Source organism: Nannobrachium achirus (genome assembly GCF_963921795.1).
Source record: "Nannobrachium achirus genome assembly, chromosome: 9".
NCBI classification, from domain to species: domain Eukaryota; kingdom Metazoa; phylum Chordata; class Actinopteri; order Myctophiformes; family Myctophidae; genus Nannobrachium; species Nannobrachium achirus.
Window position 1 is genome coordinate 64,314,419 of NC_137818.1, and position 60,948 is coordinate 64,375,366.

The window sequence follows — 60,948 nt, forward strand, 5'->3', positions numbered from 1 at the left end:
CTTTTAACGTGGGCACGCGCACGCATCGTGCACAATCTGTGCACGACTCATCTAGTAGACGTGTAGACTCGGTGACAGCTTTCGAATAAAAAAAAACCCATTGAAATAGACATATCCGTTGCGAGGCTGTATCCCTGCTTATCCGCCACTGTTTACATTAAAAAACATTGGAAACATCCAGCTGTGCGCTATGGTAACACGTGGACACGTTCGCGCACGTAGCAGACGATATGTGCACAGATCATATGCCAGGCGGGTAGTGGAATTAAACAGCTAACAAATAAAAAAAACAGCGATGGGATGGAAGCTACGATTGGTCCATAGACAGGATACGGAAACCTATAGATCCGGTCTAAAACGGAAATAGGGCCGGATACAGTTAGGAGGCGGGCCTAAAGTCTCCGATACGGCCATAATCCGCGATCATACTTTTAATTGTTTCATAATGATTAAAGCTAATAAAATTTCCGGGATCGACGGGCATAGCAGCGCGGTACATTGGGAAATCTCCGGGATCGACGGGGATTGCAGAGTATGAGTTAAATTGTACTTTGACAGCACAGATGGAGTGCTGTTACGGAAGAAAATGTTCCCTTTTCTCTCTATTTTGATTCAATGTCATGAGCCTTTGGGGCTGGGATGTTAGAAGGGTTAACCATGTACACATAAAAAAAACACTATTTGGTTTATGACAAATCAACTGAAAATGAAAAACACCTTAGGAACACTTCACCCGTGTTTTCAACCTTATCTTCAAATAATCTGTCTTCTCTAATCCACTTTATAAGATGGTACATATTTCTGTATTTGAACTACATGTACAAAAAAAAAAGAAAACATTTTCCAAACTTTCTTTCAATGTTGCCAAAATCAGGCCTTTACTATCGCCTCAAGGCCTGGAAAAACTCATCTATATTATTATTTCCTCCCGCTTGGACTATTGTAATTCACCACCTGTAATTGTCTAATTGACTGTAGAATCGATTTTTTTGGTCCCCAAGGAGATTACTTGTGACAAAGACCTTCTTATTATTCTCTAGGAAATACAGAGTCAGTCGATGCCTTTTAAAAGCTGCCAAAAATGCACTTGTTTCACCAGCACTTTAACTTGTGTTACTCTATTTCAATGTGATGTTTTTATTTTTATTGTATTTATTGTACAGCACGTTTATTGTACAAACCATTTGTTTTGAAAGGCGCTATATAAATAAAGTGTACCTATTACCTCCTCTATCTGTGACACAGGTATCCTTAAGTTTCTGCCAAAGGGCATCGTCAGAGTAGGAGGCCGGAGCAACAGTGAAGCACTGAAGAAATTCAATCTTCGGGAGCTGACTCATGACCTGCCGTGGTACCTCCGCTCTGCAAAAAGAGAGGTGAGTCGGTCTGGTATGAGAAAATTAAAACCATAGGTCGTATGTGTGTATCTCTGTCACACCTGACACTGTGGTTCTATGGGTTTGTGACATCATGCTCTGACGTCACTGTGATGTCAGGGGAACCACTCTTAAAATAATGGGTTTGCCGCTCTGACATCACGCTCTGGCTTCACTGTGATGTCACACTAACAGAACCCCTTTTATGCCCATATATGGAGTTGCCTGATGCCATCAATATTAAGCCCATATCTAACAGGACTTCATATGGGAATGCCCATATATGGAGGCCACATCGGCCACAATCCACACTAACGGCTGGTTCTACAGACAGGGATCTCCATGTATGGGCTTAAAAGGGCATGATGTCAGATGTCATAGACTTCATAGGACTTTCACATAACGAATAACTGAGTAAGCATGTTTGGGCTCTCACAGCATATCTCCATATAGAGTACCAGGGGTCTCCATATGGGTAACTGGTCCGATATACATCACTGATCAGATGACTAAGAATTGGCGCGACCTCGCCCTTTAGGGCAAGGTTGCATGTCGCCCTGAGGCGTCTTACTAGTTATGATTAACATAACTAAACAAAAATGTATTTACCATGACATTTTGAGAGAATGGCCCAATTATTCACCACAGAAACATTGAGAGACAGTCTCTCCAACAGGTGGCATGGTGGTGTCCAAATTGGCTAATTTCTTTCCAAAATATAAAATAATCTAATATGTGGAATATTTACGTAAAGTATACAGTACATGATTTGAACATGCTTGAACATTTGCCAATTAAGGCATAATATTTTACAATTGCTACAAACTGCTACAAAACATGTGTGTAACCAGTAATTTTGGGCATAAACAAGAAGTTGAAGGGTAAATTTAAGTCTGATAAGGATGATGCATGTTCAAATCGTGTACATTACTTAAAAATATTTTCCAATGTATTAATATTTTTTTACATTAAGGAAAGAATTGCCATGGAGGTGCCCACTCTTCCTTGGTGCCCAGACTGCCCACTCTTCCTGTATCCTATATTGCACTTAAGTGTATTGTACTTGGATGTATTGCACTTGCCCATCATGATTCAACAGACATGTTTGTATTTTTGGTGGCTCACTCATTGCTAAAAATAGCACTTTTCAAGATTTTAAAAACCCTTAAAAAAATTGCCAATCTACAAGCTCACTACGTGTCAAGATGCGACTCGTTGTGAGCTTGTTGATCGGCTATTGTTGAATATCTGAAGCATAAAATACGGTTAAAGTGGAAAACGTATTTTGATGCTATATTAACTAGGGATGGGACGATGTAAAAATTTCATATCACGATTTTTGTGACAAAAGAAATCGCGATTTATGATATTATCGCGATAATCAAAATCCATTATCCTGGGGCGGAACATTTGCCAAAAAATAGCAGATCTACACAGCTTGTAGATCTGCTATTTGTTGGCAAAGAGTGAAAAAAAGACAAGTATCAAGTATACCGGTACGTATATTATAAGTACCTTTTACCAATTATAGAGGGTTCAAGTGGTAATATGCAGCTCGGCAAATAAAAGGTGAATTGATCCCAGTGCATGACGGAGGACGATATCACGATATATTAAATCATCTCCACGATACGATTATCGTGAGTGTTTTTCATCACGATAAACGACAATATCGCTTATCGTCCCATCCCTAATATTAACACATTTTGAGACACTTAGAGAAGCACTGCCTCAGTGCTCTGTGTGTGTCTCTGTATTGTCTCTCTCACTGCCTCAGTGCACTGTGTGTGTCTCTGTATTGTCTCTCTCACTGCCTCAGTGCACTGTGTGTGTCTCTGTATTGTCTCTCTCACTGCCTCAGTGCACTGTGTGTGTCTCTGTATTGTCTCTCTCACTGCCTCAGTGCTCTGTGTGTGTCTCTGTATTGTCTCTCTCACTGCCTCAGTGCACTGTGTGTGTCTCTGTATTGTCTCTCTCACTGCCTCAGTGCTCTGTGTGTGTCTCTGTATTGTCTCTCTCACTGCCTCAGTGCACTGTGTGTGTCTCTGTATTGTCTCTCTCAGATCTACATGGAGCTGGATGAGGTGAAGAGGGAGATAAAGCCTCTGGTGGTGAGGCTGGGGTGCAGCCTGAAAGGAATCCTCCAAGAGTCTTTCCTAGAGACCTTCATGTTAAAGGAACATCGGATCAGCCTGCACCGGCCACTTCTACCTGTGAGTAATGCTGGCAGAACATAACGGGTTATTATGGGATATCAACCCATTTAGGCCTAGAATTATTGAATGCTTTAACTATTGAAAAATAGCAGATATACAAGCTCACAGCGCGGCACCGAGTGCCGCGCTGCGAGCTTGTAGATCTGCTATTTTTGAAAAAGTCGTGAAAATGTGTGCAAAATCTATGAATATATATGTATTTTTAAAGCGAACGTTTGTAACTAAAATGTTGCTTCTGGGGGGTCCCTGGAACGAAATATTTTGAGATGGGGGTCCGTGGCCAAGTACATATCATTTTGGGGGTCCTTCACATGAAAAGGTTTGAGCACCAGTGACATAGAAACATTGGTTTTTCAAAAAACAGAAAGCAGAAAATGTGGGTGAATCCTTGTACCCAGGGCCCCGAATTTGGTGAGACACCCCTGAACACGTCTTTGCCCGATGGCCTTGAAGGCGATGTAAACTTGCCATTAAAGGGGAATTTCGGTAAAAAACGACTTTCCTACCTTTCAAATGATGATTCAGGAAGCTTCTGGGTTGATCCAGGTGTCGTTTGACCCATAGCAGCATTTTGTTCCATTTTCGATTTTCTCCCCTGCACCCCACGGCTCCAAACGGCACCTCTCGGGTCACTTTATAATCCGGTTATTATTCTCGCGCAAAACTCACTTTTCTCGCTCGGTCTCAGTCCCTCATACTGTTGTTAGCATATCCGAGCTACATCAGCTCCTGGTCGCCGCCATGTTTGTTTACAAAAAGCTCAACTCTGAACTCTCAGCCCAGCTAGAGAAACACTCCCGAACGAGTCACGCGATACAAAACGGGATTTCCCAGTGTTTCTCTAGCTGGGCTGAGAGTTCAGAGTTGAGCTTTTTGTAAACAAACATGGCGGCGACCAGGAGCTGGTGTAGCTCGGATATGCTAACAACAGTATGAGGGACTGAGACCGAGCGAGAAAAGTGAGTTTTGAGCGAGAATAATAACCGGATTATAAAGTGACCCGAGAGGTGCCGTTTGGAGCCGTGGGGTGCAGGGGAGAAAATCGAAAATGGAACAAAATGCTGCTATGGGTCAAACGACACCTGGATCAACCCAGAAGCTTCCTGAATCATCATTTGAAAGGTAGGAAAGTCGTTTTTGACCGAAATTCCCCTTTAAGTGTTTGTGTAATGTCCCTCCTTCTTAGGATCAGGGTGGGTTTGAGGCCGGTGGTGAGAAGATCATAATGGAGTGGTTGGGCATCGATTCCACTGTCTTCCAGCGGAGGGCGACAGAGGAGGCCATTGGAAATGGAGGTGAGGTTTTAAAGTGGAGCCTAGTCCACAATATCGTCGTTGTCGGGTGGAAACCTTGTATGTCGTTTTTTATTTATCATTTTAAAAATGATTTAAAATAGTGAAAATAGCCGATCTACAAGCACACAACGCCTCGCACCGCGAGGTGTAGATCTGCTATTTTCACTAGTCTTGTGCGACAGTCTTGTATGATGAAGCTACTTTACGAGAAAACATACAAATTTGAAACTTGGAGATACAAGGTTTCTGCCTGACAGTGACGATATGTTGTATGGTAAACTAAACTCCTGGGATAAGAACAGTCAACGTTTCCCTTTAAGCTACTGGCAAGCTGTTTGAAATACACTGTAAAGGCAGATCCCTGCACACAAGCTAGAAAACAGATTTGAATTTGAAGTGTAATCTTTAGTTTAAGTTATGTCATTATTATTTTCTGCTGCAGAGGGAGCTACAGCGGAGGATGAGGAGATGCTTGGAATCATGGAGCAGGCCGGTTGGATCCAGGCTGAACGGATCCTTGAAGACTTCCATCCCAGATTCGACCGGGACGAGGAGATGGACACAGGCGTGGCAGGACTCGAGGAGCAAATGCTGGCTTTGAACATTGACGATACTGAACGACAGGCAGACCCAAGCGATGAGGGCTGGGAGGTGAGAGAAAACAAGCTGTGCCTACATATGCCCTACATAAATAGCTCATTTGACCAATAACAGCTTTATTTTTTTAGATGATGCATAGTGATTAAAATGTTTAAAGTACACACTGAGGTGTACGTGGTCAATCAGGTAAGATTATGGCTTTAGCACGGTGTAAAATAAGACATTTCAATGAAAGTGCAGAATAAAAATTCAATATTCAAATGATTCAGAAAAAAACATTATTGTCCAACACCTAGGTTTGGGGCACCCAACACAACAACATGATCATTAATGATTAAAAAAACATTATTGTCCAACACCTAGGTTTGGGGCACCCAACACAACAACATGATCATTAATGATTAAAAAAAACATTAATGTGGGTTCAAACCTTGCCATGCACCTGTCTGTTTGTTTCCACAGATGCAACGACAGCAGAGGAGAAAGATCAGGGACAGAATCAGGAAGGAGCTGGACCTGAGCTCAGACATGACTGAAGCGGAGGAGAAAGAAGTTCTGGATGTTTGGCTTCTCAGTCTGCCAGACCGATGGAGACTCTATCGGTACGGCTCCCTTTTTAACCTTAACCCTAACCTTCATCGTTCTCGAGTAGGCGTGCACCCGTACGGTATGCCCGCTGGTACTGCACTGGATACTCTAAAAACATATACTTTCTCAACCTAGCGTAAAAATTACACAACAATACATGCCATCAACAAATACAATTTTTTTCAGGCTATTAGTCCTTGTCCAATTCTCCATCTTTGAGGTGCTTTATGCCAGGGGTCTTCAACGTTTTCAGGCCAAGGACCCCTTAGTTGAGAGAGAGATGAAGCAGGGACCCCCACAACCTTTTTCATATAGATTCCATATAGTTTCATGGTTTGACAGCACAATCATCAGTATATGTCAATTTGTGTTTTCAGATACGTATTTAACTTCTTGAACCGTCAATACTTAACTTGACATGGTACTTAGTCTGCTCTTTTTCCCCCTCTACACCAAACATCTTTGGTCTACAAACTCACAACGCCTCGCGCTGCGAGGCGTTGTGAGCTTGTAGATCGGCTATTTTTGGCTAAAATTATCAGAATATGGACTGACGCTAGGATTCAAGTGGTTAATAGAAAAAAGCAGGAAAAAGTTTCTATCACACAAAGATTTGGAGGACCCCCTGTAGTAACTCTGAGGACCCCCTGTTGAAGACCCCTGCTTTATGCTGTCATATTATGGTTTGACTAACAATCATCTATCTACTGTCTGTGTCCTGCCACCTTCTGCTGGTTTGATTATAGGTTAGGTTTGTTGTCTTCTTGACCACAATGTACTCTAGCATGTTATTAGACAGATGCTAGGCTCATTGTTTACCTGGTATCCTATTATTTCAATGTACAGGTTATTATTTTTGTTGGCTGACATGCTAGGTTATTGGATTGCCTGTGATCCTAGTTTACTGAGGCACTACACTCTCTCTGCATTTTATGTTTGTGACCTTGCTCTGGATGAGAGTTTCCGCTAAATGCCTAAATTGTAAATTCTCTGTAGGTTGTGGGTTGCGCGCTACAGGATGGCACTGCGTAGCGAAGCCTTGCGGCCTGCTGAGGCCTATCAGCATGTGGTGGATCGACTAGCTGACGTACAACGCAGTGACCGTCTGTGTGTCTTGAGGAAGGCCAAGGTACAGTAATACCAGTAGAAATATATCGTCGTTGTCGGGTGGAAACCTTGTATGTCCAAAACCGTTCTTTTAGCATTTATCATTTTAAAAAATTACTTAAACTAGTGAAAACAGCCGATCTACAAGCACACAGCGCCTCGCGGTGCGAGGCGTTGTGTGCTTGTAGATCAGCTGTTTTCACTACTTCTGTGCAACGGCCTTGTATGATGAAGCAGGGCTTCGTCATACAAATCTGAAACTTGGAGATACGAGGTCTCTGCCCGACAGTGACGATATGCAATGTACTACAGTATGTACTATATGTAATATTGTTTATTTTAGGTTCAGAGTTAAAATGGAAAATCTGCCCCTCAGGTCATTGGCATGACAACGACCGGAGCAGCCAAGTCCCGTGAGTTGATCCAGGAATTGCAGCCGCGGCTGGTGATTGTAGAAGAGGCGGCGCAGGTATTGGAGGCCCACATTATTACTGCGCTGGCGGAAGCCTGTGAGCACCTCATCCTCATCGGAGACCACCAGCAGGTCAGGAAGCACCACTCACTGTCTGTCTGTGAATCCCACATGGCAATGTCACACACAGTACTTACTAGGGCATTCACGAATAGTGATTTTTAGTATTCGAATTATTCGACCTCAAAGTATTCCAATAGTCGAATATTCGACAGGACTGTCCAAACTGTCAAATATTAAGAAAGCAAGAGGCGAACATTGTGAAAATAGCAGATCTACATGCTCACGCGAGGCGTTGTGAGCATGTATATCTGCTATTTTCACTATAATTTTATCTGTGGAGCCGAGTCACATTAAATGTAATACCTACAATTCCAAGTGCTTGTCAGGGTGGGGGTCCCCAGTTCAAATATGTTTATTTTGGGTGTCACAGCCTAAAAAGGTTTGAGAACCCCTGGTATAGAGCATTAACAAATTCATCTACCAGGGGCATTGATTTTTTTTTAAATAAGCGAATATTCGACTTCGGTGAACAACGTTGAATAGTGACTTTGATATTCGAATATTCGAATATTTGGTGAATGCCCTAGTACTTACCAATAACCATGGTATATTGTCCTTATATCAAAGCTTAGGGGCATTGTGGAAATTATAGATAATGAAAAACTATTTCATTGCAAGAATACAAATGAAGAAGTAATCCCGACTTCTATGCCAACATTTACATTTAGATATTTTCTTTAAATTTGTCAGTATCATTCTGCTCTCAACATGAGTGTTGTGAGTGTGGCTTGGTTGAATGTCTTATCACCTGTTGAGTATGCATGTAGACAGCCATCCATCTAAATAGTTGTTTGAGCGTTGTGTGTATTAGCCAATTGTATTTGTATGGATATCCGTGCTCATATACATAAAGAAACTGATGTCATGGACAAAACGTAGATATGCACACGTGTCGTGTTTGCACCGCTCACTTCGCACAGTTAAGTTTACGCATGAATAGCATAAGATTTAAACGTATTGTTTAATATGTTTAAATCTTATTTTGGGCACAAGAGGGCTTGCCCGCTGGAGTTTGTTTCATTTCAAATGGTTTTAACTGCCATGGCATGCCCCTCCCCCTGCATAATTAAGCACATAAATATAGAATGAGGGTATAAATATAGATCTGTCCCATATAGCGCCACCATCAGGCCGATTTTTTCAAACACATTTTTGGACACTGCTCCTACAGATTTTGCCCTAAAATCACGCTGCGACCTGACGGTCGCTTATCTCCCGATTAGGGAGTCTTACTGGTGTAAGATCCTTTTTTTAGACCTACATAGCCATTGCTGTAGTTTTTAATATAATAGAAATGGCAGCGGTTGCTGTGTGCATGTAACTTAACAGTGATCTCTATGATGTCTTCTCAGTTGCGGCCCAGTGCTACAGTATATGATCTGGCAAGGAAATACGACCTGGAGGTGTCCATGTTCGAGAGGCTGATCAAAATGAACTTACCCTTTGTTAGACTCAACAGCCAGGTTTGTGCTTCTTTTCACACATCAGCAAAACTGTCAGCTGTCAAGCTGTCATGTTAATTTACGCATGAATACCATAACAATCAATGAATTTAATATAGGGAATCTTTCTATCATGCATTTGAAGGCATAAGTGTAACTGCACTTATGCCTTCACTGCATGTTTTACTTTAGAGCAGTGGTTCTCAACCTTTCCAGGCCGCGACCTCCAAAATAATTATATTTTTTACCCAGGGACCCCCCCACCCTGACAAGCTCTAAGAGTTGAGGCATTACATTTTGTACACGGTTCTATTGTGAAAATAGCAGATCTACATGCTCACAACGCCTCGCAAATTGCGAGGCGTTGTGAGCATGTAGATCTGCTATTTTCCCAATTTGTGCCCCTAATATGAGACAATTTGGCTAATGTTTAATTTGTCATTTTAGAGGCATTAAAAAGTCCTTAAATTGTCACTTTAGAAATATGCATATACCCTCTATACACTTAAACTTTATGTTTGTTTGTTTACTGTTGAGTGAGAAAACAATGTTGCACATTACGGTAATCATCTGGGGACCCCCCAAAATAATTTGGAGACCCCCCTGGGGGTCCCGACCCACAAGTTGAGAACCACTGCTTTAGAGTTGTGCCGTGTTTGTGCAATGTGTGTGTGTACAGTACAGTACAGTATGTGTTCATGTTGGTCTACAGCATCGCATGAAGCCAAACATTGCCTCTCTTCTGACCCCACACATCTATGCTGAGCTGGAGAACCACCCCTCTGTCATGGCCCACGAAGACATCATGGTGTGTTTCATTTTCATCTCCACTACTGTCCATGTGTGGTCTAGCCCAGGGGTTTTCAAAGTGGGTGACGGGGCACCCTGGGGTGCCGTGGCGGCAGTCCAGGGGTGCCGCGAGATAATTTAATATTTTTAATTTATTTGGACACTTGAAAAAATATTTAGTATCATTTTAAACTTGAAGTACAAAGTTATTTTCAGTCAGTTCTAACCAAAATGGCTATTATCTCAACGTTTTCCTCGCAACATAATCGCTGAAATATCATCACTGTCGGGCAGAAACCTTGTATCTCCAAGTTTCAAATGTGTACGTCTTTTGGTAAAGCAAAGCCCTGCTTCAGCATACAAGACTGTCGCACAAAACTAGTGAAAACAGCCGATCTACAAGCGATGCGAGGCGTTGTGTGCTTGTAGATCTGCTGTTTTGGACATACAAGGTTTCCACCAGACAACGACGATATGCTATAAATATAAGGTGCTGGGAGTGAAAATTATAATGTAGGGGTGCCTCGGATTAAAACATGTTAATGGGGTGCCCTGAGACAAAAAAGTTTGGGAACCCCTGGTCTAGCCCTATGGAATGTATGGAATGCATGTGCTAAAAGAAAACACAAAATTACAAAACAACATAGTATTACAGTATATATATATAAATCAAATTTGATGCCCATATTAACTGTAGGAATTTTGTTGTTTAGTTAGGCTTGGTTAATAGATGGAGATTATAATGTATTATTAAAGCGATCCCTGGCTAATACGACAAATATGCCTTAATACATTATAATTGTCATCTATAACTACAATGTAAAATTAAAAACACCTTAAATATTTTATTTCTTCTAGAAATAGCAAATTTTTAGGGGAAATGCCTGTCGCAAGTTGATGATGTCATAAAACCATGTGTGGTCTATCCCTATGGAATTTATGGCATGCATGTGAAATAAAAACAAATTTCATACTTCCTATGGTTAATATGAGCATCAAATCATTATTTCAAATGTGTGTTTTTTGCACATGCATGCCATAAATTCCATAGGGATAGACCACACATGGTTTCATGACATCATGAACTTGCGACAGGCATTACTCCTATTGAGTGAAAGATTATCTATTTCTAGAAGAAATTAAATATTAAAGGTGTTTTTAATTTTACATAGTTATAGAGGACAATTATAATGTATTAAGGCATATTTGTCATATTAGCCAGGGATCCTTTCAAAATCATGTCTTTCTAATTGAAATATTATCTCATAACTATTATCATCTTTGAAATATGACAAATTAACCTTTCCCCCATTTAAATTATATTCTGTTTATCAGATCATTCTATACCATGAATATGACAAATACATATCTTACAAATGATATTTATCATACAAATGATTGCCTTGCAGGGCCTTAAAACCAATCTATTCTTTTTGGAGCACAATCACCACGAAGAACACATGAGAGATGGAAAGAGTCACCAGAACCAGCATGAGGCCACGTTTGTAGTTGCCCTGTGCCGCTACCTTCTCTTACAGGACTACGAACCAGAGCAGATTACCATCCTGACCACCTACACCGCCCAGCTTCTCTGCCTGGGAAGACTCATGAAAACCGAAAAGTCCTTTGCCGGGGTCAGAGTGCACACGGTGGACAAGTACCAAGGGGAAGAGAATGATATCATCCTGTTATCTCTGGTCCGCAGCAATGCGGAGGGTAAGGTCGGCTTCTTGAGGATCTCCAACCGCGTTTGTGTGGCCTTGTCGCGTGCCAAGAAAGCTCTCTACTGCATCTGCAACAGCGAAATGCTGGGCAGAGTCGAGCTGTGGGCAGGCATCTTCGGTACCTTGCGGGAGAAGGGCGAGATCGGGACAGCTCTCACCCTCCGCTGTCACAACCACCCAGACCGTGAGGTCGAGGCCTCCTGTGCTGAAGATTTTGAACAGGCTCCCGACGGAGGCTGCACACGACGTTGTGAGTTCAGTTTGGAATGTGGCCACCCTTGCACGTTGTACTGCCATCCTCGTGACCCTGAGCATAAGAAGTACCAGTGCCCTGAGAAATGTGCAAGATTTCTCTGTGATTTGAAGCACGGGTGCCCACTCCGGTGCCATGAACCATGCCCTGAGTGCATGGTAATGGTTGAGAAGACCATACCAGAGTGCCAGCACAAACAGATGGTTCCTTGCCACCAGGACCCAAAGACGTTTGCCTGTTGGGAGCCCTGTCAGAAGATGCTCCAATGTGGGCACAATCAGATGGTCCCTTGCCACCAGGACCCAGAGACGCTTGCATGTCAGGAGCCGTGCCAGAAGATGCTCAAATGTGGCCATGCTTGCACCGGTACTTGCCACAGTTGCCACCAGGGACGCTACCACTTCGCTTGTGCCCAACGGTGCGAACGTCTTCTGATCTGCTCCCACAAGTGCCAGGAAATTTGCGCTCCTGATTGCTCTGCCTGTCGCAGGCCTTGCGAGAACCGCTGCGTCCACGGTAATTGCACGCACCCGTGTGGACATCCGTGCACACCTTGCACAGAGCCCTGTGCTTGGCAGTGCCCTCACCAGAGGTGCAGTAAGCGTTGTCATGAGCCATGCGACCGCCCACCTTGCGTCCAGCCCTGTGACAAGATCCTGGACTGTGGCCATCCCTGCATAGGCCTCTGTGGAGAGAAATGTCCCAAGAGATGCCGCATCTGTGATGCAAATGTCTTTGGCACCGAGGACACCGACAGGACCGCTTTGTACGTCCAACTTGAAGACTGTGGACACATCGTTGAATCAACAGCTATCGACTCATACATGGGGATGGGTGACGTACAGCAGTCTAATGAAGGGGAGCAGGTGGCCATAAGACTGAAAGACTGCCCTGAGTGTCAAACTCCCATCCGAAACAACCTCCGCTATGGAACCCAAATCAAGAGCATTCTGACCGAGATTGAGAAAGTCAAGGTGAAGCTCAGTGTGTGCCAAACAGATATCGCAAAGAAGAAGAAGACTCTGACGAAGCGATGGAAGATGAGCGGGCTTCAGATCGCTGGCTACATGAACATCACGGCTGAACTGAGCCCTCGTCATCTCACCATGAAGGACCTGTGTGTCCTTGAAAACAAGATGGCCTTCCTCGAGAAAGTTGAAAAGCTCAAAAGGATCCAAAAGAAGCACATGTCTGGTGAACAAGGACTCTTTGAGGGGGAAATCAAGAGATTTGTGATGTGGCTACTCGACCTGAAGCAGAAATTCACTGGCCAGCAGGTCTCGGATCTACAGCGTGAGCTGAAGAGGCTGATCCTCTTTGCTGACCACGACATCCGTTGCAACCTGTTAGTCAAAGAAGGTGCAACGCCTGGTCCTTTTACTGAGCAAGACCAAGTGAAACAGGCTGTTCTATCAGTCTGTCATGGCAAGTGTCCTCTTTTTTGGTATAACATGTTGGGGTGGCAACAACAGAGCAGGTGACACGTTTAACCTAAACAGACTGGTGAAGAAAGCAGGCTCTGTCGTCGGGTCCTCTCTGCAGGGGGTGGAGGAAGTAACCAGTGTGCGCACAGCGAGGAAGCTGGATTCCATCTTGGAGAACTCCTCCCACCCCCTCCATCTAGAGATCACCAGTTACTGGAGTAAGAGAGGAAACGACCGCTTTACCTACCCAGGACGGAGATGTGAGAGATTAGGAAAATCTTTTGTACCGGCTGCCCTTAAGCTGTACAACGAGACACATAACGGACGCTTGAAAAGGTCTCCCTTCCTAACTTAGACTGACGGAACCTTTGCTGTATTGACATTGACCTCTAAGGAACTATTGCTGTATTGACTTTGACCCATAAGGACCGTCCAGGAAGAGTGCTCATGTGCGTCTTGCGGTGACACGCTTCCTAGTTTCTTCTTTTTTCGCACTGATTTTTTTTGACTTTGCACTATTAGTTTGTGTTGGTAGTTTCTGAGTATTTTTGCTTTGTTTAACAATGACAGTGAGATACTTGTTTGCACTAACTAGCATTGACTGCTATGGTCTTTTTTGCAAGACACTTTATGTATATATACTTATATATTATTCGCCCCCTCTATTGATGCACCTTCTCTTTATTGGTACTGTACTGCTCTTTTTTTTTTGTTCTCTTGTTTATTTCCCTCTTATCTATTTTTTCTTACGTCTCTGTAACTTTGTAAATAACTGTATACTGCTGTGCTACTACTGGACAACTGAATTTCCCCCTTGGGATAATAAAGGTATCTATCTATCTATCTATCTAGGCATTGAAATGTCTGGAGGATATGATTCACGAGAGGAAGGCGATTGTCCCAGCCATGCAGATGACACCTGGCCATTGGTATAGATGCCCTAAAGGCCATGTCTATGTTATGAGTGAAGGTGAGGGGGCAACAGAGAGTGAGCGCTGCCCCGACTGTGACACTAAGCCAAAGAAAGAAAAAATGTCGCTTGGTCTGAATCCAGCCCGTAATACTTTGAACCAATTCAAGCAGTTTGACATTCCAATCCATCGCTGAAGTTTTATATTTTTGGGGGACTTTGATTTAGTTTTTTCTTTCCTTATACCTGACCTTTGATCTTGCTGTTCTGTACTCGATAGCCTGTTATTGCAGTAATACATTGTTGTCTAGGTATTTTTGGCTGTTTTGTTTGTATTGATCAATATCCTGTTCTGTCATTGCATGCTGAGGGTTGCATGCTGTTCTCCTTGACATTCACAGAAATACAAATCTCTGTATGATTTTTATGTTCTGTTTTCCCCCCAACACCATTGCTTATTGAAATCTGTCTTGATTAAGCAACAAACACTATGCATGTGCAATATATCAAGCTATAGTCAAAAGATGTGAATTTGGATGATGTAAATTAAAATCCATTCCGGCGCTCTCCATTCCGACATGTCGCCACTCCGACATTGACTTCTTATTGTCGAAGTGGCAACACTTCCATAGAGGTTAGGTTTAGGGTTAGGGTTAGGTATAATGAGAAATATGATGGGCTTTAATTGAACAATAATTACTGTAAATATGGAATTAAGGAAATGGACAAGTCAAGCGCCTTCCACACGATACACGGTCACCGCTACGGCTGCCGCTTGGGTCAGTGGTTACCGCACCGCGGTGAGACACAAACACACTTGCTCAGTGAGTAAACGCCACATGGTATTTCACAAAGATGAACACAATCCATCTCTTGTCGCCCGCGTGCGCATGCACGAACGAGCACGCTCGCAGGGAATTCACGCCCCTCCGCCTCTAAAATTCTCTGCGTGGCCGAAATGGCCGCCCGCCTCCCATTGAAAATGTATTACTTGGAGGCGGTGACCGTATATCGTCTGGAAGGCACTTCAGAGTTCAAGGGCCAATGCAATGGAGGAGGTCTACAAGCAGATCTACATTCTACAAGCACACACAACGCCGTTGTGTGCTTGTAGACCGGCTGTTTTCACTAGTTTCGATCGTTTTTAAAATGATAAATACAAGGTTTCCACCCGACAACAACGCTGTGTTGGTCAAGGAGGGGATTCCCCTTTGGATGAGCGGTAGGTGTTTAATTTAGCTGGTTGTTTTACCATGCCGAGACATCCAAACCACTTTGTGTTGCATGGAGGTAGTATAGTGTAACATTTTTGTCAACAATTTCCTCACATACAGTAGGAGGATGAAACAAGTTCACTTACACCCGCGCTTTAGCATCTATTTCCCTGTGTCGCTGTAGAAAATGGGTGTGTGTGCATTGACATGCAAGCCAGAAATGCAGTCTGACAAGCTGACTAGCATTTATTTCTGCTGTTTGATATCTATGAATAACAAGTATTAATGTCCGGCTCCACACTTTGTAATTGTTATCGACATCACTAAGTATCACGATCCTCAATCGAGATTGTTTTATCGCCCAGAGCTAGGCAAGGCAAGGTCATTTTATTTGTATAGCATATCGTTGTTGTCGGGTGGAAACCTCGTATCTCCAAGTTTCAAATTTGTACGTTCTTTCGCAAAGTAAAGCCCTGCTTCATCATACAAGGCCGTCTCACAAAAGTAGTGAAAACAACAGATCTACAAGCACACAACGCCTTGTTGCTTGTAGATCGGGTGTTTTCACTAGTTTAAATCATTTTAAAATGTTTTGGACATACAAGGTTTCCACCAGACAACGACGATATTCAACAACAACGCAAATCAATGAGCTTTACACAAAACACTAAGGAAACACAATAATACAGTTATAAAATGACATTAGGATCCATAAAACAAAATAAGTCAAAATGAATAGATACAGTTACAGAGCAGAGGAGAAAAGAGAAATTATAATAGAAAATAACTCAATCAAAGGCAGCGGCAAACAGAAAGGGCTTGTGTTACCTGGAATGCATTGGTGTCACGTTAGATTATGCTTTAACTAGGGAAAAATAGCAGATATAAAAGCTCACAGTGCGGCACCGAGTGCCACGCTGCGAGGGTCGATGACGCATGCTCATCCAGGCCCTCACCCACCTCGAAGATCTGGGCTGCACAGTCAAGGGGCCTGGTTGCATGGATTACGGACTACCTCTCGGGCAGACCGCAGTACGTGAGGAAATAGCCAGGGTGCGTACAGCTAGGAAGCTGGTCGCCATCTTGGAGAACTCCTCCCATCCCCTCTACCCTGAGATCTTTGGTTACTGGAGTATGAGAGGAAACAACCGTTTCCGCTACCCAGGACGGAGGTGCGAAAGACTTGGAAAGTCCTTTGTGCCGGTTGAGACTCATGATGGTCGCTTGCCTATAGGCCTAATAGGATTACCTAGGACAACTGTTACTTGCACTATACTGGAACAAAAGTTGTACTGACTCTGACCTCTAACGTACTTTTCCCTGAGAGGGTTGCTGTGGCGTCTTGCTGTGGCTCCCATTATTGCTTAAAAAGGGAAAAAATATATATACCGGTATATATATTCTTGACTTATTTGCACTGACTTTGGTCATAGTGGCCAATAGTGGCCCTGCACTATTGGGTTGTGTTGGTTGTACTGTGTATTATTGCGGTGTTGATATGGCGGTGTGATACTTGTGTTGCATGACTGCATTGACTAGCAGTGACTGTTATGTGCACTTTTTTTGTTTGGCACCGTTTGTAAAGTTATGCTTTGAGTATAGCTTTTGTGTGTGTGTGACGTGTCACTTATGAGCGTTGAATGTTTCGTGGTCACTTTGTTCTTTTTTTGCAATAGCTTTCGACACTTTTTTTTGTGCTTGCTCTTTGGACTGTACACTACAGTACTCTTTTTCTTTTTCTTACTTAGCCGGTGAGCCACAGGCCCAAAAGCTCAAAGAATAGGGTTTTACCTGTGACGTCATGACATACTTTATATTTTTGTTTTTTCTATTCATTTGGTCATTAAGGTACACAGAATGAGAGGCCTGCTCTGCCGGAAACTCTGCGAAAAAAAGTTATGGCCATTTGTATATTCACTCCATCGACTTCAATATACAGGAAAGAAACACACCAAATAAAATATGCTTTAAGTAGCATGTGAGGGGTCAAACTAGGGGTTCTTGATGATTCTGAATCCATTGCAAGCATTTGTTTTGCATGAAAAACATTCCTTGGGCTAGACAACGGACCAAAATAACGGTGAAAAGTGATGACTCATCACAGGTTTGAGAGGCTGAAATCTAGCCCAAGGAATGTTTTTCATGCAAAACAAATGTGTGCAATGGATTCAGAATCATGAAGAACCCTTAGTTTGACCCCTCACATGCTACTTTTTTTGGTGTGTTTTTTTTCCAGTATAGTGAAGTCAATGGGAAACTTTTTTTTCGCAGTGTTTCCGGCAGAGCAGGCCTCTCATTCTGTGTACCTTATTGACCAAATTAATAGGAAAAACTAAAATTTGGAGTATGTCATGACATCACAGGTCTTCTCTCATTTTGGCACAGTGGCTCCCCGGCTACTGTAACTTGTAACCTTAAACTGCTGTGCTGCCTCTGGGCAACTGAAGCCATTAAACGAAACGGGTATTTCTTACATTGATGCTCCTACATATTATCATGCAAGCACCAGTTAAAGTTACTTTCCATCCCTCATATACTGTATGCACAGTGCACATCCCATAACCCACACACTGCACATCATTTTGGAGCTCATATCTTTGAACGGGTAAGGGCTAGTTGTCAATAATTTACCAAGCCTATTAGAGTTACATTATTTTTACATTATGTGTGACAGTGAGGATTCCATCTTGATATCAGAAATGTTGTACCACACCACTCTAGGTAGGTGTAACTGCCCCCAAACTGGTCTTCTGGCACAGATAAGACCACGGTTCGACTGATGTTCACAAGAATCTTTATTTTCCAGATGATGAATCACTGTGATTAACTGTGAAAATGACAAATACATATTTTAGCCACACATAATCAAACACAATTAAACAACGCAATGACCAATTACTTGATGAAAACATGAAACAATAAAACATGTACAAACAACAATGAAATGACAACCAAACAATAATAGGTGACATACCGTCTGCACCTTCTGTACCGTGTATTTAGGAGTAGTTAAATGTTTTTCTTTCTTATTTTGTAGTGACCCTTGTTGGACCTTTCTTCTTATATTTTAGAGACTCTTCTCATACAGAGAGAGCTCCTCTCTTTTCTATCAGCTCAATCTACCTGAATCTCAGCAGGTGGCCTCTATTTAACTGATTGAAGCCTACTATGCCACACATTACAATGCCTGGACAACAAGATGGCACTGGATTACCCCATTAGAAATACACAATATGTTACCCAAAATACACATATTATCACCCTAAACATATTTCCAGAAAACCAACAATAAAAACAAAATAATCGCCTAGCCCCCCCATTGCTGGGACAGCTACAGTAGGCATACAGTATGTTGGTAAAATCCTCAATATTTATGTAAATTTGGTTCCATTTTTACTCTCTCAAAGGACTGACATTAACTCATTTCGACACCCTTGCTAGTGATGGTTTCTCTCATCCACAGACACAGACTGGATTTTTCCACATGAAATCATCCACTTTCTGGCTGTATATTACTTTAAAGGCCCACTTCACCTCTGAGGCGCCCCACACACATATGCGTGAAACATCTTCTCCTTATCGTCTGAGAATGGCCACTGGGGGCACCGTACTAATGCATTGTCAATGGAAGGTTGTTTGGTGTTTTGTCGTTGCCGTGTCTCTTGGCCAAAAGACAGGCTGTGGTTGAGCTAGAGACACGGCAACGACAAAAAACCAAACAACCTTCCATTGACAATGCATTAGTACGGCGCCCCCAGTGGCCATTCTCAGACGATACGGAGAAGATGTTTCACGCACTTGTGTGAGTCCAGCCTTAGGCGCGCCACACACATTTGCGACAGCTATCGTGTCAGAAAGAGGGGGGAGGGGGAGGTCCAATGCATTGTCAATGGAAGGTTGTTTGGTGTTTTGTCGTTGCCGTGTCTCAAGCTAGCCTAGCTGGCTTGAGACACGGCAACGACAAAAAAACAAACAACCTTGCATTGACAATGCATTAGTACGGCGCCCCCAGTGGCCATTCTGATACGATGTTTCACGCATATGTGTGAGTCCTCAGTCCAGCCTCAGACAACCAGATCTTATTGTATTGTTGTTTGGGACACAATCAACACAATCCTTATTTTGCATCATATGATGCAAAATGCATCATGCTGAAATACTAAAATATAACACAGATTGAACACAAAAAATAAGATCTGGTTGTCCCAGAGGTAAGTGGGCCTTTAAGGGCATTTTCGTAATACCCCTGGGTAATGTGTTGGGTTGCAATGAGTGAGCACATGTTTCAAATACTAATAATTTGAAGAACGCTAATAGTGCCGTGACTTGTGGCTATTTTCGACTACACAAAACAAGCGAACCATGCCGTGGTTTGTAACGTACTGTATTTCACAGGTTATGGATTTGTTTCCATAATATGCTACGTCTCACAGTGGCGTGAGTTCAGAAAAAGCTAAGGTATGGCAACATGACTGCCAACATGATGCCTCAAATCATGAACACAGCGTGAAATTGGGCATGCACGTTCCCACTAGGCAGAGGAATAAATGCGACTTCAAATTTCTCAAATCAGCCTCATGGTATGTGCAAATCAGCCTCTCGTGTATGTGCACTCCCTAGAGGCTAAGGATAAACCTTTGCCCTGCATTCTTCACATTTGCCTTTTATAGCGCCACCAGGAGGACAACTTATGTAAAACACATTCTATGCTTTTACTCCATCAGAATCAGGTTCCCCTGACATCACAGTGATTATATATTGGCATTCACCGATATGGGCTTAATATTGATGACATCAGGGATCTCCATATATGGGCATAAAGGGGATTTGGTTCCCCTGGCATTACAGGGATCTCCATATTATCTCCATTTATGGGCATAAAAGGGATTTGGTTCCCCTGGCATCACAGGGATCTCCATATATGGCAATAAAGGGGATTTGGTTCCCATCACAGATTCACAGTGATGTCAGAGTGTGATGTCAGAGTGTGAGAGTCAATCAACAAAAAAGACAAGCGTTACCCATACAGACAGACAGATACGGTCAAGATGTGATGGTTCTGATAGTAAACTGTAAACCTACGGTCGCAATTAATTTGTTCATTTATTTATGAATTAATAATGATGAACTACGTAGCCCTCATGCCTACGTCGTAGCACCGATCCAACTGATAAGCCCATATAAGGAGATCTGTCATGCCATGTCTTGTTTATGCTCATGACAGATACAGTCCTTGTCCTTATGTCCATATTATACAGTATGGAGATCCCTGATGTAAAAATTATGCCCATATTTGAGCATGCCCCCTTTTGTACCCATATATGGTGCTGACTGATTTGTTTATAACATTGAATGACTACTCACTATTGGGTTGTGTTGGTTGAACTGAGTACTATTGCTGTGTTGATATGGCGGTGTGATACTTGTGTTGCATTGACTAGCATTGACTGTTATGTGCACTTTTTTTGTTTGGCACTGTCTGTTAAGTTGTGCTTTGAGTATAGCTTTTTGTGTGTGTGTGTGTGTGTGTGTGTGTGTGTGTGTGTGTGTGTGTGTGTGCTGTGTGTGTGTGTGTGTGTGTGTGTGTGTGTGTGTGTGTGTGTGTGACGTGTCACTTATGAGCGTTGAATGTTTCGTGGTCACTTCATATATATATTCTTCCTTTTTTGCAATAGCTTTTCGACACTTATGTTTATATTCTTCTTTTTTTTGTGCTTGCTCTTTGGACTGCAGTACTCTTTTTCTTTTTCCTACTTCCTTGTAACTTGTAACCTTAAACTGCTGTGCTGCCTCTGGGCAACTGAATTTCCCCCTTGGGATAATAAAGGTATCTATAATAACAATAATAATAACTTGAATGTATATAGCGCTTAACAAAACAGAACACGATACTAGAGGGAAGTAAGTTGACAGTGACATGCGGGGCATTCAAATAAGCATGGAAATAGAACTATGCTGTTAATCTTATAGGCCTACCCAGTTTCATCAATGCTTCTGCTGTGTTTCTATGTGGTGGAAAAAGTAGGCTTAGGCCTACTCACATTGTATAGGCTAAATGAGTAAAAGTATCAATACTGCAGTGAAGAAATACAAGTCCAGAATAAAAAATGTAACTTGAGTAAAAGTACAGTATTGGCATCAAAATGTAGCCTACAGTACTTAAAGTAGACCAAAAGTAAAAGTAGCCTACTAAATGTTTGAAAATAGCAGATCTACAAGCTCACAATGTTAAGCTTGATTGATTGATTGATTGATTGATTGATTGATTGATTGATTGATTGATTGATTGAAGACTATTAGAAGTTTGCATAGGAAAAGGTACCCACTGAGCATTTTGAGGTATATTAGTTGCCTAATAGTGGTGTTTTTATCTTCAACACCACGCGTTGAAAATCAGTGTTGTAAAGGTCTAGATTTGATATTTTTTGCTAGTTGTTTAGTCGGCTATATTTACACGGGTTGCTACACTAGACCACTATTAGTCGGTTACAAAAAGTCTACATTTCGCCGTTAGCGGCCGTCGAAAGTAGTGAAAAGAAGGGCGACGGTGGGATTCGATCCAGCGATCTCTGACACTAAAGTCGGCGACGCTATCCACTCGGCCATCAATGCTGATATGATAGTAAAGACTTTCTGGCCGTATTAAAAGGTGACATTGCCCACCTGTGTTCATTTTAGGGTAGTGCGCATTGTTGAGGAAACTACATGTATTGGGCGCCTAATAATTATTTTGTTTAATCAATACGTATTGAATGATTTGGCGGAGGCGGCGCCGCGGCTGTGTTTGACTGTGTGTGTTGCTGTCAGAAATGTAATTCAGAGTAGCACGCTGTCTGGACGTTTCCACTTTACAGTGAGTGACTACACACAATCACGGTAATTAATTAACACTCTACCGGCTTACCGCGCCTTAGTACCAAGGATAACTTTTACATGGTCTAAAGATAGTCGTTGAAAAGCTGTATTTAAAACGACTACATCACCCAGACCGTACCTTACTAGCTCTTACCCGTTCAAAGATATGAGCTCCGAAATGATGTGCAGTGTGTGGATTATGGGATGTGCACTGTGCACACAGTATATGAGGGATGGAAAGTAACTTTAACTGGTGCTTGCATGCTAATATGTAGGAGCATCAATGTAAGAAATACCCGTTCCATTTAACGGCTACAGAGATACTGTGTACCGATCTGCATGATTTTGGACAACATCTGTAACAGGGCCAGAACCACCCCCCCCCCCCCCCCCGCCCGCCCGCCCGCCTGCCTGCCTGCCCGCCTGCACACACACACACTCCCCCCCCCCGTGTGTGTGTGTGTGTGTGTGTGTGTGGGTTTGTGTGTGATTGTGCATGGCCTGAACAACAGCGCCCCTCCCTTAACATGTGTGGTCACAAAAGGTACTGTAGGCTAAATAGATATAGATACACCATAAAAATGCAATTATACAGCATACGATTTGTGAAAGTGACAAACGGGCTTCACAGTTATGTCAGGTGTGTTCATATGCTGATGGTGATGCGATTTCAGATCAATTGCTCCAGCCACTGAGGAGAAACGCGGTTTCAGACAGACACTCAGACAGACAGACATTCGGAAAATTATATGTTAGATAGTGATGAATGGCTATTAAAATAATTTTACACCAATATTTGGCTATCAGTTCTGCAACGTGAAGTTGTTTTTTTAAAGAATGTTTATTGAAATATGGATTAAATCTAATTGTCTAAATTCGGTGTAAATATAAACGTTGATAAGGCGACTATAATTAGTTGGCTAAATCTCGGCTAGATCTAAACTATACTTAATAATGATCAACGGATATTATAATTATGTTAGTCCAATATTAGGAGATCAGTTAAGCACCTTACTGTTGTTTTTTTTAATAAATTGTTATCGAATCATGGAATAAATTGCAAAGTATATTTTCGGTGTGAATATAACCGGAATCTAGCCGGGTGAAATTAAGGCTAAAAAAAAACTAGTCGTGTAAAAAACGACTATTGCTCAGTGGGTACAGTTTCATGGCGGTACAGTTCACTGGTACAAGGTCAGCTAAAAGGAGATCCTAGTAGGCTAAGCGTTTCTGCGTATTTGCACAGGAAACCAAGTGTAACCACCATTTAAGTATCTCATTTTGTCATAACTGACTTGGCTTGTAATGAAACGAAACTAAACCAAGGGGGCGTGGCCTTCCTTGTTGCTGAGGAGATTAGCCTAGTGCCCACTGCCTACTAGACGAGTTATGATGTTAAGTCAGCTGGAGTGACATGATAACGGTTCGTTTTTCTATATGATACTGAGAACACAGGCTTATTAAGGTGAGTGCATGGGTTTTTTAATCATTATTTTGAGACATTCACTAACTAATATAACGTAGGCCTATAACCAGCATCAGTTAGGCTACTTTAAGAAGTGAAGTAGGCCTACTAGAAAGTAAACATCGAGGGACATGAGATGATTTGTGTAATTAGGCTATATGAGCTAGCTCAACTCTGGTCCATAGTGCAGGGGTCTTCAATATTTTCAGGCCAAGGACCCCTTAGTTGAGAGAGAGATGAAGCAGGGACCCCCACAACCTGTTCATAGATTCCATAGTTTCATCGTTTGACAGCACAATCATCAGTGTAGCCTATTTTGGATTCATGTCAATTTGCGTTTTCAGATATTTAACCACTTGAACCGTCAATACTTAAAACAAACTTGACCTTTCACACTGTACTTAGTCTGCTCTTTTTCCCCTCTACACCAAAGCTCTTTGCCGAAAATAGCCGATACAAGTTCACAACGCCTCGCAGCATGAGCTTGTAGGTCTGCTATTTTTGGCTAAAGTTCTCAGAATATGGACACTATAGTTCAAGTGGTTAATATAAAAAGATTTGGATGACCCCCTGTAGTAACGCTGAGGACCCCCTAGGGGCCCCGGACCCCCTGTTGAAGACCTCTGGTTTAGGAGTTCTTTATATAAAATTTTCCCTATAGATAGATCTGTGAGGTGGTCACTCTCGGCGACTATTTGGCTAGAACTAGCCATAAATTATAACTACCAGGAGAGGGTGCTAATATGCGGAGGTTATGTCGAGACATAACCTCCGCATATTAGCACCCTCTCCTGGTAGTTATAATTTATGGCTAGGCTAGAACTGTGGGTTAAATATTGGAATGTTGCTGTTTAATTACCTTACTATTAAACATTAATAAAGATGTGTTTGATAACTGCATAGCTTGAACTGCTTGTGTAATAAAATAGTGCACATAAAATGCTAATCATTTTTGAATACTTGAATCTCACACTTAGAGGACATTTGGTTAATTAAAAAATGAAAAAGAGCATCTGGACAACACAGACACTCCTTTTTGAGATAAGAACAAGAGCCCTTTCATAGAACAGGAGTTCATAGCTTGTTCAAGGTCTCTTCATGGAGAGAAACAGTGCATGTTTCTAATGCAAAGGAAACAGTATAGGCCTACTCACATTTAAAAAGTAAAAGAATCAATACTGCAATGTAGAAATACTCTGTTACAAGTAAAAGTCCAGAGTTCAAAATGTACTTGAGTAAAAGTACAAAAGTATTGGCATCAAAATGTTGCCTACAAAATGTAGTTTGAAAATAGAAGATCTACAAGCTCACAATGCGTCATGATCAGACGTGCTGTGAGCCTGTAGATGGGCTATTTTCAAATGGCCGTGGTATAAAATAGGGCTTAAGTCGGTAATGTATGTTTTATAATATTATAATTTATACCTGCAAAGTAACTAGTAACTAGAGAGCAAAAAGAGGAAAAAATGTGCCACAGTCACAGAGTCACAGAAATCCAGGTCCAGGCACCAGGATTTAACGATAAAAAGCCTTTATTAAATGGGCTAGAACATTATTAAAAAACACCAATGCGTTTCGGCAAACGCCTTCTTCAGGGTGTTACTGACCAAAGACAAGATGTAGGCCTAATTATAGGCCTACCATAGAGGACCTGCAGTCTGCAGCCTACAGGCCCCCTGGTGGCATCCTACACATGTTTTCTATATGGATGAAAGCACAAAAACAGGGTATCCCTACAGTCTGTTAAAACACTTTACCATGGTTATAGATAGAGGATTAAATGGCAACATTAGGACCAGTGTACAGTACAACAGTTACAAAATCAACTTGAGTGAGTCATACGTTACAGATACACCATAGGAACCCAGTTGAGTAGTTTCTTAAAGCAGTTTTAACTCTTTAACTTTCAACCAAGGACAAAAAGGGAAAACAAACAAATGAAAAAAGAAAAAAAAAAAAAGAAGTGTGTGTGTGTGTGTGTGTGTGTGTGTGTGTGTGTGTGTGTGTGTGTGTGTGTGTGTGTGTGTGTGTGTGTGTGTGTGTGTGTGTGTGTGTGACGTGTCACTTATGAGCGTTGAATGTTTCGTGGTCACTTCATATATATATTCTTCTTTTTTTGCTATAGCTTTTCTACACTTTATGTTTATATTCTTCTTTTTTGTGCTTGCTCTTTGGACTGCAGTGCTCTTTTTCTTTTTCCTACTTCCTTGTAACTTGTAACCTTAAACTGCTGTGCTGCCTCTGGGCAACTGAATTTCCCCCTTGGTATAATAAAGGTATCTATAATAATAATAATAATAACTTGAAAAACAAACAAAACAAACAAATGAAAAAAAAAATTGCACACAATGTAATAATTCAGAAAGCAATAGCTATAAGAAAGATGAGAGGTCAAAGTCCTCATTGAGACCTGGGTAATAAGTAGCCTTGAGAGTGTAAATCCAGTATGCCTCTCTTTGTTTGAGGCGTTTGATTTTGTCCCCATCCCTGGTATCAGAGCTGATGACTTCAATACCAGACACTCTTAGGCCAGCTACAGACCTAAAGGCACAAAAACGAGTGCGTGTCGTGTGGGGGAGGCGGGGGGCAGGCACAGCGCAATGCATTCCGGATGGGAGTCGAGTGGTTTGAAGTCGAGTGCGAGTCGTGTGGTGTTGTGTGGTTGCGTCCAACTTGCTCACGACTCGCACTAGACTTCAAACCACTCGACTTCCATCCGCAATGCATTGTGCTGTCTCTGCCCCCCGCCTCCCCCACACAACTCTCACTCAACTTGTGCGTTCCAGTCTGATTGCAGCCTTAGAGTTGTATCACTCTCATGTTGGGCTTCACTTTAATGTTTGGCCATGGGGTACTTCATATTGGCAGAACGAATAGCATACCTATGTTCAGATAATCTGTCACACAGTCTCCTTTTTGTAAGACCTATATTGAAGCAACCAGAAACAACTAGTAACTAGTTTTTAAAATAATTGTATTGGAGTAAAAGTAGGCCTACAATATTTGGATCTGAGATGTAATGAAGTAGAAGTAAAAGTATTATAATTGTAGCTTACTACAGTACTAAAGTAAATGTACTTAGTTACTTTACAACTCTGTGTGTTTCATCTGCCCAAATTCTAACCCAGGGTCTTCACCAGGGGGTCTGGGACCCCTAGGGGGTCCTCAGAGTTACTACAGGGGGTCCTCCAAATCTTTGTGTGATAGAAACCTTTTTCTTCTAACAACTTGAACCCTAGTGTCTTTATTCTGAGAACTTTAGCCAAAAATAGCAGATCTACAAGCTCAAAACGCCTCGCGTTAGGGTGGCCACCAGCAGGACCTCAGAAAGGAGGACACTTTTCCGGGGCGCGCTGTATGGGACCCCCATATTGATATGTAGGCCAATTTAGTCGCGGACCCCCTTCTCAAAATATTTTGTGCCAGCCAGGGACCCACATATTATTCCAAATTTTGTACACTTAAAAAAACGAACAAAACATTAATAGATCAAACTCATAGCTTAGATCGACTATTTACGAAAATGTAAAATAGGTTTAAAGTGGTTTAAACTAAGACTGGGTAGCCTACCTCCTTTATTTATGCACCCAAAGACCCTTCATGAATTATTTTATTTTAGGATGGGCCTACAGTACACTGCATCATTTTTACTTCTTGAGTTAAATTGTCCCATTTGAAATCTAATCCACATGACATAGCAGAAATAATAGATCAGAGAGAGGGGAAGAGAAGGGGATATATGCTCAGCTGCAGTTATTGTGTTACTAGTGACTAGAGGAAAACCTAGCAGCAGCACATTGAGTTATTGCCTGTCAGTCAAAACATGCATTGCATTCTACCTTTTCTTTGCTGACATCAACCTGTTACACACAGTGCTGCAAAGTGCATGATAGACTACTCGTCAATTCTGCGCTTCTTTATTAACTAATTTACCTTCCCCATTGTTGTCTAAATGACGTTTCGTTTCGGCGTCTCTTGGGCAAATCTGAGCTGCAGTTCATACAATAGTCACTGTGGGTTTCATCCACAAGCGTGGGAGGAGCGACTGGAGCGAGTTGGAGCGAGCACTAAACGAAATGCACACACACACATAGCACGCGACAAGCTGCGGTGCGGTGTTGCGCTGATGTGAGCTTGTATCTGCTATTTCTCTGTACCAATAAAACGGGAGATTTTCCGAATGCCAAGATATGTAAATGAAACCATTAAGCAATAACACATGCACTGTAGCCTAATAATCACTCTGAAAGCCGGACAATAAGGTGTCCGGCCAGAGGCTGCGTTGGACGGAGGACAGCACGGTCAAAAAACGGACTGTCCGGCGTAAATCCGGACGAATGGCCACCCTACCTCGCGCTGCGAGGCGTTGTGAGCTTGTAGATTGGCTATTTTTGGCTTTGGTGTAGAGGGGGAAAAGAGACCTTTAAAGTACATGAAAGGTCAAGTTTATTAAGTATTGACGGTTCAATTGGTTAAATATCTGAAAACCCACATTAACATGAATCCAAAATACACTGCTGTCAAACAATGAAACTATATGGAATCTGTGAAAAGGTTTTGGGGGTCCCTGCTTCATCTCTCTCTCAATTAAGGGGTCCTTGGCCTGAAAACGTTGAAGACCCCTGTTCTAACCTGATTGATGAGGGCTATGAGGGGTTCAGTGCCACAGTGCACCCTGCTGCCTGCGTTATGGTTGTCTGTGCCTGCACCCAGCATGAATAACTGTAGCCTATGATAAGCCAGCATTCTTTAGGTCAGGGGTTTTCAAAGTGGGTGACGGGGCACCCTGGGGTGCCGCGGCGGCAGTCCAGGGGTGCCGTGAGATAATTTGATAATATATGGTATTTGGACACTTGAAGAAATATTTAGTATCATTTTAAACTTGAAGTACAAAGTTATTTTCAGTCAGTCCTAACCAAAATGGCTCTTATCTCAACATTTTCCTCGCAACATAATCACTAAAATATCGTCACTGTCGGGCAGAAACCTCGTATCTCCAAGTTTCAAATGTGTACGTCTTTTGGTAAAGCAAAGCCCTGCTTCATCATACAAGACCGTCACAAAAAACTAGTGAAAACAGCAGATCTACAAGCACACAACGCCTCGCGATGCGAGGTGTTGTGTGCTTGTAGATCTGCTCTTTTCACTAGTTTAGTACATTTTATAGATGATAAATACAAAACAACCGGTGTTGGACATACAAGGTTTCCACCCGACAACGACGATATGCTAATAAATATAAGGTGCTGTGAGTGAAAATTATAATGTAGGGTTGCCTCGGATTTAAAAAATATTTATGCGGTGCCCTGAGATAAAAAAAAGTTTGGGAACCCCTGCTTTAGGTGGTGGTAGATTCGGTGGTGTAATTCTTGCATCTGTGTGACGTAACCAACGATTAGAGGCATTTGTCATTTTGTCAGTGATTTATTGCGTTGTCATTTGAATTGGTTGATTTTGATATTCATGCTTCATTCCATTGCATTTCCTTTTCATATTTATCACATTGTAGAAGTAGAATAGTTCAGTAACCTTTTATCACACTGTTCCCGTTGCTTCCATTGGTCTATCACTTTGACAACCCTGACCTTCGGACAGTATGAGGTGTTTATTAATAACATAGAACGTATTGATACCACCATAACCTGTTGATATTACAGCATATTATACAGAATAATGAAGGGGCTGTGCTGATTGCACAATGCACATCCTCCTCGACCGCGATTCCTCAAAATGAATCACCGTCCATGTATCTACTCATGAACCCACGTTGTCAAATCATTCATCTATTCACAGAATTTCACACCAGTGGTGTCAGTTCAGAAAAAGCTAAGGTATGGCAACATGACTGGTGTCTTGCACGCGCGCGAAGGCGCGTGTGCAAGACACCAGTCATGTTGCCATACCTTAGCAACAGACATTTGTGTTTCTTGGGCTGGATATGGCAGCCTGGAACGGTTGTTCAAGTGCAGCTAAACTTGGCATGTTAGTAAACATGCCACAATTAACATTAATGAATTACACCTGTGCAGCTGACCTGCGGAACCTGGGAATATACCATTTGGTCAAGATGGGGAGAATACAAGTGTGGAGAATATAATTATAATACCTTGTTAAAGTGACCATTTTGTTAAATTTTGCATTTGTAGTTAGTCTACTGTAATTTAACAACATAACCAGCACAGACAAAGAGACATTCATGGATTTATATTTAAAAGTAGCTTTTATTTTCCTCCTGGACCCAGGGTATGGCAGCTGCATATCCCTGCCATACCCAATTGACGCCCCTGATTCACACAATTTTCTTTGCACGGTGGAAATTTAGATTTGTTTATTTTGGTTTTCATGTTTAAATGTTGAGTTTCATTGTCCTCTCTTCCGCACACAGCAGCTGCCAATGTGACCATCCTACCTTTCAACGACATCCACCCTGAGAGGCATGGAGGAGGAGTGGAAAGGACCTGACCATGGCAGCCATGCAAGATGTAAGAGCAAAAGGGGCTGAACCTCAATCAGAATGTTCTAATTCAGAAGCCCATTACAATGTTTTGACAATTTGCATATCATAACTACCAAAGCTACCATAACTTAGTCAGTTACTGTATAAAAGACACTTTTATGGTTTAACTTTACAAGTTACGGTTATAATGTGCTGTTCTGCTGAGCTTATAATGCATTATGACCAGCAATACATCATAAACCTTGTTATAAGTTGTGATAAAAACGTATAACGAGTGTTATAAAGCCCTATACTGTTATGCATTATTATGCATAAAAAATGTGATTGCATTATAGAACTGACCTTTAAGTAAAGTGTTATACTGTGGGGAAACATCTCCTAAACTACTACATTCTATGGGTCAGATAAATGGGATTTTATGTGTGTTAGAAAACAAAAATAACTGGTACAGCAGGTGTTCAGTCATAATTAGATGTGATTAATATCACTGGATAAAATGACCTGACGTCCACTGGAGAAAACACTCCAGTCCCAATTGGGCTACTGGAGCTATTGTCTCACTAGCTTAAAGGTGATACACCATGAAATTTCACTTTTCCTATTTTAAAACCTTTTTTTGGGGTCCCACTAGCACCTTCTATCCTCACAAAGTCCCATTTCTGACCGTTGTGTCTTTCTCTAGTTTTGAGAAGGCGAAGGTTAAAAGTATCCCACAGGTTCTGAAAACAGGCTATCCAGATTTGCTGCCGATTGTGACGTCATCATCGGCCGTTTTTTTTTTTTTTTCAAAAAAACATTTTTTTCAAAAAAAAAATTTTTTCAAAAAGATTTTTGGGGGGTGGTGCAGTTCAGGCCAAAGGTGGTACTGCAGCTGAAAATGCTCTGAGAGCCATTCAAAAATGAGAGGGCTCTCTATTCAGGAGTGGTAATTAAGCCTCAAACCTTTTGAAAAACGTTTTTGGGACATAAACAATATGACATAAATACTTTTTAAATGCATGGTGTATCACCTCTAATTTAGAACGGGTACACATCATTGTGTATCATTATTGAATGCTTTAACTATTGAAAAATAGCAGATATACAAGCTCACAGCGCGGCACCGAGTGCCGCGCTGTGAGCTTGTAGATCTGCTATTTTTGAAAAAGTCGTGAAAATCTGTGCAAATCTTTGAATATATGTATTTTCAAAGCAAACGTTTGTAACTCAAATTTTGCTTCTGGATGGTCCCTGGAACTGAATATTTTGAGATGCAGGTCCGTGGCCAAATAAATATCATGTTGGAGGTCCTTCACATGAAAAGGTTTGAGAACCACTGACATAGCAGTCTCTCAAGAACAGACCAACTGAGCTCCAGTTAAGTGTAAAGGACCTTTTCTTTGACGATGGCTGGCCAGATTGCTGACAGAAACATAGGTTTTTCAAAAAGATCTTAGAAGGATTCAAAAGACACTTATAGAATCGGGTCAAAATTCTAATTTTCAAGATTTTTCAAAAATAGCAGATCTACAAGCTCACAGCGCGCACTGTGAGCTTGTATATCTGCTATTTTTCAATAGTTAAAGCATAAAATAATGATACACAATAATGTGGACCCGTTCTAAATGGGTCAATGTTGTTATTTTTGTTTGTTTTTTCAGGTGATGGCTTTGTTGGAAGAGGTGCAGCTCTGCGTAGAGGTGGAGCTGTTGGAAGAGGTGCAGTTAGAGGAAGAGGTGCAGCTTTTGGAAGAGCTGCAGCTCTGGGTAGAGGTGGAGCTTTTGGAAGAGCTGCAGCTCTAGGTAGAGGTGGAGCTTTTGGAAGAGGTGCAGCTCTGGGTAGAGGTGGAGCTTTTGGAAGAGGTGCAGCTCTAGGTAGAGGTGGAGCTTTTGGAAGAGGTGCAGCTCTGGGTAGAGGTGGAGCTTTTGGAAGAGGTGCAGCTCTGGGTAGAGGTGGAGCTGTTGGAAGAGGTGCAGCTCTGGGTAGAGGTGGAGCTGTTGGAAGAGGTGCAGCTCTAGGAAGAGGTTCTGGAGGTCGCGGTGTAGCGGGAGGAGGAGATGTAGCCAGAGGTGGTGGTGCTGCTGCAGCAGCAGGAGGAGGAGGAGCTGCACTTGGAGGTAGAGGCAGAGGTGCAACGGGAGGTATAGCTGCAGCCGTAGTAAAAGGTGCAGTTGGAGGAAGAGCTGCGGCTCTGGGTAGAGGTGAAGCTGTAGGAAAAGGTACAGCTGGAGGTAGAGGTGCAGCCTCAGAAAGAGGAGGAAGAGGTGCAATACGAGGTAGAGGTGGAGCTTTTGGAAGAGGTGCATCTGCAGGAAGAGGTTCTGGAGGTCGCGGTGTAGCGGGAGGAGGAGATGTAGCCAGAGGTGGTGGTGCTGCAGCAAGAGGAGGAGGAGTTGCAGTTGGAGGTGGAGGTAGAGGTGCAACGGGAGGCAGAGGTATAGATGGCTGTAGTCGAGGTGTAGCGGGAGAAGCAGACGCGACCGGAAGCAGAGGTACAGCCAGAGGCAGAGGTGCAGCAGGACACGGAGGTGCGGCTGGAGGTAGAGTTTCAGTGGGACACGGAGGGGCAGCGAGGGGTGGAGATGCAGGAGGTGGAGATGCAGTGGGAAATAGAGGTGCAGCTGGAGTTGGAGATGCAGTGGGCTCAGAGGGTGGAGGAGAGAGAGGGAAGAAAGGGTCCGGGGGAAGAAGAGGAGGCGGTGGTGCGGAGAGAGCGGGAAGCAGCGGCGGAAATAGAAAAGATGGCGATGCACCTGGAAGACACAGCAGGGACGAGGGGCGTTCACCTTCTGCTAAGAGGAAGGATGGCAGTCATCGGAATGCCTTCAAAATACTGCATAAGCTATCTGGAAAGAATCCATCCGAGGTGGCCATCACACTGTCCTCTATCAGCACTCTGCAAGACCTGCTAAACGACAAAGAAATGAGACAGGACCTTGTCCAACTCCTCTGCTCGGTCCTGTGCAAGGCCTTCCAGGCACGGAGAGACAGGGGCACCCGGCGACACCTGGCTGGCATGGTGAAAGACTCGGAATTCCTCCGCTTCACACTGCCACATCATGTGGAGAAAATGGCTTCAGAGTCCTGCACTGTCCGCAGGAAACAGTACACAGACCATCTGGACAACATCCTGGCTGTTGTCTTTGAGGTAAATGACATTCTTACCAACAGCAGAGAAGCCATTTCCTAAAACTGAGATAGCTTTACCTCCATGCAAACCTCACTGTTAGGGCCTAACAGAAGTCAAACTCAAGGCTTGGGGGCCAAATCAGGAAAACATACTTTTTTGCTGTTTGCCTGTTGAAAAAATAAAAATAAACGTTTTCACTTGAAATTACTGACAGAGCAAGAAGATATTGCAAGTTATTTAGTTTTACTTTATTCATTTAATGATTAATGTATCTATATATATATATATGTGCAATATAATATAATATAATATAATATAATATAATATAATATAATATAATATAATATAATATAATATAGGCAGTTTAGGTCCAGTTAGTTTTACTTTATTCATTTAATGATTAATGTAGCTATATATATAATATAATATAATATAATATAATATAATATAATATAATATAATATAGGCAGTTTAGGTCCAGGTTCAAAATGTGCAATAATTTCAAAACGTTTTAACCCATTTAGGCCTAAGTCCGATTTGAATAAAGCCTTAAAGATCTAAGTCCGATTTGAAAATGACCCACTGTTTTTCTGGAATACTCAGCCTCTGTAGCAGTTAGAAACAAAATTCCAAAACTATTTGATAGCTTACCCCCCCGGCTCCACCGGGCGCGTCGAGCGTCGCGTCAACGTCAACTCTGGGAACGCTCCCGTTTTAATCAATGAAGGGTGCTCCACTGCCGACGTCAACGTCCGCGTTGGACGCTCAGATTCGCCCTGGTTCATTTTTTGACGCCGTCCGACGCCGGCACGACGCCGTCATTTTGGTGGAGCCCTAGCCTTACACCTTTGGCTTTCATCGAAAAAAATCTGAAAAACGTAAAATATTTTTTCAAAAATTACTGTACTACATACTGTACATAATGTAATACACAAAAGTGTGTTCCTGGCCTGGGGGGGTAATACACTTTAATGGTGCAGCCCTCGACATTTTTTCTATTTTGTCCCACTGTGTATTTGAGTTTGACATCCCTGTTTAGGCCTAATGTGCTAATGTTGGGAAACTACGGGTGAACTACGCTAACCTTTATTCCCATTCACTCATTTCCAGGTGCTCAAAACATTCCCTAACAGTTCTCTCCAGTCATTGTCCATGCTGGTCAGGGTCCTTCCAAGCTCCAGCCGTGACCTCAGGGTAGCTGGAATGAATGTCCTCCCAGAGACGGATGAGAAGTTGGTGGAGATCCAGGAGCTGGTCAGCCTCCAGAAGAAATCCAGGGAGAGCACCTCTAAACCCCGGTGGAGACCTAAAAACACTGGTGGAGAGAACCACGGTATGGTGAAGGACATTATTTATAATTATACTGTTATACTTCTTCACTGAAGGTAACATGGGACAGGAATTATGTATGGCAGTGGTTCTCAACCTGTGGGTCCCCAAATTATTTTGGGGGGGTCCCCAGATGATTAGCTTAATGTGAAACATTGTTTTCTCACTCAACAGTAAACAAACCAACATAAAGTTTAAGTGTATAGAGGGTATTTGCACATTTCTCAAGTGACAATTTAAGGACCTCTAATAAGACAAAAATGATAAATTAAACTTTGGACAAATAATATTATATTATTAGGCAGAAATTGTGAAAATAGCCGATCTACATGCTCACAACGCCTCGCAACGCGAGGCGTTGTGAGCATGTAGATCTGCTATTTTCACAATAGAACAGTGTTATACAAAATGTAATGCCTCAACTCAGGGTGGGGGGTCCCCAGTTAAAATATGATTATTTTGGGGGTTGCGGCCTGAAAAGGTTGAGAACCACTGATGTATGGGGCACGGACACTTTATGCCTGTGGGTTATGTTTTATACTGTATATAATTATTTTCCTCATTGTCATAGAAACAATGGCTTATGTATCGGCTCACTCTGACACAGACTGTATGTGTAACTTCATCGTCTGATCTGTGATCAGTTCCAAATTCTAATTGGGGCGTCTCCATTCATGAACTGATGTAACTCTGGCCACTATTCCCTTTTTACGTGCGGTTCAGTGTACCTGACGAAAGCATTTTTGTTTTACTGCTTTATCGATACATTGTTTTGGGAGCATTAAAGGTGGTATCTCTTTCTTTACAGTTTATCTATTTTGATCCAGTATCCGTCGAAATGTTTGGATGTTAGGAATATTTGTTCTCTTTCACTGTAATGTATTTTCTTTTTTTGGTGTGTGTGTGTGTGTGTATGTATGTCTTTTTAAAAGATATGGAAGCGCTGTTTAATGTCTGATTTGAAATTGTGTATTGTTATGCGGTGCTTGACAATAACAATATTTGAAACGAAAAAAAAAAAAAAAAAAAAAAAAAGTTTGGATGTGCCGCTAAACATTTCAATAGATCTCATAAAAAAATAAACTCTGGTGGTGTGTGATCATAAACTAAAACCATGTCCGCTTTTGCCATACCTCCTATTAGGGCATTCACGAATAGTGATTTTTAGTATTCGAATTATTCAACCTCAAAGTATTCGAATAGTCAGGACTGGCCAAACTGTCAAATATTAAGTAAGCAAGAGGCGAACATTGTGAAAATAGCCGATCTGCATGCTCACAACATGTAGATCTGCTATTTTCACAATATTTATCTGCGGAATCGAGTCACATTAAATGTAATACCTACAATTCCAAGTGCTTGTCAGGGTCCCCAGTTCAAATATGTTTATTTTGGGGGTCGAATAGTGACTTTGATATTCGAATATTCAAATATTTGGTGAATGCCCTAGCGTGCATCTCTTGAACATTTCAATAGTTCTCATAAAAAAACTGTGTGTAATCATAAACTAAAACTATGTCCGCTTTTGCCCTACCTCCTATCCTAGGTGTAGAAGAGCAGGAGGACTTCAGGAACCTGCCGATCTGCCCCACACCTGAGGAGATGCACGAGGACCAGAGGCCATTCCTTAGACCCAACCTCACCTCTGAGCCCTACGCCAGCAACCACCTCTACCTCGACACTCACTTCCGGCTGCTGAGAGAGGACTTCGTGCGACCGCTTCGCGAGGGCATCCAGCAACTACTCCAGAGACAAATGGCCAACGACAGCTCGCTGAGGAGGAAGCGCCTCGATGACATCACAGTGTATCGTGACACCCGTCTGGTGGAGCCAGTGTGTACGCATGTGGGCGTGGCCTACGTTGTTCAGTTTGACCCTCAGCCTTTTAAGGTTGGTAGCTGTGTCGACCTCTGTGTTTTTTTCCTATGCTTTCATATTGGATAGATAACAGCAATACTGTTGTCTTTATCAACCTCTGTATCATATTGGTCTGGAGCAGGGGAGGGCAACTTTGATGATGGAGAGGGCCACTATATTTTCACACTCACTCCAGAGGGCCACATTGCATATACAGTAAAAAATAGCCGATCTACATGATCAAAACGCGTCGCATTGAGCTTGTAGATATGCTATTTTTGCTATTTTTGAATTGGAATCGTTAAAAGTTTTTTTTTTGTTTTTTTTTTTAATTAAATATCAAATGCATTTATATGTTCTTATGTTAACTTAATGAACTTACATTTGAATACATTAGACATAAAAAGACTAGTCCTAGTCAGCTACTATATAGACTGAAGTAATTAAAGTGAGTTGTGTTTGAATGTTTGGAACAGCTGAAATCAATCAATATATAAGTATTCCAATATTGACCAGCGGGCCGCATTAAATGAAGGTGGGGGCCTCATGTGGCCCCCGCGCCGCCAGTTGCCCATGTATGGTCTGGACTCTGGAGTATCTTCAATAAATCCACTCAATTGTTGTTGTTTTCGGCAAATATACATTTTACATTTGTAATAAACCAAATAACTAATTCCATCTACCACACGCACGGACGCACACACACACACTTTCCCAACAGGGTGTACGGTGGGAGAACTCGAAGAGGCTGATCTATGGTTCGCTGGTCTGTCTGTCGTGTGATAACTTTGAGAGCTTCCTGTACGCCACGGTGTCAGATAGTGAGCCCAGGGGCCTGCGGAAAGGCAGGGTCCAGCTTATCTTCACTGAGGAGAGCAGAGACAAGTTGATGGCAATCCAGGTGAGACGGTCCGAAACTGTAAAGTGTGTTTAATGGCCATTAATAATGGTGGCATGCAGGGCCGGCGAAAGCCAACGTTGGAACTAAATATTTTGAGATGCGGGTCCGTGGCCAAATAAATATCAGTTTGGGGGTCCTTCACATGAAAAGGTTTGAGAACCACTGACATAGTAGTCTCTCAAGAACAGACTAACTGAGCTTCCAGTTAAGTGAAAAGGACCTTTTCTTTGACGATGGCTAGCCAGAATTGCTGACATAGAAACATAGGTTTTTCTAAAAACCTTAGAAGGATTCAAAAGACACTTATAGAATCGGGTCAAAATTCAAATTTTCACGATTTTTCAAAAATAGCTCTACAAGCTCGCGCCGCGCTCTGAGCTTGTATATCTTCTATTTTTCAATAGTTAAAGCATAGAATAATGATACACAATAATGTGTACCCGTTCTGAATGGCTTAAGTCATTTTGCTGGGGACCTCCTGGAACCCCCCCAAGGACCCCTGAGGGTCCCCAGACCCCAATTTGAGAAGCACTGAACTATAGAATAACAAAAATGACCTCATCCTACAGGCCGACCGCTTCCTGATGGTGGAGAGCACCGCCTTCTTTGAGGCCTACCGTCATGTGCTAGAAGGCTTGCAGGAGCAAGAGGAGGCCTGTCTGCCCTTCCAGAGGTACTGCATTCCAGCATGCGTTCCTGGCCTACAGGGCAGTTGATGGACAAATAGTGGCCATCAAAGCAGTTCATTGGGTCACATCTAATTGGGTTAATGTTAGGTTAACCGTTAACTGAGAATAAGAAATTAAACACAAAAAATTAATGGACAAGTACGGTGGCTCCATACTATTCTTTTTAGGGGTCATTGTCAAAACTCAATGGGTCAGTAACATTTGATAGCAAAAAGATTTACACCTATTTATAACACCTATTTATATGGGTAAATATATATACTCTGCACTGATAGAGGGCACTGCAGCTCCATTTTATTTTTCCAAATCCATGTATGCTCTGTACAGTCTATGTAGTTCTCAGGGAAAAGAGGCTAATTCACCAGTTATCGCTGTCATATTCGTTATCAAACTTGAACATTGCCAGTGGAATATTGTCGGCACACCCTGACACAGTCACATACCACACTATTTTGTTATAGAGCCTGCATGCAAATTAAAACACTGTGCTGGATAGTTATTCTTTGACTGCACCAGGTGAGCAATATCTAAATGTGAGGGCTGTACACTCCAAGAATGATAACTATAATGACTAGTCCTTACCCGTTCAAAGATATGAGCTCCGAAATGATGTGCAGTGTGTGGGTTATGGGATGTGCACTGTGCACACAGTATATGAGGGATGGAAAGTAACTTTAACTGGTGCTTGCATGATAATATGTTGGAGCATCAATGTAAGAAATACCCGTTTTGTTTAATGGCTACCGAGATACTGTGTACCGATCTGCATGATTTTGGACAACATCTGTAACAGGGCCAGACACCCCCCCCCCCCCCCGCCTACATACACACACACACACACACACACACACACACACACACACACACACACACACACACACACACACACACACACACACAGAGCTGGTTAAACATGTTGCCTCATGCTAGATGCAGATTAGATATGCCTCATGCTAGATGCAGAATAGATAGTAGATACACCATAAAAATGCTAATACACAGCATATGATTTGTGAAAGTGACAAACGGGCTTCACAGTTATGTCAGGTGTGTTCATATGCTAATGGTGATGCGATTTCAGATCAATTGCTCCAGCCACTGAGGAGAAACGCTGTGACAGACACTCACTCAGACAGACACTCAGACAGACATTCGGAAAATTATAGTATAGATAACTAACAATAATGATGCAGCCACACTAACGTTGTTTAAACATGTTGAACGTGGTACCCTAAATTGAGATACTTTCCATCATTCATCAAATCCCTTAAAATGATCCCAACAATGATATTGATGATCCACCACTGTCGTTGTCGTTATAGTTTTGGTGTGGCCTCTGGCATACACTTGAGTAAGAATATACCGGTATATATTTTTAACTAATCTATGATTATCATTCTTGTCTTGTTTCATGACAAATGAAATTATGGTGAATATAATCCCACCTCCGACGTTTCATAGGTACATCGTGGACTGCAACACTGATGTGCTCCCCCCAGCCTATCTGAAGAAGAGAGGAGATACATACAACATGTCATCCATTGTTCATCCTGAGCACCGGAGCAGCATTCAGCCGTTCCACTGTCTGAAGCCAGAGGCCTGGCCCAAAAAGGAGGTGCTTGGACTGGATGAGTCTCAGATGAGAGCCCTCCAGCTGGCCCTCACCAACGAACTGGCCATCATTCAGGGACCTCCTGGCACTGGTAAGGCAGGGTGTTCTCTTAAAAACCCATTTAGAACGGGTACACATTATTGTGTATCATTATTTTATGCTTTAACTATTTGCCGCGCTGCAAGCTTGTAGATCTGCTATTTTTGAAAAACCGTGAAAATTAGAATTTTGACCCGATTCTATAGGTGTCTTTTGAATCCTTCTAAGGTGTTTTGAAAAACCTATGTTTCTATGTCAGCAATCTGGCCAGCCATCGTCAAAGAAAAGGTCCTTTTCACTTAACTGGAGCTCAGTTAGTTTGTTCTTGAGAGACTACTATGTCAGTGGTTCTCAAACCTTTTCATGTGAAGGACCCCAGGAGGACCCCTCAGAAACAAAATTTGAGTTACAAAGGTTCGCTTTGAAAATACATATATTCAAAGATTTGCACACATTTTCACGACTTTTTCAAAAATAGCAGATCTACAAGCTCGCAGCGCTTGTATATCTGCTATTTTTCACTGGTTAAAGCATTCAATAATTCTAGGCCTAAATGTAACAGTTTATTTTTCTATCTCTCTTTTTTCTTTTTTTCCCTTTTTTCCCTTACTCGCATTGTGCAACCAAGTAGGGTTTAAGTCATTAAACACAATGTACGTACACGCTCAAACTTGCAACTTGTAAAGTTTTTGAAAATGTTAGTCAATGTTACTCAGGAGTGGTCAAGTCTGTCTGTCTGTAGTTTCTTATTACTAATGTATTTCACCTATGAAAAGTACCAACAAGAGCTTTTGTTAAATAACTACATTGGCTCCATTGGAACTGAAACTCCTTAAACTTCATTACCTGAAAAATTGCTTTGGATTTTGGACAGTTATGGCTGACAACAATGTATAATGTAAATCCAGATGGATGCTATAAAAACAAACTATGGACTGAATTGTTAGGCCTACGGCTGTCAATACAATAACATTGTTTGCAGATAATTGAAATTCACTAAAATGCTAGTAGTAGTACTTAAAATGAACCTCAAGTAGCAATTTATTTCAAAATATCTGTATCATTATAACTGTGTTTGATTGCATTTGTGTAGCAATTTAGCCCCTTTAGCCCCCTTCTCAGATTTTATTAACCCATTCAGGCCGGGAACACATTTTGCTGTTTGGGAGGGGCTTACAGTACATGTACAGAATGTAGCAACATATTTGTTTTTGTAGGCTATTTCTGATGTAACGTATGTATCAATTCTGTAGCTTTTACTTAAAATCCCTAACACCCTTTTGTCTCCAGGAAAGACCTATACAGGCCTGAAGATTGCTCAGGCTCTGTTGACCAATGAGGGACTTTGGAGCAGTGGTGCACCAATGCTGGTGGTGTGTTTCACTAACCACGCCCTGGATCAGTTCCTTGAGGGTATGTTTGTCAGTGTCACAGTCAGTGTCACAGTCAGTGAGGTCATGTCCTGAAATGCAACTCAATTAACAATTTTGCTGCCATTTTAAACATAGCTGTAGTAAGCAGCTGCCAAATTGTCCTTACCTTTTAACGTGGGCACGCGCACGCATCGTGCACAATCTGTGCACGACTCATCTAGTAGACGTGTAGACTCGGTGACAGCTTTCGAATAAAAAAAACCCCATTGAAATGGACATATGCGTTGCGAGGCTGTATCCCTGCTTATCCGCCACTGTTTACATTAAAAAACATTGGAAACATCCAGCTGTGCGCTATGGTAACACGTGGACACGTTCGCGCACGTAGCAGACGATATGTGCACAGATCATATGCCAGGCGGGTAGTGGAATTAAACAGCTAACAAATAAAAAAAACAGCGATGGGATGGAAGCTACGATTGGTCCATAGACAGGATACGGAAACCTATAGATCCGGTCTAAAACGGAAATAGGGCCGGATACAGTTAGGAGGCGGGCCTAAAGTCTCCGATACGGCCATAATCCGCGATCATACTTTTAATTGTTTCATAATGATTAAAGCTAATTAAATTTCCGGGATCGACGGGCATAGCAGCGCGGTACATTGGGAAATCTCCGGGATCGACGGGGATCGCAGAGTATGAGTTAAATTGTACTTTGACAGCACAGATGGAGTGCTGTTACGGAAGAAAATGTTCCCTTTTCTCTCTATTTTGATTCAATGTCCTGAGCTTTTGGGGCTGGGATGTTAGAAGGGTTAACCATGTACACATTAAAAAAACACTATTTGGTTTATGACAAATCAACTGAAAATGAAAAACACCTTAGGAACACTTCACCCGTGTTTTCAACCTTATCTTCAAATAATCTGTCTTCTCTAATCCACTTTATAAGATGGTACATATTTCTGTATTTGAACTACATGTACAAAAAAAAAAAGAAAACATTTTCCAAACTTTCTTTCAATTGTTGCCAAAATCAGGCCTTTACTATCGCCTCAAGGCCTGGAAAAACTCATCTATATTATTATTTCCTCCCGCTTGGACTATTGTAATTCACCACCTGTAATTGTCTAATTGACTGTAGAATCGATTTCTTTGGTCCCCAAGGAGATTACTTGTGACAAAGACCTTCTTATTATTCTCTAGGAAATACAGAGTCAGTCGATGCCTTTTAAAAGCTGCCAAAAATGCACTTGTTTCACCAGCACTTTAACTTGTGTTACTCTATTTCAATGTGATGTTTTTTATTTTTATTGTATTTATTGTACAGCACCGTTTATTGTACAAACCATTTGTTTTGAAAGGCGCTATATAAATAAAGTGTACCTATTACCTCCTCTATCTGTGACACAGGTATCCTTAAGTTTCTGCCAAAGGGCATCGTCAGAGTAGGAGGCCGGAGCAACAGTGAAGCACTGAAGAAATTCAATCTTCGGGAGCTGACCCATGACCTGCCGTGGTACCTCCGCTCTGCAAAAAGAGAGGTGAGTCGGTCTGGTATGAGAAAATTAAAACCTATTTGATTATGATTAACATAACTACACAACAATGTGTTTACCGTGGCATTTTGAGAGAATGGCCCAATTATTCACCACAGAAACATTGAGAGACAGGAGCTCCAACAGGTGGCATGGTGGTGTCCAAATTGGCACATTTCTTTCCAAAATATAAATTATCAAATATTTGGAAAATGTTTTTACGTAAGTATACAGTGCATGATTTGAACATGCTTGAACATTTGCCAATTAAGGCATAATATTTTACAATTGCTACAAACTGCTACAAACCCTGTGTGTAACCATGTCATTTTGGGCATAAACAAGAAGTTGAAGGGTAAATTTAAGTCTGATAAGGATGATGCATGTTCAAATCCTGTACATTACTGAAAAATACTTTCCAAGTTATTATTATTTTTTACATTAAGGAAAGAATTGTCATCGAGGTGCCCACTCTTCCTTGGTGCCCAGACTGCCCACTCTTCCTGTATCCAATGTTGCACTTGCTCCTAAATGTATTGTACTTGGATGTACAGTATTGCACTTGCCCATCAAGATTCAACAAACATGTTTGTATTTTCTGTGGCTGACTCAAGATATTCAAGATATTAAAAACCTTTGAAAAAATTAGCCAATCTACAAGCTCACAACGTGTCAAGATGCGACTCGTTGTGAGCTTGTTGATCGGCTATTGTTGAATAGCTGAAGTATAAAATACGGTTAAAGTGGCAAACATATTTTGATGCTATATTAACTAGGGAAAATAAATCGCGATTTACGATATTATCGCGATAATCAATATCCATTATCCTGGGGCGGAACATTTGCCAAAAAATAGCAGATCTACACAGCTTGTAGATCTGCTATTTGTTGGCAAAGAGTGAAAAAAAGACAAGTATCAAGTACTGGTACATATAGTATAAGTACCTTTTACCAATTATAGAGGGTTTAAGTGGTACCGGCAGCTCGGCAAATAAAAGGTGAATTGATCCCAGTGCATGACGGAGGACGATATCACGATATATTAAATCTCCACGATACGATTATCGTGAGTGTTTTTTATCACGATAAAAGACAATATCGCTTATCGTCCCATCCCTAATATTAACACATTTTGAGACACTTAGAGAAGCACTGCCTCAGTGCTCTGTGTGTGTCTTTGTATTGTCTCTCTCACTGCCTCAGTGCTCTGTGTGTGTCTCTGTATTGTCTCTCTCACTGCCTCAGTGCTCTGTGTGTGTCTCTGTATTGTCTCTCTCACTGCCTCAGTGCACTGTGTGTGTCTCTGTATTGTCTCTCTCACTGCCTCAGTGCACTGTGTGTGTCTCTGTATTGTCTCTCTCACTGCCTCAGTGCTCTGTGTGTGTCTCTGTATTGTCTCTCTCACTGCCTCAGTGCACTGTGTGTGTCTCTGTATTGTCTCTCTCACTGCCTCAGTGCACTGTGTGTGTCTCTGTATTGTCTCTCTCACTGCCTCAGTGCTCTGTGTGTCTCTGTATTGTCTCTCTCACTGCCTCAGTGCACTGTGTGTGTCTCTGTATTGTCTCTCTCACTGCCTCAGTGCACTGTGTGTGTCTTTGTATTGTCTCTCTCACTGCCTCAGTGCACTGTGTGTGTCTCTGTATTGTCTCTCTCACTGCCTCAGTGCACTGTGTGTGTCTCTGTATTGTCTCTCTCACTGCCTCAGTGCTCTGTGTGTGTCTCTGTATTGTCTCTCTCACTGCCTCAGTGCACTGTGTGTGTCTCTGTATTGTCTCTCTCACTGCCTCAGTGCACTGTGTGTGTCTCTGTATTGTCTCTCTCACTGCCTCAGTGCACTGTGTGTGTCTTTGTATTGTCTCTCTCACTGCCTCAGTGCACTGTGTGTGTCTCTGTATTGTCTCTCTCAGATCTACAGGGACCTGGATGAGGTGAAGAGGGAGATAAAGCCTCTGGTGGTGAAGCTGGGGTGCAGCCTGAAAGGAATCCTCCAAGAGTCTTTCCTAGAGACCTTCATGTTAAAGGAACATCGGATCAGCCTGCACCGCCCACTTGTACCTGTGAGTAATGCTGGCAGAACATAACGGGTTATTATGGGATATCAACCCATTTAGGCCTAGAATTATTGAATGCTTTAACTATTGAAAAATAGCAGATATACAAGCTCACAGCGCGGCACCGAGTGCCGCGCTGCGAGCTTGTAGATCTGCTATTTTTGAAAAAGTCGTGAAAATGTGTGCAAATCTATGAATATATATGTATTTTTAAAGCGAACGTTTGTAACTCAAATGTTGCTTCTGGGGGGTCCCTGGAACGAAATATTTTGAGATGGGGGTCTGTGGCCAAGTACATATCATTTTGGGGGTCCTTCACATGAAAAGGTTTGAGCACCAGTGACATAGAAACATTGGTTTTTCAAAAAACAATAGTTAAAGCAGAAAATGTGGGTGAATCCTTGTACCCAGGGCCCCGAATTTGGTGAGACACCCCTGAACACGTCTTTGCCCGATGGCCTTGAAGGCGATGTAAACTTGCCATTAAAGGGGAATTTCACTCCCGAACGAGTCACGCGATACAAAACGGGATTTCCCAGTGTTTCTCTAGCTGGGCTGAGAGTTCAGAGTTGAGCTTTTTGTAAACAAACATGGCGGCGACCAGGAGCTGGTGTAGCTCGGATATGCTAACAACAGTATGAGGGACTGAGACCGAGCGAGAAAAGTGAGTTTTGAGCGAGAATAATAACCGGATTATAAAGTGACCCGAGAGGTGACGTTTGGAGCCGTGGGGTGCAGGGGAGGAAAATGGAACAAAATGCTGCTATGGGTCAAACGACACCTGGATCAACCCAGAAGCTTCCTGAATCATCATTTGAAAGGTAGGAAAGTCGTTTTTGACCGAAATTCCCCTTTAAGTGTTTGTGTAATGTCCCTCCTTCTTAGGATCAGGGTGGGTTTGAGGCCGGTGGTGAGAAGATCATAATGGAGTGGTTGGGCATCGATTCCACTGTCTTCCAGCGGAGGGCGACAGAGGAGGCCATTGGAAATGGAGGTGAGGTTTTAAAGTGGAGCCTAGTCCACAATATCGTCGTTGTCGGGTGGAAACCTTGTATGTCGTTTTTTATTTATCATTTTAAAAATGATTTAAAATAGTGAAAATAGCCGATCTACAAGCACACAACGCCTCGCACCGCGAGGTGTAGATCTGCTATTTTCACTAGTCTTGTGCGACAGTCTTGTATGATGAAGCTACTTTACGAGAAAACATACAAATTTGAAACTTGGAGATACAAGGTTTCTGCCTGACAGTGACGATATGTTGTATGGTAAACTAAACTCCTGGGATAAGAACAGTCAACGTTTCCCTTTAAGCTACTGGCAAGCTATTTGAAATACACTGTAAAGGCATATCCCTGCACACAAGCTAGAAAACAGATTTGAATTTGAAGTGTAATCTTTAGTTTAAGTTATGTCATTATTATTTTCTGCTGCAGAGGGAGCTACAGCGGAGGATGAGGAGATGCTTGGAATCATGGAGCAGGCCGGTTGGATCCAGGCTGAACGGATCCTTGAAGACTTCCATCCCAGATTCAACCGGGACGAGGAGATGGACACAGGCGTGGCAGGACTCGAGGAGCAAATGCTGGCTTTGAACATTGACGATACTGAACGACAGGCAGACCCAAGCGATGAGGGCTGGGAGGTGAGAGAAAACAAGCTGTGCCTACATATGCCCTACATAAATAGCTCATTTGACCAATAACAGCTTTATTTTTTTAGATTATGCATAGTGATTCAAATGTTTAAAGTACACACTGAGGTGTACGTGGTCAATCAGGTAAGATTATGGCTTTAGCATGGTGTAAAATAAGACATTTCAATGAAAGTGCAGAATAAATATTCAATATTCAAACGATTCAGAAAAACATTATTGTCCAACACCTAGGTTTGGGGCACCCAACACAACAACATGATCATTAATGATTATGTGGGTTCAAACCTTGCCATGCACCTGTTTGTTTGTTTCCACAGATGCAACGACAGCAGAGGAGAAAGATCAGGGACAGAATCAGGAAGGAGCTGGACCTGAGCTCGGACATGACTGAAGCGGAGGAGAAAGAAGTTCTGGATGTTTGGCTTCTCAGTCTGCCAGACAGATGGAGACTCTATCGGTACGGCTGCCTTTTTAACCTTAACCCTAACCTTCATCGTTCTCGAGTAGGCGTGCACCCGTACGGTATGCCCGCTGGTACTGCACTGGATACTCTAAAAACATATACTTTCTCAACCTAGCGTAAAAATTACACAACAATACATGCCATCAACAAATACAATTTTTTTCAGGCTATTAGTCCTTGTCCAATTCTCCATCTTTGAGGTGCTTTATGCCAGGGGTCTTCAACGTTTTCAGGCCAAGGACCCCTTAGTTGAGAGAGAGATGAAGCAGGGACCCCCACAACCTTTTTCATATAGATTCCATATAGTTTCATGGTTTGACAGCACAATCATCAGTATATGTCAATTTGTGTTTTCAGATACGTATTTAACTTCTTGAACCGTCAATACTTAACACCTTCTAAGCCTGGCCGTACTCCCTCGGACTTCCTACTGGGTCCCATCAGCCACACGTCTATTACCGGACTTTTGATATAAATTATAATAAAAAAAAAAAAAATCATCGGAAATTCTTCTCTGTGTCTTTTTGGAGCGATCTGAAAGGGTTAATATGCTCTGACAGTCATTTTCTGGTGCTGGGTGTGATACTCCTAATATCCAGCAGGCCACGCCGTTGACTCACATTCTGGATGGATGGCTGGCCAGGAGGAGCCTCATCCTCTCCCCAGTGTTGAAACTCAGCAAGAAGCTCAAACAAGATGGCTGGTCTTTGTCTCTGTTCGTGGATCGCGGTTTCAATCACGTTCGGGCGCCGCTTCTCTATCGCTCCTTTCCCTGCTTCGCCGCACGTAAACGAATGGAATTGATCTCCCCTCCGCCTCGCCAAAGTAAGATCGCCGACCTCTGCAGGATGAATATGTACGCTGTGTCGAGCACTCCAGTACGTGTTGTTATCATGTGGGCTTTGTTTTTTTAAAACATGTTTGTAAATAAATGGCTTATTTCTTCGGCGCTACCTCTGTTCAGAGGGTTCTGCCGCGGCTTGCAACGTGTTAACTTGACATGGTACTTAGTCTGCTCTTTTTCCCCCTCTACACCAAACATCTTTGGTCTACAAACTCACAACGCCTCGCGCTGCGAGGCGTTGTGAGCTTGTAGATCGGCTATTTTTGACTAAAATGATCAGAATATGGACTGACGCTAGGATTCAAGTGGTTAATAGAAAAAAGCAGGAAAAAGTTTCTATCACACAAAGATTTGGAGGACCCCCTGTAGTAACTCTGAGGACCCCCTAGGGGTCCCGGACCCCCTGTTGAAGACCCCTGCTTTATGCTGTCATATTATGGTTTGACTAACAATCATCTATCTACTGTCTGTGTCCTGCCACCTTCTGCTGGTTTGATTATAGGTTAGGTTTGTTGTCTTCTTGACCACAATGTACTCTAGCATGTTATTAGACAGATGCTAGGCTCATTGTTTACCTGGTATCCTATTATTTCAATGTACAGGTTATTATTTTTGTTGGCTGACATGCTAGGTTATTGGATTGCCTGTGATCCTAGTTTACTGAGGCACTACACTCTCTCTGCATTTGATGTGTGTGACCTTGCTCTGGATGAGAGTTTCCGCTAAATGCCTAAATTGTAAATTGTCTGTAGGTTGTGGGTTGCGCGCTACAGGATGGCACTGCGTAGCGAAGCCTTGCGGCCTGCAGAGGCCTATCAGCACGTGGTGGATCGACTAGCTGACGTACAACGCAGTGACCGTCTGTGTGTCTTGAGGAAGGCCAAGGTACAGTAATACCAGTAGAAATATATCGTCGTTGTCGGGTGGAAACCTTGTATGTCCAAAACCGTTCTTTTAGCATTTATCATTTTAAAACATTACTTAAACTAGTGAAAACAGCCGATCTACAAGCACACAGCGCCTCGCGGTGCGAGGCGTTGTGTGCTTGTAGATCAGCTGTTTTCACTACTTCTGTGCAACGGCCTTGTATGATGAAGCAGGGCTTCGTCATACAAATCTGAAACTTGGAGATACGAGGTCTCTGCCCGACAGTGACGATATGCAATGTACTACAGTATGTACTATATGTAATATTGTTTATTTTAGGTTCAGAGTTAAAATGGAAAATCTGCCCCTCAGGTCATTGGCATGACAACGACCGGAGCAGCCAAGTCCCGTGAGTTGATCCAGGAATTGCAGCCGCGGCTGGTGATTGTAGAAGAGGCGGCGCAGGTATTGGAGGCCCACATTATTACTGCGCTGGCGGAAGCCTGTGAGCACCTCATCCTCATCGGAGACCACCAGCAGGTCAGGAAGCACCACTCACTGTCTGTCTGTGAATCCCACATGGCAATGTCACACACAGTACTTACTAGGGCATTCACGAATAGTGATTTTTAGTATTCGAATTATTCGACCTCAAAGTATTCGAATAGTCGAATATTCGACAGGACTGTCCAAACTGTCAAATATTAAGAAAGCAAGAGGCGAACATTGTGAAAATAGCAGATCTACATGCTCACGCGAGGCGTTGCGAGCATGTATATCTGCTATTTTCACTATAATTTTATCTGTGGAGCCGAGTCACATTAAATGTAATACCTACAATTCCAAGTGCTTGTCAGGGTGGGGGTCCCCAGTTCAAATATGTTTATTTTGGGTGTCACAGCCTAAAAAGGTTTGAGAACTGGTATAGAGCATTAACAAATTCATCTACCAGGGGCATTGATTTTTTTTTTAAATAAGCGAATATTCGACTTCGGTGAACAACGTTGAATAGTGACTTTGATATTGGAATATTCTAATATTTGGTGAATGCCCTAGTACTTACCAATAACCATGGTATATTGTCCTTATATCAAAGCTTAGGGGCATTGTGGAAATTATAGATAATGAAAAACTATTTCATTGCAAGAATACAAATGAAGAAGTAATCCCGACTTCTATGCCAACATTTACATTTAGATATTTTCTTTAAATTTGTCAGTATCATTCTGCTCTCAACATGAGTGTTGTGAGTGTGGCTTGGTTGAATGTCTTATCACCTGTTGAGTATGCATGTAGACAGCCATCCATCTAAATAGTTGTTTGAGCGTTGTGTGTATTAGCCAATTGTATTTGTATGGATATCCGTGCTCATATACATAAAGTAACTGATGTCATGGACAAAACGTAGATATGCACACGTGTCGTGTTTGCACCGCTCACTTCGCACAGTTAAGTTTACGCATGAATAGCATAAGATTTAAACGTATTGTTTAATATGTTTAAATCTTATTTTGGGCACAAGAGGGCTTGCCCGCTGGAGTTTGTTTCATTTCAAATGGTTTTAACTGCCATGGCATGCCCCTCCCCCTGCATAATTAAGCACATAAATATAGAATGAGGGGCATGGCTGCAGTGAGGCATCAGATTATGTAAGATTCCTCGACCAGCTGTCCGTCAGTCTGCCCGTCAGTCCGTCAGTCTGTCTGTCACACGTCACACTTTTGCCCTGCTCATATCTCCGCAACCGTTGCCCCGATCCATGCCAAATTTTGCATACACACTTCTTGTCTGCCAAACCACAACCTCCACCCATAAATTCTCACATGACCCTCTTCTAGCGCCACCATGAGGCCAATTCTTGCAAAACACATTTATGGACACTGCTCCTACAGATTTTGCCCTAAAATCATGCAAATCGGTACACAGTATGTCTACACTCATGTCATCAACATGGATCTGTCCCATATAGCGCCACCATCAGGCCGATTTTTTCAAACACATTTTTGGACACTGCTCCTACAGATTTTGCCCTAAAATCACGCTGCGACCTGACGGTCGCTTATCTCCCGATTAGGGAGTCTTACTGGTGTAAGATCCTTTTTTTAGACCTACATAGCCATTGCTGTAGTTTTTAATATAATAGAAATGGCAGCGGTTGCTGTGTGCATGTAACTTAACAGTGATCTCTATGATGTCTTCTCAGTTGCGGCCCAGTGCTACAGTATATGATCTGGCAAGGAAATACGACCTGGAGGTGTCCATGTTCGAGAGGCTGATCAAAATGAACTTACCCTTTGTTAGACTCAACAGCCAGGTTTGTGCTTCTTTTCACACATCAGCAACACTGTCAGCTGTCAAGCTGTCATGTTAATTTACGCATGAATACCATAACAATCAATGAATTTAATATAGGGAATCTTTCTATCATGCATTTGAAGGCATAAGTGTAACTGCACTTATGCCTTCACTGCATGTTTTACTTTAGAGCAGTGGTTCTCAACCTTTCCAGGCCGCGACCTCCAAAATAATTATATTTTTTACCCAGGGACCCCCCCACCCTGACAAGCACTAAGAGTTGAGGCATTACATTTTGTACACGGTTCTATTGTGAAAATAGAAGATCTACATGCTCACAACGCCTCGCAAATTGCGAGGCGTTGTGAGCATGTAGATCTGCTATTTTCCCAATTTGTGCCCCTAATATGAGACAATTTGGCTAATGTTTAATTTGTCATTTTAGAGGCATTAAAAAGTCCTTAAATTGTCACTTTAGAAATATGCATATACCCTCTATACACTTAAACTTTATGTTTGTTTGTTTACTGTTGAGTGAGAAAACAATGTTGCACATTACGGTAATCATCTGGGGACCCCCCAAAATAATTTGGAGACCCCCCTGGGGGTCCCGACCCACAAGTTGAGAACCACTGCTTTAGAGTTGTGCCGTGTTTGTGCAATGTGTGTGTGTACAGTACAGTACAGTACAGTATGTGTTCATGTTGGTCTACAGCATCGCATGAAGCCAAACATTGCCTCTCTTCTGACCCCACACATCTATGCTGAGCTGGAGAACCACCCCTCTGTCATGGCCCACGAAGACATCATGGTGTGTTTCATTTTCATCTCCACTACTGTCCATGTGTGGTCTAGCCCAGGGGTTTTCAAAGTGGGTGACGGGGCACCCTGGGGTGCCGTGGCGGCAGTCCAGGGGTGCCGCGAGATAATTTAATATTTTTAATTTATTTGGACACTTGAAAAAATATTTAGTATCATTTTAAACTTGAAGTACAAAGTTATTTTCAGTCAGTTCTAACCAAAATGGCTATTATCTCAACGTTTTCCTCGCAACATAATCGCTGAAATATCATCACTGTCGGGCAGAAACCTTGTATCTCCAAGTTTCAAATGTGTATGTCTTTTGGTAAAGCAAAGCCCTGCTTCAGCATACAAGACTGTCGCACAAAACTAGTGAAAACAGCCGATCTACAAGCGATGCGAGGCGTTGTGTGCTTGTAGATCTGCTGTTTTCACTAGTTTATTACATTTTATAGATGATAAATACAAAACGAACGGTTTTGGACATACAAGGTTTCCACCAGACAACGACGATATGCTATAAATATAAGGTGCTGGGAGTGAAAATTATAATGTAGGGGTGCCTCGGATTAAAACATGTTAATGGGGTGCCCTGAGACAAAAAAGTTTGGGAACCCCTGGTCTAGCCCTATGGAATGTATGGAATGCATGTGCTAAAAGAAAACACAAAATTACAAAACAACATAGTATTACAGTATATATATATAAATCAAATTTGATGCCCATATTAACTGTAGGAATTTTGTTGTTTAGTTAGGCTTGGTTAATAGATGGAGATTATAATGTATTATTAAAGCGATCCCTGGCTAATACGACAAATATGCCTTAACCCATTCAGGCCGGGAACACATTTTGCTGTTTGGGAGGGGCTTACAGTACATGTACAGTATGTAGCAACATATTTGTTTTGTAGGCTCATTTCTGATTTAGCCCTATAGGTTAGGCCTAAATGGGTTAATACATTATAATTGTCATCTATAACTACAATGTAAAATTAAAAACACCTTAAATATTTTATTTCTTCTAGAAATAGCTAATTTTTAGGGGAAATGCCTGTCGCAAGTTGATGATGTCATAAAACCATGTGTGGTCTATCCCTATGGAATTTATGGCATGCATGTGAAATAAAAACAAATTTCATACTTCCTATGGTTAATATGAGCATCAAATCATTATTTCAAATGTGTGTTTTTTGCACATGCATGCCATAAATTCCATAGGGATAGACCACACATGGTTTCATGACATCATGAACTTGCGACAGGCATTTCTCCTATTGAGTGAAAGATTATCTATTTCTAGAAGAAATTAAATATTAAAGGTGTTTTTAATTTTACATAGTTATAGAGGACAATTATAATGTATTAAGGCATATTTGTCGTATTAGCCAGGGATCCTTTCAAAATCATGTCTTTCTAATTGAAATATTATCTCATAACTATTATCATCTTTGAAATATGACAAATTAACCTTTCCCCCATTTAAATTATATTCTGTTTATCAGATCATTCTATACCATGAATATGACAAATACATATCTTACAAATGATATTTATCATACAAATTATTGCCTTGCAGGGCCTTAAAACCAATCTATTCTTTTTGGAGCACAATCACCACGAAGAACACATGAGAGATGGAAAGAGTCACCAGAACCAGCATGAGGCCACGTTTGTAGTTGCCCTGTGCCGCTACCTTCTCTTACAGGACTACGAACCAGAGCAGATTACCATCCTGACCACCTACACCGCCCAGCTTCTCTGCCTGGGAAGACTCATGAAAACCGAAAAGTCCTTTGCCGGGGTCAAAGTGCACACGGTGGACAAGTACCAAGGGGAAGAGAATGATATCATCCTGTTATCTCTGGTCCGCAGCAATGCAGAGGGTAAGGTCGGCTTCTTGAGGATCTCCAACCGCGTTTGTGTGGCCTTGTCACGTGCCAAGAAAGCTCTCTACTGCATCTGCAACAGCGAAATGTTGGGCAGAGTCGAGCTGTGGGCAGGCATCTTCGGTACCTTGCGGGAGAAGGGCGAGATCGGGACAGCTCTCACCCTCCGCTGTCACAACCACCCAGACCGTGAGGTCGAGGCCTCCTGTGCTGAAGATTTTGAACAAGCTCCCGATGGAGGCTGCACACAACGTTGTGAGTTCAGTTTGGAATGTGGCCACCCTTGCGCATTGTACTGCCATCCTCGTGACCCTGAGCATAAGAAGTACCAGTGCCCTGAGGAATGTGCAAGATTTCTCTGTGATTTGAAGCACGGGTGCCCACTCCGGTGCCATGAACCATGCCCTGAGTGCATGGTAATGGTTGAGAAGACCATACCAGAGTGCCAGCACAAACAGATGGTTCCTTGCCACCAGGACCCAAAGACGTTTGCCTGTTGGGAGCCCTGTCAGAAGATGCTCCAATGTGGGCACAATCAGATGGTCCCTTGCCACCAGGACCCAGAGACGCTTGCATGTCAGGAGCCGTGCCAGAAGATGCTCAAATGTGGCCATGCTTGCACCGGTACTTGCTACAGTTGCCACCAGGGACGCTACCACTTCGCTTGTGCCCAACGGTGCGAACGTCTTCTGATCTGCTCCCACAAGTGCCAGGAGATATGCGCTCCTGATTGCTCTGCCTGTCGCGGGCCTTGCGAGAACCGCTGCGTCCACGGTAATTGCACGCACCCGTGTGGACATCCGTGCACACCTTGCACAGAGCCCTGTGCTTGGCAGTGCCCTCACCAGAGGTGCAGTAAGCGTTGTCATGAGCCATGCGACCGCCCACCTTGCGTCCAGCCCTGTGACAAGATCCTGGACTGTGGCCATCCCTGCATAGGCCTCTGTGGAGAGAAATGTCCCAAGAGATGCCGCATCTGTGATGCAAATGTCTTTGGCACCGAGGACACCGACAGGACCGCTTTGTACGTCCAACTTGAAGACTGTGGACACATCGTTGAATCAACAGCTATCGACTCATACATGGGGATGGGTGACATACAGCAGTCTAATGAAGGGGAGCAGGTGGCCATAAGACTGAAAGACTGCCCTGAGTGTCAAACTCCCATCCGAAACAACCTCCGCTATGGAACCCAAATCAAGAGCATTCTGACCGAGATTGAGAAAGTCAAGGTGAAGCTCAGCGTGGGGCAAACAGATATCGCAAAGAAGAAGAAGACTCTGACGAAGCGATGGAACATGAGCGGGCTTCAGATCGCTGGCTACATGAACATCACAGCTGAACTGAACCCTCGTCATCTCACCATGAAGGACCTGTGTATCCTTGAAAACAAGATGGCCTTCCTCGAGAAAGTTGAAAAGCTCAAAACGATCCAAAAGAAGCACATGTCTGGTGAACAAGGACTCTTTGAGGGGGAAATCAAGAGATTTGTGATGTGGCTACTCGACCTGAAGCAGAAATTCACTGGCCAGCAGGTCTCGGATCTACAGTGTGAGCTGAAGAGGCTGTTCCTCTTTGCTGACCACGACATCCGTTGCAACCTGTTAGTCAAAGAAGGTGCAACGCCTGGTCCTTTTACTGAGCAAGACCAAGTGAAACAGGCATTGAAATGTCTGGAGGATATGATTCACGAGAGGAAGGCGATTGTCCCAGCCATACAGATGACACCTGGCCATTGGTATAGATGCCCTAAAGGCCATGTATATGTTATGAGTGAAGGTGAGGGGGCAACAGAGAGTGAGCGCTGCCCCGACTGTGAGCTGACTGTGACTGAAGCCAGCCCGTAATACTTTGAACCAATTCAAGCAGTTTGACATTCCAATCCATCGCTGAAGTTTTATATTTTTGGGGGACTTTGATTTAGTTTTTCTTTCCTTATACCTGACCTTTGATCTTGATGTTCTGTACTCGATAGCCTGTTATTACAGTAATATATTGTTGTCTACGTATTTTTGGCTGTTTTGTTTGTATTGATCGATATCCTGTTCTGTCATTTCATGCTGAGTGTTGCATACTGTTCTCCTTGACATTCACAGAAATAAAAAATTCTATGGCTGTATTATTTTTTATGTTCTGTTTTTCCACAAACACCATTGCTTATTGAAATCTGTCTTGATTAAGCAACAAACACTATTCATGTGCAATATATCAAGCTATAGTCAGAAGATGTGAACTTGGATGATATAAATTTAAATATCAGAATTTCAGGCTTATGAAAATTATAACCTTGTTATTGACCAGCTGAACTGAAAAAATCTATCATGCACACAATCATAATTATGAAATGTATGTACTAGGACAAATGGGCCAATAGTGTATTAGCATTCAGATAATGAAAAATATGATGGGCTTTAATTGAACAATAATTACTGTATATATGGAATTAAGGATTTGGACAGTAGAGTCAGAGTTCAATGGCCAATGCAATGGAGGAGGTTAACCACTTACGGTACGCCCTATTCAACATTGTCAAAAATAGCAAATCTACAAGCTCACAACATGTCACATCTTGACAGTTTTTGAATTCACATGCCTGAAAAAGTGACACCAGTTTTAAAGCTGTTAACATTGGATATGGGAATGCATAATAGCACACACACTCTTTTCCTAGGCTGCATCCTTAAACCAGAAATGAGATGCGTGCATTTGGGACCACACACGTTGGTGAATGTATCAGAGCAGCCCTGCGCAAAGCCCGGAATCCGGAGATCGTCACTATCAGGCAGAAACCTTGTATCTCCAAGTTTCAAATTTGTAAGTTTTTCCACAAAGTAAAGCCCTGCTTCATCATACAAGGCTGTCGCACAAAGGCAGTGAAAACAGCAGATCTACAAGCACACAACGCCTCGCGGTGCGAGGCGTTGTGTTCTTGTAGATAGGCTGTTTTCACTAGTTTAGATCGTTTTTAAAATGATAAATACAAAACGAACGGTTTTGGACATACAAGGTTTCCACCCGACAACGACGATGTGTTGGTCAAGGAGGGGACTCCCCTTTGGATGAGCGGTAGGTGTTTAATTTAGCTGGTTGTTTTACTATGCCGAGACATCCAAACCACTTTGTGTTGCATGGATGTACCGATGTCTTTTGTCAACAATTTCCTCACATACCGTAAGAGGATGAAACGAGTTCACTTGCACCCGCGCTTTAGCATCCATTTCACTGTGTGTGCAAACCACGCCCACACGCATTTCCAAACCATGCACCGCCCCCAATTTTCATACGTCGACTAAGCTCCTCCCCTTCATTTACATACGGTCGTCTGCATTTTTTACGCGCTGGAAAACCCACCTTAACGCCCTCATTAGCATAATGTATGCGAGCATAATGTATGCAAACCACGCCCACACGCATTTCCAAATCATGCCCCGCCCCCAATTTGCATACGTCGACTAAGCTCCTCCCCTTCATTTACATACGGTCGTCTGCATTTTTTACGCGCTGGAAAACCCACCTTAACGCCCTCATTAGCATAATGTATGCGAGCATAATGTATGCAAACCACGCCCACACGCATTTCCAAATCATGCCCCGCCCCCAATTTGCATACGTCGACTAAGCTCCTCCCCTTCATTTACATACGGTCGTCTGCATTTTTTACGCGCTGGAAAACCCACCTTAACGCCCTCATTAGCATAATGTATGCGAGCATAATGTATGCAAACCACGCCCACACGCATTTCCAAACCATGCCCCGCCCCCAATTTGCATACGTCGACTAAGCTCCTCCCCTTCATTTACATACGGTCGTCTGCATTTTTTACGCGCTGGAAAACCCACCTTAACGCCCTCATTAGCATAATGTATGCGAGCATAATGTATGCAAACCACGCCCACACGCATTTCCAAACCATGCCCCACCCCCAATTTGCATACGTCGACTAAGCTCCTCCCCTTCATTTACATACGGTCGTCTGCATTTTTTACGCGCTGGAAAACCCACCTTAACGCCCTCATTAGCATAATGTATGCGAGCATAATGTATGCAAACCACACCCACACACATTTCCAAACCATGCACCGCCCCCAATTTTCATACGTCGACTAAGCTCCTCCCCTTCATTTACATACGGTCGTCTGCATTTTTTACGCGCTGGGAAACGCCACTTAACAGCCTCATTAGCATAATTTATGCGAACCACACCCACACACATTTCCAAACCATGCACCGCCCCCAATTTTCATACGTCGACTAAGCTCCTCCCCTTCATTTACATACGGTCGTCTGCATTTTTTACGCGCTGGAAAACCCACCTTAACGCCCTCATTAGCATAATGTATGCGAGCATAATGTATGCAAACCACGCCCACACGCATTTCCAAACCATGCCCCGCCCCCAATTTGCATACGTCGACTAAGCTCCTCCCCTTCATTTACATACGGTCGTCTGCATTTTTTACGCGCTGGAAAACCCACCTTAACGCCCTCATTAGCATAATGTATGCGAGCATAATGTATGCAAACCACGCCCACACGCATTTCCAAACCATGCCCCGCCCCCAATTTGCATACGTCGACTAAGCTCCTCCCCTTCATTTACATACGGCCGTCTGCATTTTTTACGCGCTGGAAAACCCACCTTAACGCCCTCATTAGCATAATGTATGCGAGCATAATGTATGCAAACCACGCCCACACGCATTTCCAAACCATGCCCCGCCCCCAATTTGCATACGTCGACTAAGCTCCTCCCCTTCATTTACATACGGCCGTCTGCATTTTTTACGCGCTGGAAAACCCACCTTAACGCCCTCATTAGCATAATGTATGCGAGCATAATGTATGCAAACCACGCCCACACGCATTTCCAAACCATGCCCCGCCCCCAATTTGCATACGTCGACTAAGCTCCTCCCCTTCATTTACATACGGCCGCCTGCATTTTTTACGAGCTGGGAAACGCCACTTAACAGCCTCATTAGCATAATTTATGCGGACCACACCCACACGCATTTCCAAACCACGCACCGCCCCCAATTTTTTTAAGTCGACTAAGCTCCTCCCCTTCATTTACATACGGTCGTCTGCTTTTTTTACGCGCTGGGAAACCAACCTTAACGCCCTCATTAGCATAATGTATGCGAGCATAATGTATGCGCACCACGCCCACACGCATTTCCAAACCACGCCCCGCCCCCAATTTGCATATGTCGACTAAGCTCCTCCCCTCATTTACATACGGCCACCTGCATTTTTTACGCGCTGGGAAACGCCACTTAACAGCCTCATTTGCATAATTAATGCAGACCACGCCCCCAATTTGAATAATTTGGCTAATTAGCTCCGCCCCCTGCATTCGCGTTTCATTAGCAACAAGACGCGCGCAACAAGACGCGCGCAACAAGACGCGCGCGTCTAATGCATGTCTAATTTACATAATTAATGCAGACCACGCCCCAACCTCATTTGCATAATTAATGCAGACCACGCCCCCCAATTTGAATAATTAGGCTAATTAGCTCCGCCCCCTGCATTCGCGTTTAATTAGCAACAAGACGCGCGCGTCTAATGCATGTTGTGCAGTCTCATTTACATAATTAATGCAGACCACGCCCCAACCTCATTTGCATAATTAATGCAGACCACGCCCCCCCAATTTGAATAATTAGGCTAATTAGCTCCGCCCCCTGCATTCGCGTGTAATTTGCAACGAGACGCGTGCGTCTCATTTACATAATTCATGCAGACCACGCCCCAACCTCATTTGCATAATTAATGCAGACCACGCCCCCCAATTTGAATAATTAGGCTAATTAGCTCCGCCCCCTGCAACAAGACGCGTGCGTCGAATGCATGTTGTGCAGTCTAATTTACATAATTAATGCAGACCACGCCCAACCTCATTTGCATAATTAATGCAGACCACGCCCCCCAATTTGAATAATTAGGCTAATTAGCTCCGCCCCCTGCATTCGCGTTTAATTAGCAACAAGACACGCGTGTCTATTGCATGTTGTGCAGTCTCATTTACATAATTAATGCAGACCACGCCCCAACCTCATTTGCATAATTAATGCAGACCACGCCCCCCAATTTGAATAATTAGGCTAATTAGCTCCGCCCCCTGCATTCGCGTGTAATTTGCAACAAGACGCGTGCGTCTCATTTACATAATTCATGCAGACCACGCCCCAACCTCATTTTGCATAATTCATGCAGACCACGCCCCAACCTCATTTGCATAATTAATGCTCAGGCTCGCCGCCCCGCACGCGATGACACCCTCGGGGACCCCCGCTATTTATTTATTTATTTATTTATTTATTTGGAAAGGAAGGAAGGAAGGAAGGAAGGAAGGAAGGAAGGAAGAAAGAAAGAAAGAAAGAAAGAAAGAAAGAAAGAAAGAAAGAAAGAAAGAAAGAAAGAAAGAAAGAAAGAAAGAAAGAAAGAAAGAAAGAAAGAAAGAAAGAAAGAAAGAAAGAAAGAAAGAAAGAAAGAGCCTAAATTTACGGGGTTCTTAACGAGGAGGCAGTTAATTAATTAATTAATTGAGGCGCACACACACGCACGCACCACGCCCACACGCATTTCCAAACCATGCCCCGCCCCCCCATTTGCATAAGTCGGCTTAATTTACATAATTAATGCGTGCGACGCCCACAAAACTCATTACGTTAGGCCCACTCGTTAAGTCAGACTCCTCCCTCTTGTTGAAACCACGCCCACTCGTTAATAGCAGATCTACAAGCTCGCGTCTTGATGCGACGCGTTGTGAGCTTGTAGTTGAAACCACGCCCACTCGTTAAGTTCGACTCCACCCCTTGTATTTGCGTGTAATTACCACGTCAGCGCGGTGACGAGAACGCTTGTCATGCGGCCTCATTTACAGGAAGGAAGGAAGGAAGGAAGGAAGGAAGGAAGGATGCATGCACACACACACACACACACACACTTTCTTTGTTTATTTATTTATTTATTTATGTATTTATTCATGTGTTCGTTCATTCATTATATATTTATTTATTTAAATACTCTGTTGCTAGTATCCACAACTTTCCAACATCCCATAATGCATTGCGCAGAAGTTGGATGGAGCTTCCGTGAGCTTGTATGTGGTATTTAATACCAGTAACACGAGAAGCCAGACAGCGAGTTTGGAGACGGTAGCACGCTGCAAATGCTCTTTAAAGCCCAGCCGATCGATAGGCAGACGCCTGTGGGGGGCGGAGTCCAGGGGCGGAAATAAATAAATAAATAAATAATTAATTACATAAATAATCAGTCTCGGAAACAGTCGGGAAATAAATAAATAAATAAATAAACCAGTAAGACTCCCTAATATATACTGACTGCGTAGCGATTTGCGTGATTTTAGGGCAAAA

At 42.6% G+C, this 60,948-nt stretch overlaps 2 protein-coding genes across 2 annotated transcripts in view; both read left to right on the top strand.

The window, feature by feature from the left end:
• Positions 1-14,555, top strand: part of LOC308291064 (NFX1-type zinc finger-containing protein 1-like) — a gene marked incomplete at both ends in the record, with an annotated part of 53,132 nt that extends 38,577 nt beyond the window's left edge. Inside the window, 11 exons of the mRNA XM_080732977.1 lie at positions 1,246-1,376; positions 3,440-3,589; positions 4,779-4,887; positions 5,330-5,538; positions 5,950-6,089; positions 7,072-7,204; positions 7,559-7,726; positions 9,070-9,180; positions 9,872-9,967; positions 11,358-13,270; positions 14,540-14,555. Of these exons, the coding sequence (XP_080589103.1) occupies positions 1,246-1,376; positions 3,440-3,589; positions 4,779-4,887; positions 5,330-5,538; positions 5,950-6,089; positions 7,072-7,204; positions 7,559-7,726; positions 9,070-9,180; positions 9,872-9,967; positions 11,358-13,270; positions 14,540-14,555 (3,176 nt within the window). The remainder of the gene's footprint in view (positions 1-1,245; positions 1,377-3,439; positions 3,590-4,778; positions 4,888-5,329; positions 5,539-5,949; positions 6,090-7,071; positions 7,205-7,558; positions 7,727-9,069; positions 9,181-9,871; positions 9,968-11,357; positions 13,271-14,539) is intronic.
• Positions 14,556-33,299: 18,744 nt separating this feature from the next.
• On the top strand, positions 33,300-55,412 carry LOC308291786 (NFX1-type zinc finger-containing protein 1-like; the record flags this gene model as incomplete). The annotated part of the gene is made up of 17 exons (XM_080733919.1): positions 33,300-33,377; positions 34,470-34,692; positions 36,235-36,578; positions 37,267-37,446; positions 38,016-38,119; positions 39,597-39,838; positions 41,077-41,199; positions 42,575-42,705; positions 44,607-44,756; positions 45,636-45,744; positions 46,187-46,395; positions 46,725-46,864; positions 48,467-48,599; positions 48,954-49,121; positions 50,785-50,895; positions 51,592-51,687; positions 53,256-55,412. 17 exons carry the CDS (start codon positions 33,300-33,302, stop codon positions 55,410-55,412), a joined length of 4,698 nt encoding a protein of 1,565 aa, XP_080590045.1.
• Between the last annotated feature and the right edge of the window lie 5,536 nt (positions 55,413-60,948).